Raw genomic sequence first — 68,987 nt, forward strand, 5'->3', positions numbered from 1 at the left:
TAGGAAACCTTTATTGCAAGGTTGACACGGCAAGATGTCCAGACTAGTGCAACAGTAACTTTTGTTTTTTGCGTCCTGCTGCTCCCATCGTCAGCCAGGTAATATTTTTTTTACTAAAGCAGTATATGAAATCAGATGTATTACCTACCACCATTTAGTTGTTTTGTGTTATTTAAGATATTTATAAAATATCTGGTCATGCCAGACGTAATTATTCCACTCATTTTTTAAACAATGCAATTACCCGTTTGAGCCACCAGGGGGACAGTGCTCCTCTTGCCCCCCCAGCAAACGCCGCATATGCGGTCAGACCCATCTGCTAGGGGGCCGAGACTGAGAGCTACATGGATAAATATGCACCAAACAAGCCACTTTGGAATTTTGCTCTTTTCATGAATAAAAAAGGTGGGTGACCCTCCCCTCAACAAAAAATAAAAAGACATGACCCTCCCCTATTTTCCTCCGGTGGTCCAATACATAAATACCGAATGGTCCCTTAAAATAAGATTTTATTTTTACATTTATTTGAAATATGTAAATGCTAATGTACATTATGGTGTAGCCAATTCTTGTCAATATCAGAATCGAACAAACGTCAAAACTAAAATTTTTAGTTGATAATTAATACCAAATAACACATCTGAGCATATTCAAACTTTTGCTAAATTATTTATATTGTAATGTATTTATAATTATTCATTATTAGTCTTTGAATAAGTTTAATACTGTATGCGTTTGCTGAATATTTTGTTCAGTTTTTCTGATTTACTTCAACTCATACAGTATATTCAGACTACACAATGTTTTTTGTCTATTAAAATCATCACTGTGTCAGATTAGATGATTATAGAGTCATATATTCTTACTGACATTACAGACTACACATTGGCCCCCCACCATATGAGGGACCGACTTCCAGGAACCAAAATGTAAACACATATTGGCGTCCAAAGCGTTGTGTTTGATATCTTGTGTTATGAAAAGCCTAATAAAAGAAAGAAGTAATGACGTTTCCTCTGTTTCACAGTTCCACCTAGCCACACTAACATCATTCCTCATCATCATGTTTACAGTTCTGTACTCCTATGGGTCAACGCCATGAAACACATGGAATTTGTCATTGGTCTACAATGCGAAAGAAGGCAAAAAATGCTAGTATTTCTGTTGGGATGTCACGAGGCATCACAGACGTAGCATCAGTTAACAAAAAAAATTTAAATAACCTCTGCTTTCTATTGGCTTCCATAGTAAGTTGCTGAGTAAGGGGGCTCTCTGAGGGGGAGGGGGCACTCATTCTTTACCTTTGGTCGTGTATAAAAGGAAAGGGTTAAACAGGTAGGAAGGCAGTTCAGGAGCAACAGCACATCTACAGCCAACATGACCAACACCAACATGAACATGAGGGGAAAGGTACTTTTAAAATATTTTTGTAATTAGCATGAATTACTGTTTACAAATTAGGATCACTAAATTCACCTTGCTGCTTTTTTTTCTAACCATTACAATTCACTATTTTCAGATTATCTTCTACGAGGAGAGGAACTTCCAGGGTCGCCACTATGAGTGCATGAGCGACTGCTCTGACATGTCCTCCTACATGAGCAGATGCCACTCTTGCAGGGTGGAGAGCGGCTGCTTCATGGTCTACGACCGTCCCAACTACATGGGAAACCAGTACTTCATGAAGAGGGGCGAGTACGCTGACTACATGAGCATGATGGGAATGAGGGACAGCATCAGGTCTTGCCGTATGATTCCCATGGTAGGTATAACACAACATCCATGATACTATATTTCGACAGTACGGGTAAAAAACAGCACAGAACTTGATATCAAGACATTTATTTGTTTTTGTTCTCTTCAAAAAACAGCACAGAGGTCAGTTCAGGATGAAGATCTATGAGAGGGAGAACTTCGGTGGTCAGAGTTACGAGCTGATGGACGACTGCGACAACATCATGGACCGTTACCGTATGAACGACTGCCAGTCCTGCCACGTGATGGACGGCCACTGGCTTATGTATGAGCAGCCCCACTACAGAGGCAGGATGATGTACATGAGACCCGGAGAGTACAGGAGCTTCAGGGACATGGGCATGAGTGGCATGAGGTGGATGAGCATGAGGCGTATCATGGACTCCTGCTACTAAATGTTCACTGAATGTGTCAAATACCATTAAATAAATAATGTCTGCACTCTTTTAACTTTTGTCAAGCTTTTTGTCTTACTGTCACAATGAAATAATATGCAGTATTATATATTAATGTACAAACAAATGAGTCATGAAGATATAGCAAGTACATTTTTATTCTAAAATGTTTTAAATCTAATGGGAAAATTGGCTCTACAGTACATATTACTGTTAAACTCAAAGAACAAAGGCTGTGACAGACCATTGATTCTCACTGTTTTGTTCCGTACTAAACTGATGGAAAGAACAAGGCTTCTTCTTTGGAATAATTAAAATCGATGGCCAAAACATATAAAGCTATAATATTGTTAAATTATCCATTGAGGATACTATTAACAAAAAACTTCAGAAAACAGCTGTGATTCCTCTGACTGACTCTTCTATATGAATGTTGGCTGAGGCTCATGTGGGTATCAAAGTATTTAGAGAAATTTGTCATACTAAACTGATGGAAAGAACAAGGCTTCAAGTTTTGAATAATTCAAATTCCTGGGCATTACATGAACTTATTATTAAATTATCCAGGAGTGTCTGTTTCGATGTCGAAGCAACATTGAGGTTATTATTTTTTTTAAACGTCCAAAACCACCAGGTCTTCCTTCTTTAACTTGGAAACTCTATATAGTAGAGGTACTGTATAGAGCTCAACAGCGTGGTTCCGGAAGTAAAACTTCCATTAATTTTCTCCATGAAGACTTTGATTATTGGCCATTATGTCTAAACCATACAAGGTAGACTGACCATGAGCTACGAGATTGTTAACCGAAAGTTTATCGCCCTGTAGAAGCCACACGTCTGTATGATATTAACATTGTTAAAACAAAAACAAATGTCAACGTTATAATCGCGATCTCATGGAGAATTACTACACTACCCACAATCCTAAGCATAACAGTGACATCTCTGATTAGTGGGACTCGCTGTTACCATGGAAATGTTTACTGCACCCGCGAACCAGGAACGGCTATAGCGAGCTGTTTCGCCGAATCAAATGTTCATGGTCACGATTCATCTCGTAGCTGGATGGCTTGGTTCCAGGCTTAAAAATCTTAATATAATCATTTAATGAAACGTCAGTGGAGATGTTGAATGGTGAAAATCACTTCCGGAACGAGAGCTGTTACAAAAGTAGGCAGTTACTTTTGAGCTCTATAACACAAGATTTCAATTCAACATTGTCATTTACTGCAGTCTGGGGTCACGGTACATTATGTTTTCGTTAACAGGTAAAACAAGATCATTTAAAATATGATTTTATTATTAAATTTATTTGAAATATGTAAATGCTAAACAGTACATTATGGTGTAGCCAATTCCTGTCAATATCAGAATCATACAAACGTCAAAACTAAAATTAACATTTTTAGTTGATAATTTATACCAAATAACACATCTGAGCATTTTCAAACTTTGACTAAATTATTTATATTGTAATGTATTTATAATTATTCATTATTAGTCTTTGAATAATTTTAATAAACTGTATGCGTTTGCTGAATATTTTGTTCTCTGTTTTTCTGATTTACTTCAACTCATACAGTATATTCAGACTACACAATGTTTTTTTGTCTATTAAAATCATCACTGTGTCAGATTAGACGATTATAGAGTCATATACAGTATAGACCTTTTTCACGGCAGACATGTTGACATATTATAGTAGGAAAAGCACAGGTGTATTCAAAACCATTAATGATGGCTGCATATCCACTTAGGAGAGACCCTGGTATTGTGCATACTGACTCACTGAAATAGCTCACTGGGACACTTGATGGAATTGAGCCATCGTTAAGGTTATCAATTTTCAGCTGTGCTTTTTCCTACTATGACAAGTCAAAATGTCTGCTGTGAAAAAGGTCCATTCTTACCGTAAGTCGACCGAGAGACATTACAGATTACACGTTGGCCCCCCGACCATATGAGGGACCGACTTCCAGGAACCAAAATGTAAACACATATTGGCGTCCAAAGCGTTGTGTTTGATATCTTGTGTTATGAAAAGCCTAATAAAAGAAAGAAGTAATGACCTTTCCTCTGTTTCACAGTTCCACCTAGCCACACTAACATCATTCCTCATCATCATGTTTATAGTTCTGTACTCCTATGGGTCAACGCCATGAAACACATGGAATTTGTCATTGGTCTAATCTGCGAAAGTAGAGTAGACCAACCAAAAATATTTGTTGGGATGTCACGAGGCATCACAGACGCAGCGTCAGTTGACAAAAAATGTAAATAACCTCTGCTTTCTATTGGCTTCAATACTAAGTTGCTGAGTAAGGGGGCTCTCTGAGGGGGAGGGGGCACTCATTCTTTACCTTTGGTCGTGTATAAAAGGAAAGGGTTAAACAGGTAGGAAGGCAGTTCAGGAGCAGCAGCAAATCTACAGCCAACATGACCAACACCAACATGAACATGAGGGGAAAGGTACTTTTAAAATCTTTTTGTAATTAGCATAAATTACTGTTTACAAAATTAGGATCACTAAATTCACCTTGCTGCTTTTTTTTTCTCACCATTACAATTCACTATTTTCAGATTATCTTCTACGAGGAGAGGAACTTCCAGGGTCGCCACTATGAGTGCATGAGCGACTGCTCTGACATGTCCTCCTACATGAGCAGATGCCACTCCTGCAGGGTGGAGAGCGGCTGCTTCATGGTCTACGACCGCACCAACTACATGGGAAACCAGTACTTCATGAGGAGGGGAGAGTATGCTGATTACATGAGCATGATGGGAATGAGGGACATGCATCAGGTCTTGCCGTATGATTCCCCATGGTAGGTATAAACACAACATCCATGATACTATATTTCGACAGTACGGGTAAACAAAACAGCACAGAACTTGATATTAAGACATTAATGTGTTTATCTTTTCTCCAAAAAACAGCACAGAGGTCAGTTCAGGATGAAGGTCTATGAGAGGGAGAACTTCGGTGGTCAGAGTTACGAGCTGATGGACGACTGTGACAACATCATGGACCGTTACCGTATGAACGACTGCCAGTCCTGCAACGTGATGGACGGCCACTGGCTGATGTATGAGCAGCCCCACTACAGAGGCAGGATGATGTACATGAGGCCCGGAGAGTACAGGAGCTTCAGGGACATGGGCATGAGTGGCATGAGGTGGATGAGCATGAGGCGTATCATGGACTCCAGCTACTAAATTTGTATTGAATGTAACAAATGCCATTAAATAAATAATGTATGCACTATTACTATTACTATACTTTTGTTAAGTTTATTTTCTAACTGTCACTATGAAATATTATTCAGTATTTTACCAATATATACTGTATATTATATTTATGAGTCATGAAATTAAATATATTACACTGTAGCCGGTGTGTGTTTATGACAGCCCAGCAAGCGAGCTTGTTAACTTTACACCCACACTAGCTTGTGGAACTTCATAACTCAGAAAAGGCAGCTGGCAACAGGTTCTCAATAATCTTATATTGGATATTTGTGTTGTGTTATTTAAACAAATGATCGGGCCACAAGTCTCTTGAGAGAGCTAGAGTCAGCTCACAGCAGGGTCTTTGAGCATGACAGACCGTCTGGCTAGATAGCGACCCGGCAGGCTGTCGCATCAGTTTGAGGAGCTTCTCAACTTCGACATCGGAGCAAGTCTGCAATCCGCCATATTCGAACTCTACACAGTTTATTGCATAAAAAAGTCTGAGAAGTGAGTTTTGTGATGAAATAGCATATGAAAATTGTAAAACGTTCCCAGTTATTGGCCACAAAGGCAAACCGCGGTTGTTGTGACTGTTCTGGTGCTTTGCATAGACTGGTCCGAAGCATACTGGAGATTTTCTCCGAATCAGTACGACATCCGGGTATTTTTGGCATATTGTGAATTTTGCTTTTTTTTTTTCATACTGCATACTACATGTTACATTTTGGCCAAATGTTAGTTAGTATGCGGTTTCGAAAACGGCCCGTTTTTTTCTCCTATCCAGGAGTGTATGTGTGGAGGGGCCAGACCTTATTCCGCAGCATTGTGGATAAAGGAGGACAACCAGCCACCTGCTGGTCATGAAGGTGGGGAGAGCCAGAGTGGAGCTGTGTGGCGGCGCTCTCAAAAATGAGGTGTCTGCATTCCATGAGGCACCTCTCGACCATGATTATTTTTTCCAGGTGAATAATTTGACTTCAACTTCTGTCAAGCTTATTGTCCAACTGTCACTGTGAAATATTATGCAGTATTATACAAAATTATATTTGATTTTGTTAGGCAGCAAGGAGCTGTTAGCAAGAACATTTTATCCTAAAATGTTTCAAATCTGAATTAATGTTAAACCCAACAGACAAAGGCTTTCTATTGATCTCGAAAGAAGGATTCATATTCAGGTATATAACAATTAGTAAACATTACATACAGGCTATGTATGATCAAAAATTGAACAATGAAATCAAATTAAGACTATTACATTTTCAAAGCAAGGGAAAATGTATTTGTTCCAAAGTTAGCACATTCTTAATTAATAACCTGCTTGCAGATGTGTCCTTTTGGGTGCCCTGGTAGCTCACCTGGTTGAGTGTGCGCCCCATGTACCATGGCTAAGTCCTTACTGCAGTGGCCATAGTACGATTCCAACCAGCCACCCTTTGCTGCAAGTCCCCCCCCCCCCATCCTTTCCCCCTTTCCTGTCTACAGCTGCCCTATTAAAGGCAAAAAAGCCCATAAAAGAATCTTAAAAAAAAAAATATATTTGCAAGTCACATCTTTATTATGAAACCCTAAGTGACCATGTGTACATCGTACGAAACATGAAAGGCACCATTGCAATCAACACATGATGTAGCTAACATAGCCACTTAAGCTAGCTAATGATAACTGTTTGTTGTTAATGCAACCTAGTAAGATTTAAGACGTTAAATATTACAGTCGTTATGCCTCTTTTTGCTAGCCAGTTCACTTAAATTCTGGTTAAATGTTAGATAAATTCAGCAGTTATAGTTCTGTGTTTTGTTCCGCCTACAATGGTGAAGCATTGTTAAGTCACTAAACGTTAGCTCTGATTCTTCTGACTGGCTCCTTCTCTGTACGAATGTTACCTGAGGCTCATGTGGGTGTCAAAGTATTAAAGAGCTATTTGAGGGCATGAGTGGCATGAGGTGGATGAGCATGAGGCGTATCATGGACTCCTGCTACTAAATGTTCACTGAATGTGTCAAATACCATTAAATAAATAATGTCTGCACTCTTTTAACTTTTGTCAAGCTTTTTGTCTTACTGTAACAATGAAATAATATGCAGTATTATATATTAATGTACAAACAAATGAGTCATGAAGATATAGCAAGTACATTTTTATTCTAAAATGTTTTAAATCTAGGGGAAAATTGGCTCTACAGTACATATTACTGTTAAACTCAAAGAACAAAGACTGTGACAGACCATTGATTCTCACTGTTTTGTTCCGTACTAAACTGATGGAAAGAACAAGGCTTCTTGTTTGGAATAATTAAAATCGACGGCCAAAACAAATAAAGATAATACAGTAAAAATATCCAGGAGACTCTTCTGTTTCTTTAACAAAGGAACATTGAGGATTTTTTAAACAAAAAAAATCTGAAACCATCAGTTCTTGGAAACTACATGCAATGGGGGTGTAACATACAGTATATGAAATTTCAATTCAACATTTACCACGGTCTGCGGTCACGGTTCCTTATGTTTTAGTTACAAAGAACATTTCAAATATTTAATTTATTTTAATTTATTTGAAATATATAAATAATAAAGGGTAAACAGTACATTATGGTGTAGCTAATATCTCCAATAATATCAGAATCATAAAACAAAAGCTAAAATGAACATTGTTAGTTGATTTTCAATACCAAATCACGCATCCAAGCATATTTCAGTTTACAGAAACATCTTCTGATGAACAACCTTGGACACATCATCAGTGTTGTTTCCAGGAGTCACTGGGTGTTTCGGGTCTTGCAACAGACACCCTTGTCCTGGCGACCCGACTGAGGTTGATCAGACCCCGGCCTGTGTTCAAGTGTCATTCTACTGCCCCCACTGCTCTCCCCTCTTTAACCAGAGCCATCTGGATGTTTTTTCTGCTTCCTCCACATTGTTGCCTATGGCTCTTCTTCGGTTAGCACCTGTTACGCCCAGCGTACCATAGGCCTTGCTCAGGGAGTGACTGGCAAATCCCCTACTGCCCACCTCTACTGGCATACACCTGATCCTCCATCTGTTCCTCTGACAATCCTCCACCAGTTCTTGGTATTTCTCCCTCTTTCTCTCTTGAGCCTCCTCCATCCTCTCCTCCCAGGGCACTGTCAGCTCTAACAAGATTAGTTGTTTTGTGGCCACCGAGACCAAGATGATGTCAGGTCTCAATTTGGACTGAGTGATGTGTGCTGGGATTTTCAGCTGTCTTTCCAGGTCGACTGTCATCGCCCAGTCTCGGGTCGTGGAGAGCAAAACTACAGAGCAGTTTTTCCGTGTCTTCTCTGGCTTTTGTCCTTCCCCGATGAAGTGAATAGCATTGGCTGTAGCTTGGGTGTATCGGCTGTCCTTGATCCCCTTGCTGATTGCCTCAGCGATGGATTTGAGGACCTGGTCGCGCCTCCATTGATACCGGCCCTCACCCAGGGATGCTCAGGATGTGTTCTAATGTCCCTATTTTGGAACAAAGGGGGCATGCAGGTGTTTCTATTTTGCCCCATGTGCACAGGTTGGATGGACTTGGGAGGACATCATATACCCCCTAAATCAAGAACTTGATTATCTGGGGGTTCCACTTCCAGATGTCCTTCCAGGTGACACTCTGCTCCATCGCCTGCTCCCACTTCATCCAGGCACCTTGCTGCCGCATGGCCACTGCTCTGCTGGTTCGCTCTTCCTCGACTGAAGCTCGCACCTCCTCGTGTACCAGCCTCTGCCTCTCCTTTCTGCTGGCAGTCATTTCAGTCAGGGTCGCTGTTAGGCTCCCAAGTCCGGCTCTGCCTTGCACCACTGTTCCAAGGATGGCCTTGTGCTTCAGCTGAGTCTCTACTTGGTGGACTGAAACGGCTGCCCTCTACTTCCTCCCTGTCCTCACAACAAACCCTGCGCCGGACACTTTGGCATCTCTGGATCCAGAGTACTGCAGGTGTTCCCGTGCCCGTGCAACTATGAACTCCTTCCTGACTGAGCTAAAAGGGAGCCTGAGCTTGTTGGTGTTCCCATATAGCCCGATGTTACTTAGGCTATGCGGCAGACCCAGCCATCTGCGTAGATAGCTGCTCACCTTTTGCTCAAAACCTTCCACCACAGTCATGGGGACCTCATAGATAAGCAGAGGCCAGAGGATTCTTGGGAGGATTACATGCTGGTAGACTCAGGCCTTGAATCTTCCAGGGAGCCCTGACTTATCCATTGTTCTCAACCATCCCTCCAGGTCAGCACCGGTTGCCTTGATGGAGTCTCTGTCGTTCAGGCTGCAGTTGAAGACCTTCCCAAGGCTCTTCACAGGTCTCTCAGTGACTGAGAGGATCCAGTGTTCTCCCAGCCGGCGTTGGTGAGGTCCAGCCACAGTACAGCCAGGTCCCCTCTGCCTTCTCTTGCTTCCCTGTTGAGCTGGGTTACCATGCCCGTGTGTTCCAGACAACCAGGAACTCCTGGTATACCTCCCTTTTGCACAGACGTGTCAATGTACTTATTGCTCCAACAGGAAGCTGGAGAACCTCTTGGCCACGATGCTGAAGAAGATTTTACTCTCCACACTGAGCAAGGAGATGACCCAAAACTGGTCGATGTTCTCAGACTGGTCCTCTTTTTGTATGCACACTCCCACAGCATACCACCAAGGCTGGGCGATATTCCCTCTCCTCCAGATCACCTTCAGGGCCCTCCAAAGCCGATGTAGTAGCTTTGGACAGTTCTTATACACCTTGTAGGGCACTCCACTTGGGCCTGGTGCTGAGTTTGATCTTGCTCTCCTCACCACTTCCTCCACTTCCCTTAGGCTGGGCTCCTTCAGGTCGAAGTCTGATGAAGGCTCTGGTGGTGTTATCAGTGCATTGCATGGACCCAGCGGTTGTTCTCTGCTGGAGTCACCATAGGTGGCCTTGAGGTGGTCATTTATGGCATCCTTGGAGCAGGTGAGGCGGCCAGCCCTCTTTTGGCCAAGGAGCTGCTTGGTCAATGGATTGGAATGGATGGAAGAATGCTGCCCTCTTTCTGGCTCTCTCCTTCCGCCTCCTTCTGTGGAACTCTGCCCTCCTTAAGGTCAAGAGTTGTTTCCTTAGGATTGCTCTCAGGTCTGCTAAGCCAGCTCTCTCGGCTTCCCCCGCTGACTTGTATTGCCTCTTTAGCAGCCTGAGTTCTTCCCTGAGGCACTGGATTTTCCTTACTCTGTGGCTTGTTATGGCTGCAGCTTGCTGGCTTTGGAGGCCCTGTGGGTTGTTATGGTGGCAGGTGAGCTGCTGGCAGCAGGTGTTGGCGACACTAGGAGGCTCCAGGCCTGGCTCCTCCTGCGTCTTACCAGAAGTCGCTTCTGTGCGTTGTGTTGTTGTTGCCGCTGTCGAGCATCTCATTTTGCCTTGATGGATTTTTAAACCCCTCTTGTTCTTGCAAATCCTGCTGCAGATGCACTGTATTGTCGATGTCATTATTCCGTTGTCCTGTGTCGTCCTTGAGTCCGTCCTGTTGGGGTGCTCATCCTCCCCCCCTCTCAGGCACCCCTGGGGGTATCTTTCTCTTGTAGGTTTTGTAGCTTGCTTTTGGGTTCTTCCTTACGGAAGAAGTGGTTTGGGCTGCCGTCTCTCCGGCCATCATCTGTCTCTCCAGATGTTCATACTATCATTAAATTATTATTTGCGATTAATCTTTATCACTTACCGTATTTTATTAGTCTTTGAATACATTTGATTAATAGGCTATGTGCACAAGCGTAGTGACGAACTTCTGCTTTTGTCTAGAAGTCGGCATATCAATATCCAGTTTACTTCCTGTCCTCATCCACATTGGTAAACACACAACAAGATGGGTGATGCTGTTGTACGGAAAAATAAATATAATGTACGTGACTCATTTACTGTACTGTGGGTGGGTCTAAGAAGCACTGTTGTGTGCCGCTTTACTCTGCTTCAGGTCGTTATAACAGCCATTTGAGCTTCCACCGCTTCCCGAAAGACACCTGCCTTCATGCGCGGTGGCTGCACAAAATAAGGTGGGTGGAATTTTCGGTGACCCCCCCACACCAAGGTATGCAGCTGACATTTCCAAGACCATGAAATCCTCACTACTGATAAGGGCAGGGTTTTAGCAGGAGGCTCTGTTCCTTCGTTATTTGAGTGGAATAATTATATCAAGAAGTCACGGGCCAGTGTTTGGGAGCACTGATCTCGACCACCAAGTCCGGAACCTGACCCTGAGTCCGGAACCTGACATTGAGCAACCCGTCATGGTCCCGATGGTTGTGGACCACGACGATGGGGCCAGCGGTACCGTATGTGTGGACCGGGAGCAGTATGAAGATGTGTTGAGGGAACTCGAGGCGCTGAGAGAGCAGCTCCAAACATATCTTAATAACTCCTTTGGACTAAAACGGTTTGCTTCGTCTCCTGAAGACATCAGATTTTACTCCAGGTAAGATCAACATCTTTACTTAACTGATTGCGTTAAGTAATTATTTCCTTTCTTCTTAATGCTATTATTGACCTTGTATGACAAGACAACTCATTTCAATTGTAATACTGTATTTTAGATTCCCCTCATACGAGCATCTGATGGCATTTTGGAACCTGATCGAGGCAGCAACAGCCAAAATAGTACACCACTAGCACAACAACTGAATACCCTTTAACCAGACCAACTGTACGTACCCATTCCCCCCAAAAACAGATGCCTAAGCATTAAAAAGGTGGTTTTGAACTAACACTCATTAAACACTTCTCCCCCAGAAACTGCTGCCAATAGATGAGCTCTTACTCTTCCTGACATACCTGTCCACTGGCTTTACCCAGAGGGAGTTGGGTCATAGATTTAACATCCACTGAGCAACAGTCAGCCGAATCATCCTGACCTGGGCCAATTTCCTCTATAGCTTACTGGGCTCAGTCTGTATATGGATGTCTCCCACAGCTGTGAAGGCCCATCTTCCACACGACTTTGATGACAGCTACAGTGACACACAAGTAGTCCTTGACTGTACAGAGCTACGGTGTCAAACACCTTCATCCATGCTCCTTCAGAGCGAAGTTTCCTCCACCTACAAGTCCCACTGCACCTTTAAGGCCATGGTGGGCATGTCCCCTCACAGAGCCCTGAGTTTTGTATCAGCACTCTTTGAGGGTTCCATGAGTGACAAGGAGGTGTTTCGTCAGTCAGGGATTACACCACTCTTAAAGCCTGACATGGCCATGGTTGACAAGGGATTCATGGTGGATGACCTTGTACCTGGGACTGTTCATCGTCCTGCATTCCTCTCCAAGAGGGCCCAAATGTCAGAGGTGGATGTTCTGAAGACACAGTCCCGTTTGAGGGTGCATGTTGAGAGGATGATCAGAGGAGTTAAAGAAAATAAACTCTTTGATAGTGTAGCAGCGTTAATAATTCCACTTGTCATTAAAAGGTAACTTTTCATTTGGCTAATAGTTTCCATATGAGACAGGCTTTTTCTGTAACATGAGCGCCATCTATTGGTGCTATTCTGCAAACTTTAGGGTAAATTCTTACACACCATCACCAGTCTGCAGTAGCCTGTTTCATGGTAAGTCGCATATACTGAGCTCCACTGTTATAGTTAGGTAAATGTGTTCATTGTGATGATATTGTTAAGTTCGGGGTAGTTGAGGACATCAGGCGGGAAAACACAGGGAGTAAAACTAGACAAGACAGAACAGACTCTCAAAATAAAACAGGAAACAGAACATTAAACAATACCAATAATCACACAACAGAAGGAAACAAGACATGATAGAAAACCAGGCTACAAAAATGACAGGAAAACAGACTACAATAAGACAAAACACCAAAACCATAACAGGGACCGAATCTCTTCTGAAGGCCAGCGGCAAAGGCCTTCAGACTTTTGACTGAAGGCCATCAGTCTGACTGTCAGCTGGGCTGGAGTCTGCCAAACAAGCAACGGGAACCGAGGTCGACAGGGGGGCCGACAGGGCACGAGGGGCAGGAGAGTGTCTGACCGAAAACAAAGGCAAGGTGGGGGACAGGACAAGGGCAAAGTCACTTGGGCGGTGTCAAGCGCAGTCTCAGGGACGCCGGGGACCGGCAAAGTCACTGGGGGGGGTGTCTGAGGCGCCAGAGACCGACAAAATCATTGGCTTGCCTGTAAGCGAACACTTGGGGAGAGCGGTCGACGTGGGCTCCGGGAGAGCGGTCGTCAAAGACTCTGGACGACTGGACGTCAGCGGAGGTTCTGGACAACTGGACGTCAGCGGTGGTTCTGGGCGGCTGCACGTCAGCGGAGGTTCAACGGTCAACTCGGACTCGGGAACACTGGTAGACTCAGGAACAGTAACACTGGACAGCACGGGCTCAGGTCTGCTGAACAGCTCAGAATCAGGCTTGCTGCACAGCATGGACTCTGGGCCACTGCACAGCACGGGCTCATGAACACATGTAACACTGGTCTGCTCTGGAACACTTGGAACACTGGTCAGCTCTGGAACACTGGTCAGCACGGGCTCGAGGCTGCTGGACAGCGAGGCCTCAGGGCTGAAGAGAGGGTGAATCAGGGCATGGCGTCAGGAGTCATGTTGTCTTCTTCCCCGTCTCCGGCTTCCACGATTCCCAGGAAATACGGCTAGGCGAGTACCCTCAAAAGATTGCTTGCAGTAGAGGGTATCTGCTGAACAGACAGTTGCTGAGCTGATAGACAAGAGCTCAGGGGAGCTGCTAGAAAGCGTACTGGACCCTGGTTTTCCAGCTTGAAGGCTGGCTGCTTTGGCCTCCTCAGTCCATCTTGTACGCTTGGCAAAATATTGAAAAATAGTCAGAGTCTCTGGCTCTCCTCCAGGTGGCGAACCGACAGGGCTAGAAGTACTAGGCAACGGAGCAGGCTGGGTGACTGACAAAAATCTGAAAGTCAAAGTCCTAGTGGGCTGAGCAACAGACAGACTGGTGGGTGTTTGCTGGCACTGGGGTAGGCCGGGAGTGAGAAGAGAAGCGTTGGTGGATTTAGCTGGCTTGGAAACACACAAACCCTTAGAGAGGAATGAGCTGGAATTGACAAGAAGTGTTTAACCCAGTCTGGAATAAAGTCCTCTAGCCAAGGCTTTTCTGACACTTTCGACAGAACGACAGAATAGCCTCCTTCTGGTAATCACTGTCAGCTTCCTTCCACATGGTTTTAAGCTCAATTAGGTCACAAATTACCTAGTAGAGCTCATCAGTCACGGAGAATGCAGGAACCATATTCCAGGTAGCTTGGAGCAACAAACAGTAGGAACAAAAACTGGGAACCCACCGGGAAAAAAGAAGCCTCTCTGCTGGGTCCAGTTGGTCAGATCATTCTGTTAAGTTCCAGGAAGTTGAGGACCCAAAGGCAGAGAGCAGGCAGGCAGGAGAAAGTTGAAGTTGAGGATTGATTAAACCAAAACACAAAAAAATAACCAAGGGAGTCCAGAGAATAGCTGACATGGAGAAACACGACCGGAACAAACACACACATACAATGATCTGACAGAGGACAAGGGGAACACAAAGACTAAATACAGAGGGTAACGAGGTAAGAAGAGGCAGGTGACACAAGGGCTGGGAAACAGGTGGAAAACATCAGGCAATCACAAGAGCGGGAAAACACAGGGAGTAAAACTAGACAAGACAAGACAGAGAACAGACTATCAAAATAAAACAGGAAACAGAACATTAAACAAGACCAATAATCACACAACAGAAGGAAACAAGACATGACAGAAACCCAGGCTACAAAAATGACTGTTTGCTGTTGCTGGTTGTTGGTAGGACAATGGACTTCGTGCTTGAACCTTGCCAAGGGCAGTGTCAACCAGGAGAATTTCACAGCTGATGCCCATGCTGCAGATGCGCCTCTGCTGTAAAGAAATCTTTATACACCTCTGTCACAGAGGGATGTAACAATATAATGATTAGCAATATACCACAATATCAAACAACCACAATTATCATACCATACATTTTCCCCGCATTTTCATGGCCACAATGTGTTGCACATCATGCACATCGCCACACACCATTACAAATACGTTCATAATAGAGGACCCTTGTGTAAACATTTGATTGATTTCAGTTCAATCGTTTTTTTCTCCAAAAGCGGAATACTTGTTTGTATAATCGATGGGTACATTTTATCAAAAGGGGAGGAAAAAGAAAATCATGAAATACTAGTATACAGATTTTGGTTGATATGATATCCCTACTCTACGGTGGCCAACAGGGGCAAACGCCCTGCAACTTAAGAAAACATGCGCAAATACTTCTCCGGGAACGATCACCTTATCGTGGGGAGAGGTTTGTGTGTCCCTATGAACCTGAGGGCTGTGTTGTCTGGAGCTTTGTGCTTCTGGTAGGGTCTCCCAAGGCAAAGTGGTCTCAGGTGAGGGGCCAGACAAAGAATAGTTCAAAAACCCTATGAGTGACCGAGGAAGAGATGGAGTGACCCTGCCCGGAGGAAGACCGGGGCCCCCGTCTGGAGCCAGGCCCAGATGGAGGGCTCGTCAGCGAGTGTCTGGTGGCCGGGTTTGCCACGTGGAATGTCACCTCTCTGTGGGGGAAGGAGCCGGAACTTGTGCGGGAGGTGGAGCACTACCGGTTAGATCTGGTGGGGCTTACCTCTATGCACAGTCTCGGTTCTGGAACCATACTCCTGGATAGGGGTTGGACACTTTTCTTCTCCGGAGTTTCTCAGGGTGTGAGGCGCCGGGCGGGTGTGGGGATACTCACAAGCCCCCGGCTGAGCGCCGCTACGTTGGAGTTTAACCCGGTGGACGAGACGGTCGCATCCCTACGCCTGCGGGTTGTGGGGGGGAAAACTCTGACTGTTGTTTGTGCATATACACCAAACAAGAGTTCGGAGTATTCGGCCTTCTTGGAGACCTTGAGTTGAGTCCTGCATGGGGCTCCAGTGGGGGACTCCATAGTTCTGCTGGGGGACTTCAACGCGCACGTGGGCAATGATGGAGACACATGGAGAGGCGTGATTGGGAGGAACGGCCTCCCTGATCTAAACCAGTGGTTGTTTGTTGTTGGACTTCTTTGGTAGTCATGGATTGTCTATAACGAACACCATGTTCGAACATAGGGATGCTCATAAGTGTACTTGGTACCAGAGCACCCAAGGCCAAAGGTCAATGATCGATTTTATTATCGTTTCATCGGATATGAGGCCATATGTTTTGGACGCTCGGGTGAAGAGAGGGGCGGAGCTGTCAACCGATCACCATCTGGTGGTGAGTTGGGGCAGGGGGTGGGGGAAGACTCTGGACAGACCTGGTAAGCCCAAACGGGTAGTGCAGGTAAATTGGGAACGTCTGGAGGAGGCCCCTGTCCGACAGACTTTCAACTCACACCTCCAGCGGAGCTTTTCGTGCATCCCTGTGGAGGCTGGGGGCATTGAACCTGAGTTCAAAGTGTGTTGTTCAAAGTTCAAAGTTTCCATTGCTGAAGCTGCGGCGAGGAGCTGTGGTCTTAGGGTCTTAGGTGCCTCAAGGGGCGGTAACCCACGAACACCGTGGTGGACACCGGTGGTTAGGGAAGCCGTCCGACTGAAGAAGGAGTCTTTCCGGGATATATTATCCCAGAGGACTCCGGAGGCAGTTGCAAGGTACCGAAGGGCTGCAGCCTCTGCCGTGAAAGAGGCAAAGCAGCGGGTGTGGGAGAAGTTCAGAGAAGACATGGAGAAGGACTTTCGGTCGGCACCAAGGTGCTTCTGGAAAACCGTTCGCCACCTCAGGAGGGGGAAGCGGTGAACCATCCAAGCTGTGTACAGTAAGGATGGGACGCTGTTGACCTCAACTGAGGAGGTAATAGGGCGGTGGAAGGAGCACTTTGAGGAACTCCTAAATCCGACTAATACGCCCTCTATGGTAGAGGCAGAGCTGGAGGATGATGGGGGATTGTCATCAATTTCCCTGGTGGAAGTTGCTGAGGTAGTTAAACAACTCCACAGTGGCAAAGCCCCAGGGATTGATGAGATCTGTCCAGAAATGCTTAAAGCTCTGGGTGTGGAGGGGTTGTTTTGGTTGACACGCCTCTTCAACATTGCGTGGAAGTCTGGGACGGTGCCTAAGGAGTGGCAGACCGGGGTGGTGGTTCCCCTTTTTAAAAAGGGGGACCAGAAGGTCTGTGGCAATTACAGGGGTATCACACTTCTCAGCCTCCCCGGTAAAGTCTACTCCAAGGTGCTGGAAAGGAGGGTTCAGTCGATAGTCGAACCTCAGGTTGAAGAGGAACAATGCGGATTCCGTCCTAGTCGTGGAACAACGGACCAGATCTTTACTCTCGCAAGGATCCTGGAGGAGGCGTATGACCGGGTGCCCCGGGAGATACTGTGGGAGGTGCTGCGGGAGTACAGGGTGAGGGGGTCCCTTCTCAGGGCCATCCAATCTCTGTACGACCAAAGCGAGAGCTGTGTCCGGGTTCTCGGCAGTAAGTCGGACTCGTTTCAGGTGAGAGTTGGCCTCCACCAGGGCTGCACTTTGTCACCAATCCTGTTTGTAGTATTTATGGACAGGATATCGAGGCGTAGTCGGGGTGGAGAGGGGTTGCAGTTCGGTGGGCTGGGGATCTCATTGCTGCTTTTTGCAGATGATGTGGTCCTGATGGCATCATCAGCCTGTGACCTTCAGCACTCACTGGATCGGTTCGCAGCCGAGTGTGAAGCGGCTGGGATGAGGATCAGCACCTCTAAATCGGAGGCCATGGTTCTCAGCAGGAAACCGATGGAGTGCCAGGTAGGGAATGAGTCCTTACCCCAAGTGAAGGAGTTCAAGTACTTTGGGGTCTTGTTCGCGAGTGAGGGGACAATGGAGCGGGAGATTGGTCGGAGAATCGGCGCAGCGGGTGCGGTATTACATTCAATTTATCGCACTGTTGTGACGAAAAGAGAGCTGAGCCAGAAGGCAAAGCTCTCAATCTACCGGTCAGTTTTTGTTCCTACCCTCACCTATGGTCATGAAGGCTGGGTCATGACCGAAAGAACAAGATCCAGGGTACAAGCGGCCGAAATGGGTTTCCTCAGGAGGGTAGCTGGTGTCTCCCTTAGAGATAGGGTGAGAAGCTCAGTTATCCGTGAGGAGCACAAAACACAAAACACAAGCAAATTAAGAAAACAACTTCATTAATTTGACAACACATGTGCAGCATTCATCAAACGCGCTGCAAATGCACACAACACAACCAAATACATAAACGCACTGCAAATGCACACAACACAACCAAATACATAAACGCACTGCAAATACACACAACACAACCAAATACATAAACGGGCTGCAAATATGAAACGATGCAAAAAGAAAAGCACACAAACCCAGAAAACAAATGCAACAAAAAAACGCAGCATACAGATTACACAACGGAAGTTCTCCAGACCTCTAGAGGGAGCAGCTAAGTGGAACAGCTTGATTTTCGACCCCACAGGGAGGGAGGGAGGGGGAGAGAGAGAGAGAGAGAGAGAACGCAACTGCATAGACTGTAAATATTAAGTCTGTGTTTGAGATATGTTTTCTCTCGTTGGTGGGTGTGTCTCGGCTCAGGTCACAGGTGATAATCAGCAGAGATGTCTGTAAACTTGTGGTAATAAAACATTTAAAACTGCATCAGTGTTTAACGTTGACGTTTGTTTAAGCCGTATGAGAGGGTTTAATTTCGAGGTCTGAAAGGCGCATTACTGAAGTAGGCATCCTCAAGTGTAATATTGTGATTACGCAACAACGGTTACCAACAAAATAAGTGATCAATCTGTATTCATATTGTGGAGCAATTCGCTCTTGAAATACAAAAAACAGATAGGATTTCTAGTCCCTCCCTGTTTAGTAAACCAGCCGATTTACCGTGGGATTTATCGAACTGAATAAATCCTGCTCGCACATATAAACACAAAACTGCTTTGCTAACTCCAACGTGTTGTAAGTAAGACATCTGCTGAAAAAGTTATTGTATTCATTAGCATGATTGCCGTACGGTTTAGTTCACAAACATCCAACACACCAAAGTACAAACACATAGCGGACCAGACGCAAGCTTTTATTTTGAAAAGCCGAAGCTCGGGGACGGCACCAGCCGGGAGGGCATGAGACGGGAGCATAGACTGTATGTTATTAATATATTATGTTATTAATAATAATAATAATATGAATTTAATATACAGTCTATGGAGTTCTCCAGGCTGCAGCCATACCCGACTCTAATAAAAAGGCAGAGCGCTCCCTCCCCATGGGGTCGAAAATCAAGCTGTTCCACTTAGCTGCTCCCTCTAGAGGTCTGGAGAACTTCCGTTGTGTAATCTGGATGCAGCGTTTTTTTGTTGCAATTGTTTTCTGGGTTTATGTGCTTTTCTTTTTGCATCGTTTCATATTTGCAGCGCGTTTATGTATTTGGTTGTGTTGTGTGTATTTGCAGCGCGTTTATGTATTTGGTTGTGTTGTGTGTATTTGCAGTGCGTTTATGTATTTGGTTGTGTTGTGTGCATATTTGCAGTGTGTTTGCTGAATGCTGCGCATGTGTTGTGAAATTAATGAAGTTGTTTTCTTAATTTGCTTGTGTTTTGTCTATTTGTGTGTGTTTTCTTAAGTTGCAGAGCGTTTGCCCCTGTCGGCCACCGTACTACTTACCCGAAGGATGGAAAAATCAGGCAAATCCCCACTGAGGCCTTTGTAGAATGTGCTCTTGTGTGGAACTTAAAACTTACATGAGTGGAAAGTGGCATATCCACACAGGTATTTTAATTCAAACATGGAACATATTGTAATAAATCGACAATATTCAGGTTTTGCCTTCCACCATCTGTTGTTGCGCTACACTTTGGTTTAGCAGAAAGCACAGCCATCTTATCCAAAGGGCCTGGTTTTATACCCTATCAAGTTATGCAGTTATACAGTTAGAAATTAAATATAGTTAGAAAAAATATCCAACAGCTCTATAACTACAGTGCAAACTTACCAAAGTTCTGGGCTTGTGCCACTGCTGTTCTCCTTCAGTACAGCTTAGCACAGGAGGGACCACTGGCACCTTCAGCTGAGAGTAATGTGCTGACTGGAACAGCAAAGTGACACAGTGGTTGCATAACGCTGCTCCAGCAACACATGTGCAGCTGTGATGAAACAGCTCTACAGGAATGGAATCTTTCAGTACCACCTGCATAAGTAAAATGTCATAGTAAATACTTATTTATCTTAGCTTGGTCACTGTTTAACCATTCTTTTAGGACACAATCTTGTTTTTACAATATTTTCTATATCTAATATTCAATAATCACAGGCCAAATGTCATGTATTTCTATATGTTGGATTAGAGTATGTTGTATAATATGCCAACTGCATTAGATCATGATCCATAATCGTTTTTCTTTGAAACATGATAGCCTAATACCTTAAAGACAAGATTGCATCTTAAATTAATGATGTAATGATTAATTGTTGGAGCAGGGGACCAGACATCAACGATTCATTGGACATTACTGATTATTTTAGGCAGGTCTTGGAGACATCTACTAAACATTGACATTTTCGGCGACACGGGTTAAGTAAACCGGAAACTGATATGCCGACTTCTGGCTACAGCGGAAGTTCGTCACTACACTTGTGCACAGAGTCTATTGTATGATTGCTGAATCGTTCTGTTTCCTTATGTACTGTAACTCTTATGTTAAGACAACATAATGTTTTTGTATAATCAAATATTTACTCTGTCAGATTAGGTGATTAAAGAATAATACATTTGTGCTGTGTTGCTATGTCATGTTGGCCCCCAACCAATCATAGCTTGCCGTCTTTCACGACCTACGCGGTGTCATCAGGAATGTGCTAGGAACTAACTTTCAAAAACAAGAATGTAAACAAAAATGGTGTCCGAAGCGGTGTGTTTGATACTGGCTAATTTGTGTTTTGAAAAGCCTAATAAAAGAAAGAAAAAATTACAGAAAAAATGACATCAGTCATCACCATGTTTACAGTTCTGTGCTCCTATTGGTCAATGTCACGAAACACGTTGAATTTTTCATATTTAGCGAGAAAAGGCAAAAAACACTTCTCTTTTTGTTGGGACGTCATAGTACCCAGTCCTTGAAAAAAAATTTTACATAACCCCTTCTGTTGGCTTCCATAGTAAGTTGCTGAGTAAGGGGGCTCTCTGAGGGGGAGGGGGCACTCATTCTTTACGTTTGGTCGTGTATAAAAGGAAAGGGTTAAACAGGTAGGAAGGCAGTTCAGGAGCAACAGCACATCTACAGCCAACATGACCAACACCAACATGAACATGAGGGGCAAGGTACTTTTAAAAATATTTTTGTAATTAGCATAAATTGCTGTTTACAAAATAGGATCACTAAATTCACCGTCCTGCTTAATTTCTAACCATTACAATTCACTATTTTCAGATTATCTTCTACGAGGAGAGGAACTTCCAGGGTCGCCACTATGAGTGCATGAGCGACTGCTCTGACATGTCCTCCTACATGAGCAGATGCCACTCTTGCAGGGTGGAGAGCGGCTGCTTCATGGTCTACGACCGCACCAACTACATGGGAAACCAGTACTTCATGAGGAGAGGAGAGTATGCTGATTACATGAGCATGATGGGAATGAGAGAATGCATCAGGTCTTGCCGTATGATCCCCATGGTAGGTATATCACGGCATCCGTGATACTATTATACTACTACAGTTGTCAACCAGTACTAAACTTGATATTAAGACATTTTTTTGTTTATGTTCTCTCCAAAAAACAGCACAGAGGTCAGTTCAGGATGAAGATCTATGAGAGGGAGAACTTCGGTGGTCAGAGTTACGAGCTGATGGACGACTGTGACAACATCATGGACCGTTACCGTATGAACGACTGCCAGTCCTGCCACGTGATGGACGGCCACTGGCTGATGTACGAGCAGCCCCACTACAGAGGCAGGATGATGTACATGAGACCCGGAGAGTACAGGAGCTTCAGGGACATGGGCATGAGTGGCATGAGGTGGATGAGCATGAGGCGTATCATGGACTCCGGCTACTAAATGTTCACTGAATGTGTCAAATACCATTAAATAAATAATATCTGCACTATTTCAACTTCTGTCAAGTTTATTGTCCAACTGTCAATATGAAATATTATGCAGTATTATACAAAACTATATTTGAGTTATAAAATTAAGTACATTTTTTATTTTTAGGCAGCAAGCAGGTGTTAGCAAGAACATGTTTATCCTAAAATGTCTCAAATCTGAAATACTGTTAAACCTAGGGTGACCATACGTCCCAGTTTGACCGGGACAGTCCTGATTTTGAGTTGCGTGTCCCGAGTCCTGACAAAAGCCTGTCGGGACGCTAAAATGTCCCGGTTTACACCAACCACTATGAAAAGTTATCCCAGTTGTCAGCGATTACATAGCCAGATGTCGTCTTATTATAGCCCGATCATTAACTAAATCCATGTAGAAAGACTAATAAAGCAGCCCAGCGTATGATTTTAACAATGTGTGTGTGTGTGTGTGTATCAGTCAATCGTAGCGGTCTGCGTCTGCATAATCTGTGCAGCCAGCGTTACAATGTATATTTGAAAAACATTGTTGCAATGCCTTTTCTTATCTGTCTTGTTTTAACCGTAGACAGCGAAAGGGTTTTAACCGGGCACAAATGCTCCCGTTGAGCGGATCTTTTCGCTCATAGACCATTCCCACCTTAAAGGCGCTACTCGTCACACAGACCAATTTTGCTGACACCTGTGCGCAATTTCACAGTAGGCTTTCAGCCAACAAATTGATTCTTGAGCAAATTCACTCCACTAACAAATATACGGAATGACTGTTTCCAATAGGGAAGCTATCTGCTCTATCAAATGAGATTACATTTGTGTGTGTGTGTTGTTGGTTAGAATAACACTGGTAACACTTTACGGTAAGGGTACATGAATTATCATGAATTCATGCATGAATTAATTGATGTATGTATTACTGCATTCCTTAATATCCCATGAATCATCAGGAATTTACGTGTTCAAAGTCTGTCATTTCGTGACCTCATACATGAACAACACAACTAAAGTATTAGGTACGTGGGAACATCATTATGAATTATAAAGCATGATCATGATTATTTTTTTTTCTGCAAATAAAAATGTGGTCATCACTGCGCACATTGTGATTTGAACACAACTTGTGCATAATGATGTACCCACCTTACTTAGTGCTTTAGTTGATGTGTTGTTCATGCATGAGGTCATGAATGAGAGACTATGAACTCATGTCAATTCCTAATGATTCCTAAGATATAAAGGAATGAAGTAATGCACAAATCATGAATTAATTCATGCATGAATTTATAAATCATATACCCTTACCGTAAAGTGTAACCATAACTTTAGTTCAAGCCTGTGGCAGCAGTTCCAAATAATTCATTTAGTGCCATGCAATGAAAAATATCTTTTCACAAAGTTTTTCACAAGTTCAGTGGGTGAATTTTCCAAAAGAATGCATTAACTCTGAAAAATAAAGTTGGTCCCACACTAAACTCACTCAATGTCTTTTAATATTATTTCTTAGATATGTAGGCTACATACCAAGAAAATTCATGAATATTAACTGAGATACCCCATTATGTTGTGAGCAGTAGGCCTACGTGTGCTGTTGGCAAAATTGTGTCTAATCTGTCTGGTTCTATGTCTGACCTGGGCTGGCACATGTTCACGTTGAAAAGCTACAATGTTCCGGTTTTATTTCCGGGAAATCTGGTCACCCTATGTTAAACCTAACAGACAAAGGCTTTCCATCGATCTCGAAAGAAGGATTAATATTCAGGTATATACCAATTGGTAAACATTACATACAGGCTATGTATGAACAAAAATTGAACAATGAAATCAAATTAAGACTATTACATTTTCAAAGCAAGGTAAAAAATGTATTTGTTCCAAGGTTAGCACATTCTTAATTAATAACCTGCTTGCAGATGTTGCTGATGAATGCAAGTCACTCCTTTTGGGTGCCGTGGTAGCTCACCTGGTTGAGTGTGCTCCCCCCGTGTACCAAGCCTTACTCCTTACTGCACTGGCCGTGGTACAATTTCAACCCGCGGCCCTTTGCTGCAAGTCGTCCCCCCTCTCTCTTTCCCCCTTTCCTGTCTACAGCTGTCCTATCAATTAAAGGCAAAAAGCCCCCAAAAAAACAAAAATGCAAATCACTTCTTTATTTCAAAAGTGGTGGCTGAAGTATTTACAGGTTTTAAACCCTAAGTGACCATGTGTACATCATACGAAATATGGAAGGCACCTCAGACTTTAAAAAAACATCTGATTAGAAGTACCAATCAACCCATGATGTAGCTAACATAGCCACTTAAGCTAGCTAATGATAACAAATGTTTGTTGTTAATGCAACCTACTAAGATTTAAGACGTTAAATATTACGGTAGTTATGCCTCTTTTTCCTAGCCAGTTCACTTAAATTCTGGTTAAATGTTAGATAAATTCAGCAATTATAGTTCTGTGTTTTGTTCCGCCTACAACGGTGAAGCATTGTTAATTCGCTAAACGTTAGCTCTGATTCCTCTGACTGGCTCCTTCTCTGTACATTGTTGCCTGAGGCTCATGTGGGTGTCAAAGTAATCAAGAGCTATTTGCCATACTAAACTGAACGAAAGAACAAGGCTTCTTGTTTGGAATAATTCAAATTGATGGCCAAAACATATAAAGATAATACAGTTAAAATATCCAGGAGACTCTTCTGTTTCTTTAACAAAGGAATACTGGGGATTTTTTTAAACCAAAAAAACTCTGAAGCCATCAGTTCTTGGGAACTACATGCAATGGGGGTGTTACATACAGTATATGAAATTACAATTCAACATTTACTGCGGTCACAGTTCATTATGTTTTAGTTACAAAGAACATTTCAAATATTTAATTTATTTTAATTTATTTTAAATATATAAGTAATAAGGCTAAACACTACATTATGGGATAGCTAATACCTCCAATAATATCAGAATCAAACAACACAAACTAAAATTAACATTGTTAGCTGATTTTTAACCAAATTCCAAATCTGAGCATATTCATACAACTATCATTAAATTATTTGAGATTAATCTTCATCACTTACTGCATTTTATTATTCTTTGAATATATTTGATTAATTGTATGTTTTCTGAATCTTTCCGTTTTCTAATCTACTTCAACTCTTATGTTGAGACAATGTTTTTGTATATTAAAATGGTCACTGTGTCAGATTAGGCGATTAAAGAATCATAAATTCATGCCGTTTTGCCATGTCATGTTGGCCCCCAACCAATCATAGCTAACCGTCTTTCACGACCTGCGCGGTGTCATCAGAAACATGCTAGGGACAAATTTTCAAAAACAAGAATGTAAACAAAAATGGTGTCCGAAGCGGTGTGTTTGATACTGGCTAATTTGTATTTTGAAAAGCCTAATAAAAGAAAGAAAGAAATACAGAAAAAATGACATCAGTCATCACCATGTTTACAGTTCTGTGCTCCTATTGGTCAACGTCACGAAACACATAGAATTTATCATATTTGGCGAGAAAAGGCAAAAAAACACTTCTCTTTTTGTCGGGACGTCATAGTACCCAGTCCTTGAAAAAGATTTTACATAACCCCTTCTGTTGGCTTCCATAGTAAGTTGCTGAGTAAGGGGGCTCTCTGAGGGGGAGGGGGCACTCATTCTTTACGTGTGGTCATGTATAAAAGGAAAGGGTTAAACAGGTAGGAAGGCAGTTCAGGAGCAACAGCACATCTACAGCCAACATGACCAACACCAACATGAACATGAGGGGCAAGGTACTTTTAAAAATTTTTTTTGTAATTAGCATAAATTGCTGTTTACAAAATAGGATCACTAAATTCACCTTGCTGCTTAATTTCTAACCATTACAATTCACTATTTCCAGATCATCTTCTACGAGGAGAGGAACTTCCAGGGTCGCCACTATGAGTGCATGAGCGACTGCTCTGACATGTCCTCCTACATGAGCAGGTGCCACTCCTGCAGGGTGGAGAGCGGCTGCTTCATGGTCTACGACCGTCCCAACTACATGGGAAACCAGTACTTCATGAAGAGGGGCGAGTACGCTGACTACATGAGCATGATGGGAATGAGAGACTGCATCAGGTCTTGCCGTATGATCCCCATGGTAGGTATAACATGGCATCCGTGATACTATTATACTACTACAGTTGTCAACCAGTACTAAACTTGATATTAAGACATTTTTTTGTTTATGTTCTCTCCAAAAAACAGCACAGAGGTCAGTTCAGGATGAAGATCTATGAGAGGGAGAACTTCGGTGGTCAGAGTTACGAGCTGATGGACGACTGTGACAACATCATGGACCGTTACCGTATGAACGACTGCCAGTCCTGCCACGTGATGGACGGCCACTGGCTGATGTACGAGCAGCCCCACTACAGAGGCAGGATGATGTACATGAGACCCGGAGAGTACAGGAGCTTCAGGGACATGGGCATGAGTGGCATGAGGTGGATGAGCATGAGGCGTATCATGGACTCCTGGTACTAAATGTTCACTGAATGTGTCAAATACCATTAAATAAATAATATCTGCACTATTTCAACTTCTGTCAAGTTTATTGTCCAACTGTCAATATGAAATATTATGCAGTATTATACAAAACTATATTTGAGTTAAAAATATTTGATTTTTTTTAGGCAGCAAGCAGCTGTTAGCAAGAACATTTTTATCCTAAAATGTTTCAAATCAGAATTACTGTTAAACCCAACAGACAAAGGCTTTCCATTGATCTCGAAAGAAGGATTAAATTTCAGGTATATACCAATTAGTAAGCATTACATACAGGCTATGTATGATCAAAACTATTACTATTTATTATTACGGTAGTTATGCCTCTTTTTCCTAGCCAGTTCAATTAAATTCTGGTTAAATGTTAGATAAATTCAGCAATTATAGTTCTGTGTTTTGTTCCGCCTACAACCGTGAAGCATTGTTAATTCGCTAAACGTTAGCTCTGATTCCTCTGACTGGCTCCTTCTCTGTACGAGGCTCATGTGGGTGTCAAAGTATTAAAGAGCTATTTGCAATACTGAACTGATGGAAAGAATAAGGCTTCTTGTTTGGAATAATTAAAATCGATGGTCAAAACATATAAAGATAATACAGTTAAAATATCCAGGAGACTCTTCTGTTTCTTTAACAAAGGAATACTGGGGATTTTTTTAAAACAAAAAAACTCAGAAAACATCAGTTCTTGGAAACCACATGCAATGGGGGTGTTTATATAATGCCACTTTATATTCATTCAGTACTTTTTGCACATTGTCTGTTGTTTGCCTGTTGTTTGTTTGTTTGGTTGTTTGTTGGTTTGTTTTTATTGTGGAAAAACTGCTGCTGTAACAAGTGAATTTCCCCATTGTGGGATGAATAAAGTATTATCTAATTCTAATTCTAATCTAATGAAATTACATTTCAACATTTACTACGGTCACGGTTCATTATGTTTTCGTTATAACAGTTAAAAAAAGAACATTTCAAATATTACATTTATTTAAATTGATTTTAAATACATAAATAAAAAGGCTAAACACTATATTATGGGATAGCTCATACCTCCAATAATATCAGAATCAAAAAAAAAAAACTAAAATTAACATTGTTAGTTGATTTACCAAATTACAAATCCGAACATTCATACTACAATCATTAAATTATTTGAGGTCAATCTTTATCACTTATTTTATTATTCTTTAAATACATTTGATTAATTGTATGTTTGCTGAATGCAGTTTTTTCATCTACTTCTCCTCTTATGTTAAGACAATGTTTTTGTATATTAAAATGGTCACTGTGTCAGATTAGGCAATTAAAGAATCATAAATTCATGCCGTTTTGCCATGTCATGTTGGCCCCCGACCAATCATAGCTTGCCGTCTTTCACGACTTGCGTGGTGTCATCAGGAATGTGCTAGGGACTAACTTTCAAAAACAAGAATGTAAACCACAATGGTGTCCGAAGCAGTGTGTTTGATACTGGCTAATTTGTGTTTTAAAAAGCCTAATACAGTAGCCTGGCTCCGCCCTCCTACGTACTTACGCTCAATTTTCATTTCCCTTCAGTACTACATCTGGGTTTGCGGTATATTCTTGGGTTTTCTCCAGCCAAATTTTTTGCGGTCCAATCAGCGAACAGAGGGAGTGGCTGAGAACTATGACGTTGAGGCCGTTCGCTACTAGAGTTGTAGTTCCTTAATGGCAACAATCTTTGCTGAGTTTTGTTGGTGGCCATGATGTTGTGGCCCTCCTCCCCACGGGGTTCGGGAAAAGTTAGATTTTCCAGCTTGCTCCGTTAATGGCGAGGGAGTTGGCTAAGGCGAACACTAGCGATGCTAAGCCGACGTCACGACCAAACGTTAGCGATTGGTTATGGCAGATCCAGAGTGGCTCTGGGCAGATCCAATAGTTTTAAACTTCAACAGAGTACCCACCTTCAAGGAAGTTAACACTCGTTAATGGAGAGTGGCCAGACTCTCTGTACAAATGAAATGTACGAGAGTCTGGTAGGACCAGACTACTAATACAGTACAAGAAAGAAAGAAATGACAGCCCTTTCCTCTTTTTCACAGTTCCACCTTGCCACACTTACATGGCTTACAAAACAGTTAATTTCATAACTCAAATATATTTTTGTATAATACCGCATAATATTTCATAGTGACAGTTGGACAATGAACTTGACAGAAGTTGAAATAGTGCAGACATTATTTATTTAATGGTATTTGACACATTCAGTGAACATTTAGTACCAGGAGTCCATGATACGCCTCATGCTCATCCACCTCATGCCACTCATGCCCATGTCCCTGAAGCTCCTGTACTCTCCAGGCCTCATGTACATCATCCTGCCTCTGTAGTGGGGCTGCTCGTACATCAGCCAGTGGCCGTCCATCACGTGGCAGGACTGGCAGTCGTTCATACGGTAACGGTCCATGATGTTGTCGCAGTTGTCCATCAGCTCGTAACTCTGACCACCGAAGCTCTCCCTCTCATAGATCTTCATCCTGAACTGACCTCTGTGCTGTTTTTTGGAGAGAACAAAAACAAATAAATGTCTTAATATCAAGTTTAGTGCTGGTTGTCACCTGTAGTAGAACAACAGTATCACGGATGCCATGTTATACCTACCATGGGGATCATACGGCAAGACCTGATGCAGTCTCTCATTCCCATCATGCTCATGTAGTCAGCGTACTCGCCCCTCTTCATGAAGTACTGGTTTCCCATGTAGTTGGGACGGTCGTAGACCATGAAGCAGCCGCTCTCCACCCTGCAGGAGTGGCACCTGCTCATGTAGGAGGACATGTCAGAGCAGTCGCTCATGCACTCATAGTGGCGACCCTGGAAGTTCCTCTCCTCGTAGAAGATAATCTGAAAATAATGAATTGTAATGGTTAGAAATTAAGCAGCAAGGTGAATTTAGTGATCCTATTTTGTAAACAGCCATTTATGCTAATTACAAAAAGATTTTTAAAAGTACCTTGCCCCTCATGTTCATGTTGGTGTTGGTCATGTTGGCTGTAGATGTGCTGTTGCTCCTGAACTGCCTTCCTACCTGTTTAACCCTTTCCTTTTATACACGACAAAACGTAAAGAATGAGTGACCCCCTCCCCCTCAGAGAGGCCCCTTACTCAGCAACTTAGTATAGAAGCCAACAGAAGGGGTTAAGTACATTTTTTTCAAGGACTGGGTACTATGATGTCCCGACAAAAAGAGAAGTGTTTTTTGCCTGTAGTCTTAACATAAGAGTTACAGTAGATTAGAAAACGGAAAGATTCAGCAAACATACAATTAATCAAATGTATTCAAAGACTAATAAAACACAGTAAGTGATGAAGATTAATCTCAAATAATGTAATGATAGTAGTATGAAATATGCTTGGATTTGTGATTTGGTATTGAAAATCAACTAACAATGTTAATTTTAGTATTACATCATCAGTTCTGTGGTCCTATTGGTCAACGTCACGAAACCCGTAGAATTTTTCATATTTGGCGAGAAAAGGCAAAAAATGAATAAAACACTCTTTTTGTCAGGACATCATAGTACCCAGTCCTTGAAAATAATTTACATAACTCCCTCTGTTGGCTTCCATAGTAAGTTGCTGAGTAAGGGGGCTCTCTGAGGGGGAGGGGGCACTCATTCTTCACGTTTGGTCATGTATAAAAGGAAAGGGTTAAACAGGTAGGATGGCAGTTCAGGAGCAATAGCACATCTACAGCCAACATGACCAACACCGACATGAACATGAGGGGCAAGGTACTTTTAAAATCTTTTTGTAATTAGCATAAATTGCTCTTTACAAAATATGATCACTAAATTCACCTTGCTGCTTAATTTCTAACCATTACAATTCACTATTTCCAGATCATCTTCTACGAGGAGAAGAACTTCCAGGGTCGCCACTATGAGTGCATGAACGACTGCTCTGACATGTCCTCCTACATGAGCAGGTGCCACTCCTGCAGGGTGGAGAGCGGCTGCTTCATGGTCTACGACCGCACCAACTACATGGGAAGCCAGTACTTCATGAAGAGGGGCGAGTACCCTGATTACATGAGCATGATGGGAATGAGAGACTGCATCAGGTCTTGCCGTATGATCCCAATGGTAGGTATAACACGACATCCGTGATACTATTATACTACTACCGGTGACAACCAGCACAAAACTTGATATGAAGACATTAATTTGTTTTTGATTTCTCCAAAAAACAGCACAGAGGTCAGTTCAGGATGAAGATCTATGAGAGGGAGAACTTCGGTGGTCAGAGTTACGAGCTGATGGACGACTGTGACAACATCATGGACCGTTACCATATGAACGACTGCCAGTCCTGCCACGTGATGGACGGCCACTGGCTGATGTACGAGCAGCCCAACTACAGAGGCAGGATGATGTACATGAGGCCTGGAGAGTACAGGAGCTTCAGGGACATGGGCATGAGTGGCATGAGGTGGATGAGCATGAGGCGTATCATGGACTCCGGCTACTAAATGTTTATTGAATGTATCAAATGCCATTAAATAAATAATTCATGCACTATTTTAACTTCTGTCAAGCTTAATGTCCAACTGTCACTATGAAATATTGCACAAATTTGCTGATTTGTTTATTGGTCTACATCAATCAGGAAGCAGAGCACATAGTGATCTGAGCATCAAGAAAAAAAAAAAAGGTAAAAAGGAAATGCCATTCCAATTATACAGGAGCAGAAACCAAAATGTAAGCTCTGATCTATATCCTGCGTCCAAGGTAACAACATCATTGAGATCTTTTGCTGATTTGGATAGGTCAAGAAGCCTGGAAATAAATGATCTGCCTTGAGGAATTACCCTCATCGCAAAATTAAAGTGGCCTAGAAGAGAGTGCAATTCCCTTTTAGAGAAGGACCGTGAACTTTGAGCGACGTCATAACCTGGATAATTTCTCAAGGGGCAGCAAGGCTTGCATATGGTTGCAATCGAGAGTGATGCAATGGCATCACTTTAAAAGCATCTGAAATATCCGCCTTTGCAAGCCAAGCTCCTCCTCCTGCCCTTTTAATGAAATTGATAGCGTCATCAACGGTGCTTTAAAACATGGAAAAAGGGGCTAAAGGAATGAGGCTATTGATGCTATCAGCCGAATCATTGTGGGGAGCGGAAAGGTCATTGATCACACGTTTTTTACCTGAATATTTTTGAGTGGCGATCCCTATGGGATTTATCCTAAAAATTGGAAAAGGAGACCTATCGAATGGACCTATCATAAAACCTTTTCTAACCTCCTCCAACAAGACATCCACCATTTCTTTGATGTGGACAATACATTTTTACAACTGAATGACACAGCAGGCAAATGCAACAGACCAGCAAAGAAACCTTGAACAAGACCAGTCAATAAATAATCCACGAAACAGTGGTTTGGATGCTTCCTCAACGCCCGTCCCAGCCTAGGGACGTTGATGGGAGTTGACGGTTTTATTTATTTCGCTCTGCTTTCATGAAGCGGCTTCTCCTCGGACACACCAACTTGGGGTGGGCATCCCCACAGTAGCTACAGACAAAGATATTTACAGTTATACATCCTACAAATATTCTCATTACGGCTCGGGCCAGGATGGGACAGATGAGTGGCAGTTTTAGAGCAGAGATAAGTGGAGTGTGCGCGAGAGCCACTGATGGCAAGGCAAGGCAAGGCAATTTTATTTATATAGCACATTTCAGCACAAAGCAACTCAAAGTGCTTTACATAAAACATTAAATATTGAAAAGCAAAGAGCAAAATAGTGATTCAAAATAAAAATAAAAATATTAACGAATACAAGTTTAATACCATATAAGATAAAAAAAAATTAAAAATCATAGTTCAGTATAACAATTAATACGAGAATGAAAATCCAAGAGTAAAATTCACAGTTCCGTATTAAAATTTTATACGAAATAAAATACAAGAATAAAATTCCCTGTTCAGTATGAAAAAAAAAAAAAAAAAGGAATTAAGGAAAAGCAACATCAAAAAGAAAGATCTTCAGCCTTGATTTAAAAGAGCTGAGAGTTGGGGCGGACCTGCAATTTTCAGGTAGTTTGTTCCAGATATGTGGAGCATAATAACTGAATGCTGCTTCCCCCTGTTTAGTTCTGACTCTGGGGACCACAAGCAGACCTGTCCCAGACGACCTGAGAGGTCTGGGTAGTTCATAGTGCACTAACAGATCTGAAATATATTTTGGTTCTAAACCATTTAGGGATTTATAAACCAGTATGAGTATTTTGAAATTAACTCTTTGAGGCACAGGAAGCCAGGGTAAAGACTTTAGAACTGGAGTGATGTGATCCACTTTTTTGGTCTTAGTGAGAACTCTGGCTGCAACGTTCTGAATCAGCTGCAGCTGTCTAATTGATTTTTTAGGGAGACCTGTAAGGACGCCGTTACAGTAGTCAAGTCTACTAAGGATAAAAGCATGGACAAGTTTTTCCAAATCCTGCTGAGACATAAGTCGTCTAATCCTTGATATATTCTTAAAATGGTAATAGGCTGACTATGTTATTGTCTTAATGTGGCTGTTGAAATTCAGGTCTAAGTCCATCACTACACCAAGATTTTTTGCTTTGTCTGTTGTTTTTAACAGTGCCATTTGAAGCTGAGCGCTGACTTTCAATTGCTCTTCTTTTGCTCCAAAAACAACTACCTCAGTTTTGTCTTCATTTAATTTAAGAAAATTGTGACAGTTGTTGATTTGTTCTATGCAATTAGTCAGTATTTGTATTGGACTATAGTCTCCTGGCGTTAAAGTTATATAAAGTTGTGTATCGTCCGCATAGCTATGGTAACTCATCTTGTTGTTTTCCATAATCTGAGCCAATGGAAGCATGTAGATGTTGAACAGGGGAGGTCCCAGAATTGAGCCTTGGGGAACTCCATATGTCATAATTTTACGCTCAGATACATAAAGGCCAACCCAGTTTTTCAATCGATCTAGTAATATCTCATGGTCGACCGTGTCAAATGCCGCACTAAGATCAAGTAACACCAAGACTGAGGTTTTGCCACTATCTGTGTTAGAGTGGATGTCATTAAAGACTTCAACAAGAGCTGTCTCAGTGCTGTGCTGTGGTCGGAAACCTGACTGGAAGGCATCAAAACTGTTGTTTAGAGACAAGAAAAGGGTGAGTTGTCGAAAAATCACTTTTTCAATGATAGTTGACCATTAGTGACGTATCTAGATTGTTCTTTTTTAAGAGTGGCTTGATGACTGCAGTTTTTAGGGCCTCTGGGAAGATACCTGTAAGAAGAGATGTGTTTATAATTTGTAGGAGATCTGAAGCCAAACAAAACATTTTTGAAAACGTTTGTTGGTAGGATATCGAGGCAGCAGGAGGAGGTTGTCAATAGTTGTATAATGTCCTCCAGGTTGTTGTGGTTGATCATCTGAAATCGTGTCATAATGGGAATTTATTTTGTTTGGTCTCTGTGACAACACAGGTCCTGTACTTGGATACGAACGCATTAACTGTTTGTCTAATTTTCTGAATTTTATCTGTGAAGAAGATGGCAAATTGCTACAGGCCTTAGTGGATAAAAAATTCGATATTACTGGTACTAGAGGGTTTGTTAGTCTATCGATAGTAGCAAACATGAAACAAAACATGTGAGTTATTATTGTTTCTGGCAATAATGTAAGAGAAGAAGGACCCCTTGCATTCCTTAGTTCAAAGTTATAAATGTGAAGTCTCTCTTTATAGGAGTCATAATGGACCTGGAGAGTAGTTTTTGCACACCTACGCTCAGCTTTTCGACACTCCCTTTTTCTCTGTTCTTACCAGTGTGGCATTTCTCCATGGAGATCTTTTTTATCAGATACAGTTTTGACCTTAATGGGAGCAATTGCATCAATAATGTTTGTAATTTTACAATTGAAATTACCTACAAGCTCAGTGACTGAGACTCCGGAAGAGCAGGTGTGGAGGAGAAAAGCTCAACGAATGATTCACTGGTGTTCTCAGTGACGTACCATTTTTTGATTACCTTTGTTTGAACACTTTTTTGTACAGAGAAAATGCCATTAAAGAAAAAGACAGGAATGATCAGATAGAGCAACATTAGTCACCTCGACATTGGAAATGTTCAGACCCTTGGAGATAATCAAGTCTAAGGTGTGTCCCTTATTGTGTGTGGCCTGTGTCACATGCTGAGTCAGTCCATAGTTTTGAAAAACACAACATAGTTCTTTACTTCCTCTGTCCTGGGGATTGTCAACATGAATGTTAAAATCCCCCGGCACAACTCACACAGTCAAAATCAATACAGATCGCAGACAGCAGTTCAGCAAAATCTTCGAAAAAGGCCGCATAGTATTTAGGTTGCCTGTAGATATTAAGAAATATAGCTCGAGGAGAGGACCTCAGCTGAAGAGCCACATATTCAAAACTAGCAAAATTTCCGTAAGATAACTTTGTACATTGAAATGAGTCATTAAACAAAATGGCGACTCCACCTCCTTTCTTATTAAGTCTATTCTCACTCATAAAGTTAAAATTCGGAGGAGCTGACTCAATAAGTACAGTAGCACTGTTATTATTGTCCAACCAAGTTTCAGTTAAAAACATAAAATCAAGGTTGTGCTTAATAATAAAATAATTGATTTAAAAAGGATTTTCCTGCCAAGGACCTGATGTTTAGTAGGGCAAGTGTCAGTTTGTTAAATGTATTAGCTGTCTCATTTTTTGTGATAGACTGCGGCTGACAAGGGATGGATACTAAATTCACTGTCTTAGCAGTGAAGTCGTTGTTCTTACATAGTGTCTTCACCAATTTGTTTTGTCTGTTACTGATTCTGACTGGAAAGATGGAACTGGTTTGTGGAAGGAGCTGGTGTGTGGGAGTACGCATGTGCACATGTCCACTGGATGTAAACAGTCAATCGTGAGTGATGGAGCAGGAAAGGACTTGGTGCCCTGTGAAGTGCCTACTTATCAGAGCAAGGTCGACCATGGACCAGTCCATTCTTTGGTTGAGCGTTGAATGAACATTGCGGCCTTTGCAGAAAAAACGACTTATGATACTCATAAAATAAAGTTCCACCATAGAGAGAGCTAGGTCGGAAACAATGGTGAGATAAGTAGCAAGTTCAGCTCTGCGAGTCGGATAGACTTCACAAATTACATCCCTATATACTCCAAAGGCTACACAGAACTCGGGAAAGGTCAGAGTTTTAAACAGTCTAGGGTCCCCATCTTTTAACACGACGGATATGTCGCCACAGTATACAATGCAGTCATATCGAGGAGGGAAGATTGACAGTGCCATAAGCACTGGGTCACTGGCTGGAGGTGCGCTTGGGCCCGGTTGAACATGGCCACCGGCCCATTTGTGTGCAGCAGGCCTGGCGGCAGTCTCGAGATTTTTTGCTTCTGAGCATTTTTTTTCCGGATGAGTGGGGAGGAGGCACTGGCAGGATGACAGCCAGTTGAACGTCCAGAGAGTCGCAGAGGAGGACGAATAAATCCTCATGAGAGGCGCCGATTGGAGGCTGGATACTGTGATTAAACAAGGTTTCCAGTATCTTGGGCACAGGCCAATCACCAATGCAGGGAGGCTTCGAGGTTTTACTCACCAACCGCTGGGAGCTTCGATGGACAGTGGCGTTGTCGTCGGAAAGGCATCCTCCCCTGGCCTGGTTGAAGCTGCAATGGCCGGATGTCATCGAGTCAATTTGCCAGGAATCATCGACAGCAGTGGAAGTCATGGCCGTCACCAGGGTGAGTAGGACCAGACGTTTGAAGCTAGACAAAAGCATGAGCTTTGATGTGCAAACAAGATTAAGTAGCATAGATGCAAGCGGCTAAGTAGGGCGCCCTGTTTGAGTGAAGCCATTTAGCAGTGAGGGGAGTTGACCAGCTGATGCGCTGATGCAGATCAGCTGATGCAGCTCAACTGATGTGACCGTGTTGTTGGCCAATAGCGGTTAGCACCATCTTGACTACTTGGCCTGCCAGAACTTGATGCTGACGCTCACTTTACGAGCAGCCCCACTACAGAGGCAGGATGATGTACATGAGGCCTGGAGAGTACAGGAGCTTCAGGGACATGGGCATGAGTGGCATGAGGTGGATGAGCATGAGGCGTATCATGGACTCCTGCTACTAAATGTTCATTGAATGTGTCAAATACCATTAAATAAATAATGTTTGTACTATTTCAACTTCTGTCAAGCTTATTGTCCAACTGTCACTATGAAATATTATGCGGTATTATACACAAATATATTTGAGTTATGAAATTAAGTATATTTGATTTTTTTAGGCAGCAAGCAGCTGTTAGCAAGAACATTTTTATCCTAAAATGTTTCTTTTGAACATCTGAATTACTGTTAAACCCAACAGACAAAGGCTTACCATTGATCTCGAAAGAAGGATAAATATTCAGGTATATAACAATTAATAAACATAACATGCAACTAAGGATAATCAAAAATTGAACAATGAAATCTAAATTAGACTGTTACATTTCAAAGCAAGGTAAAATAAAATTATTCATTACACTGTTGGCACATTTTTAATTAATAGCCTGCTTGCAGATGTTGCTGATAAATGCAAATCACTCCTTTATTTCAAATGTGGTGGCTAAAGTATTTACAGGTTTTAAACCATGAGTGAGCACCTGTACATCGTACTGAAACATAGAAGGCGCTTCAAACTTCAAAATACATCTGATTAAAGGTACCATTGCCGTCAACCCATGGTGTAGCTAATTGTAGCCACTTAAGCTAGCTAACGTAAGTTGTAATATATATATATATATATATATATATATAGAGAGAGAGAGAGAGAGAGAGATCGATAGATAGACTTTATTAATCCCAAATTGGGAAATTACTCTGTTACAGCAGCAAGTTACAAGTAACCAAGGACATACACACATACAGAAAATACAAGAAATATACTAGAAATAATAAATAAGATTAAAAAATGAGATAGCAAAAATAAAAATGCCATAACTACTGAAAAATATACTTAGAGGGATGAAAATAAAAAACACTTCTCATTTTGTTGGCACGTCATGGTACCCAAGACCTTGAAAAAATGTATATAGTCTCTACATTCTGTTGGCTTCCATGGTAAGTTGCTGAGTAAGGGGGCTCTCTGAGGGGGAGGGGGGCACTCATTCTTTACGTTTGGTCATGTATAAAAGGAAAGTGTTAAACGCAACAGCACATCTACAGCCAACATGACCAACACCAGCATGAACATGAGGGGCAAGGTACTTTTAAAAATATTTTTGTAATAAGCAGAAATTATTGTTTAATAAATAAGATAACTAAATTCACCATACTGCTTAATTTCTAACCATTACAATTTACTATTTACAGATCATCTTCTACGAGGAGAGGAACTTCCAGGGTCGCCACTATGAGTGCATGAGCGACTGCTCTGACATGTCCTCCTACATGAGCAGGTGCCACTCCTGCAGGGTGGAGAGCGGCTGCTTCATGGTCTACGACCGTCCCAACTACATGGGAAACCAGTACTTCATGAAGAGGGGCGAGTACGCTGATTACATGAGCATGATGGGAATGAGAGAGAGCATCAGGTCTTGCTGTATGATCCCCATGGTAGGTTTAACATGGCATCCGTGATACTATTGTTCCACTACAGGTGACAACCAGCACAAAACTTGATATTAAGACATTCATTTGTTTTTGATTTCTCCAAAAAACAGCACAGAGGTCAGTTCAGGATGAAGATCTATGAGAGGGAGAACTTCGGTGGTCAGAGTTACGAGCTGATGGACGACTGTGACAACATCATGGACCGTTACCGTATGAACGACTGCCAGTCCTGCCACGTGATGGACGGCCACTGGCTGATGTACGAGCAGCCCCACTACAGAGGCAGGATGATGTACATGAGGCCCGGAGAGTACAGGAGCTTCAGGGACATGGGCATGAGTGGCATGAGGTGGATGAGCATGAGGCGTATCATGGACTCCTGCTACTAAATGTTCACTGAATGTGTCAAATACCATTAAATAAATAATGTCTGTACTATTTCAACTTCTGTCAAGCTTATTGTCCAACTGTCACTATGAAATATTATGCGGTATTATACAAAAATATATTTGAGTTATGAAATTAAGTATATTTGATTTTTTTTTAGGCAGCAAGCTGCTGTTAGCAAGAACATTTTTATCCTAAAATGTTTCTTTTGAACATCTGAATTACTGTTAAACCCAACAGACAAAGGCTTACCATTGATCTCGAAAGAAGGATAAATATTCAGGTATATAACAATTAGTAAACATTACATATAGGCTACGGATAATTAAAAATTGAACAATGAAATCTAAATTAGACTGTTACATTTCAAAGCAAGGTAAAATAAAATTTATTCATTACACTGTTGGCACATTTTTAATTAATAGCCTGCTTGCAGATGTTGCTGATACATGCAAGTTACTCCTTTATTACAAAAGTGGTAGCTAAAATATTTACAGGTTGTAAACCATAAGTGAGCACCTGCACATTGTACGAAACATGAAAGGCGCTTCAGACTTCTGATTTAGACTTATCATTGCAATCAACCCATGATGTAGCTAACTGTAGCCACTTAAGCTAGTTAGGGACCGTTCAGTATTTATGGAATGGACCACCGGAGGAAAATAGGGGAGGGTCATGTCTTTTTCATTCTTTGTTGATGGGAGGGTCATCCAATTTATTTTAGTCTAGGGGGGAGGGTCACCCAACTTTTGTATTCATGAGAAACAGCAACATTTCAAAGTGGCTTGTTTGGTGCATATTTATCCATGTAGCTCCATGTAGCTCTCTCAGTCTCAGCCCCTTTCGCTAGCAGATGGGTCCCTCCTTGTTTAGTCAGTCAGACAATTTGAGCTGTAGCTTTAGAGACCGTGGGATTTCCCAAACTGAATAAATCCCGCATGCACATATAAACACAAATCTGCTTTGCTAGCTCCATCGTGTTGTAACCATTGGCATCTGCTGAAAAAATAATTTTATTCATTAGCGCCGCTGACAGCACCACCCGGGAGGGCATGAGACGGGAGGTCTCCAGGCTGCAGCCCACACCCATATCTGACTCAAATATCCTTTCGGTCCCTGTGATTATTTGTGAAATTGTGCAAACGACAGCCTTTTCAAGGCATTTGAGAAGGAAGGAGTGGTAGCATGCAAGCTCCCAAATGACGCTCATCTGAGAAATGGAGTTTTGGATAATGTTCAGCTTCGGCAGCTTTACCATATGCTAAAATATACAATGGCTGATGAAACCTACTGACGAGTCCATAGCAACCAGTGTTGAATTTCTTATTACCAGTGTGCTTTGCTGAATGGTCTCAATGTTTTATTGTTTTATTTCATGTGAATACTAGTTTACTAAAGGAGTAACTTAGTATTTGAAGTAATGCAGTAATGCAGGAAGTGTGCATTTAGTTTCCATGCTTATTGTGTTTCCACAACAATGTTAGTGAGTAAATCTACTGAAATGGCCACCGCAACATAACAGAGGAGTGTGATGCATAAGATGAGAATGCAGAGGTTTAGTCACATATGTCATGGCTGTAAAAAAAAAAAACAATGGGCATCTGTACATCTTTGCCAAGCGCAAACCAGTACAGAAGGATTCAATAAATTGTTGGGGAGGGTTATCCCTTTTTTCCTAATCATTTTGGAGGGTCATCCAAAATGTATTGCTGGTGAAGGGAGGGTCAGGTCTATTTTGACTAAAGATCCCAAAACTCCTCCTGTGGCCCCTGAAATTAATAACGAACAGTCCCTTAATGTTAGCTAATGTATTTTGTTAATGCAACCTAGTAAGATTTAAGACATTAAATATTACTGTAGTTATGCCTCTTTTTGCTAGCCTGTTCACTTAAATTCTGGTTAAATGTTAGATGAATTCAACAATTAGGGTTCAGTGTTTTGTTCTGCCTACAACGATGAAGCATTGTGAATTTGCGTTAGCTCTGATGCTTTCTTCTGAATGGCTTCTTCTCCGTATGAATGGTGACTGAGCCTAATGTTGGTAAGAAAGTATTTAGAGCTATTTGCCATACTAAACTGATGGTAAGAACAAGGTTTCTTGTTTGGAATAAATAAAATCGATGGCCAAAACATATGAAGCTATAATATTTTTAAATTATCCATTATATTTGAGGTTAACAAAACTACATGCATTGGGGGGGTGTTACATATACGAAATTACAGTTCAACATTTATTCGGTCATTATGTTTTCATTACAACAGTTAAAACAAGGACATTTAAAATATTAAATTTCTTTTAATTTATTTGAAATAGGCTATATAAATAATCATGGGGTAGCTAATATCTCCAATATCAGAATCATACAAACACAAACTAAAATTAACATTGTTTTGTTGATTTTCAATACCAAGTCAGGAATCTGAGCATATATTTATACTACTATCATTACATTATTTGAGGTCAGTCTTTATCATTGTATTTCATTAGTCTTTGAATACATTTGATTATTCTTATGTTGGCTGAATATTTCTTTTCTCTTCTACTTCAACTCTTATGTTAAGACTACACAATGTTTTTGTATATTAAAATGGTCACTGTGTCAGACAAGGCAAATAAAGAGTCTGTTTTGAAAAGCCTAATTAAAGAAAGAAAAATGACAGACCTTTCCTCTGTTTCACAGTTCCACCTAGCAACACCTACATCATTCCTCATCACCATGTTTACAGCTATGTGCTTCTATTGGTCCTGCCATAAAACGTGTAATTTGTCATATTTTGCGAGAGAAGGCAAAAAACACTTCTCATTTTGTTGGGACGTCATGGTACCCAAGACCTTGAAAAAATGTATATAGCCTCTACATTCTGTTGGCTTCCATGGTAAGTTGCTGAGTAAGGGGGCTCTCTGAGGGGGAGGGGGGCACTCATTCTTTACGTTTGGTCATGTATAAAAGGAAAGTGTTAAACGCAACAGCACATCTACAGCCAACATGACCAACACCAGCATGAACATGAGGGGCAAGGTACTTTAAAAATGTTTTTGTAATAAGCAGAAATTATTGTTTAATAAATAAGATAACTAAATTCACCATACTGCTTAATTTCTAACCATTACAATTTACTATTTACAGATCATCTTCTACGAGGAGAGGAACTTCCAGGGTCGCCACTATGAGTGCATGAGCGACTGCTCTGACATGTCCTCCTACATGAGCAGGTGCCACTCCTGCAGGGTGGAGAGCGGCTGCTTCATGGTCTACGACCGTCCCAACTACATGGGAAACCAGTACTTCATGAAGAGGGGCGAGTACGCTGACTACATGAGCATGATGGGAATGAGAGAGAGCATCAGGTCTTGCCGTATGATCCCCATGGTAGGTTTAACATGGCATCCGTGATACTATTGTTCCACTACAGGTGACAACCAGCACAAAACTTGATATTAAGACATTCATTTGTTTTTGATTTCTCCAAAAAACAGCACAGAGGTCAGTTCAGGATGAAGATCTATGAGAGGGAGAACTTCGGTGGTCAGAGTTACGAGCTGATGGACGACTGTGACAACATCATGGACCGTTACCGTATGAACGACTGCCAGTCCTGCCACGTGATGGACGGCCACTGGCTGATGTACGAGCAGCCCAACTACAGAGGCAGGATGATGTACATGAGGCCCGGAGAGTACAGGAGCTTCAGGGACATGGGCATGAGTGGCATGAGGTGGATGAGCATGAGGCGTATCATGGACTCCTGCTACTAAATGTTCATTGAATGTGTCAAATACCATTAAATAAATAATGTTTGTACTATTTCAACTTCTGTCAAGCTTATTGTCCAACTGTCACTATGAAATATTATGCGGTATTATACACAAATATATTTGAGTTATGAAATTAAGTATATTTGATTTTTTATGCTAGTTAATGTTAGCTAATGTTTGTTGTTAATGCAACCTAGTAAGATTGAAGACATTAAATATTACTGTAGTTATGCCTCTTTTTGCTAGCCTGTTCACTTACATTCTGGTTAAATGTTAGATGAATTCAACAATTAGGGTTCAGTGTTTTGTTCTGCCTACAACGATGAAGCATTGTGAATTTGCGTTAGCTCGGATGCTTTCTTCTGAATGGCTTCTTCTCCGTACGAATGCTTTTTTTGTGATCAAATGTTTTTAATCAACACACATCATAGACACAACCAGCAGTATGTTACAGGTAACAGAACATACATGTAACACCCCCCTCCCTCTCCACAAATAAAAATAACTACATAAATGAAATAAAATAAAAATTACATTAATGAATTAATATGAAATAAGAACTGTACACTTAAAACAATATCAACCCACCCTCCCCAGGACCCCGTGGGCTGGCAGCTGTAATCGCAGTCTGCCTTTTATTGTCTCTGCCATTAAAAGCTACATATCTACATTCACCTGTCTAGCACCATTGATGCGAGCTGTTGAAAGTTCCATACAAGCTATGTCTAGAAAGGTCAGAAGCCATTGCTTAATGGTCAAAGTGTGTGGGGGCTTCCAGCGCACCGCCACCATTTTCTTTGCAGCCGTGAGCCCGGCAAGGACTATCCTTTTCTGACATTTAGAAATCTGGAGTGAAGAAGTGTCATTCAGCAGCAGAACTGGTATTGTTGCGGAAACTGTCCCAGAGATGAATGTTGACAGTTCTGAGGCAACATTTTGCCAGAACCATGCAACAGGGGGACACTCCTAAAACATATGAGGAAATGTGCCCATGGTCTTCAGCGAACACAGTGTGCATGAATCGTCACCAATCATTTTCATCAGGCATAGCCTACGAGGGGTCAAATAAGTCCTATGAACAAAATTATAGTGGATCTGCTGGTGGTCGGGATTTCTAGAAGCCAATTTGACATTTTTCCATACACTGCTCCAGTCGAAATCCAGCTCTAGCCCTGGGAAATCCCTCCTCCATACTCTGTCTAGTGGAAGTGTCTGGTGTGAGGCTTCCCTTATATACTGATACAGAGTGGATACCATGCCCCGTGAATCACTTTTAACAATGAACAGCTCGTGAAGCGGATGTACAGGCAAGGGATGCTGCCACGGTACGCCATGTGCCTTCAGAGCTGCTCTAAGCTGGAGGTAAAAAAAAGAAGGACGTGCCTGGTAGGTTAAAATCTTTCTTAAGGTCTAGAAAGGAGCACAGTCCGTTTAGATCAAAAACGTCCCCTAAAAGGTGAATGCCCCCATTTTCCCATTGGGGGAAGTTGATTGGCCTACCCCCCATCAACAAACCATTGTTATTAAACATGGGGGAATAAAGATGCCATCTGCAGGAAGAGTTACAGTTCCACCAAGCGCCAAACCTCAACAAGATGAGAAATGATCGGACCAAATCGTAGCCGACACTGCCTAACTGACACATCTGTCAAAGACCAAGGGTGCACCATCTTCTCTTCCATCGCTCACCAGGTAACCACCGACTGGGGGTCAAACCAGGCGACAAGGGGTTGAAGGGTGAAAGCCCAGTAGAACCATCTAAAGTCGTTCAATCTGCCACGCTGAGCAGTGGAAGTTTTCACACGTGGACATTTTCCCTTAGAAATAAAACCGCAGCATGGAGCTTCTCCCAATAACCAGAATGGGGAGAGAGCGGGACCATGGAACCTACAAAATTCATCCGGGGCAATATATTCATTTTTACGAGGGAAATCCGAGCCTGTAGCGAATTAGGCAAACTCGCCCATCTTTCCAAATCACCCAGAACTGTAGCACCATAATTAATTTTATGAAGCCCTCTCCAAAGCCCATCACCTCCAAAACTGACCACAAAAAGGACCATTGAAGGCGGTCGAACGCCTTCATTGCATCAAGTGATAATACAGCAAACGGAGCTTTAATGTCCACCGAAGCGTCAATCACATGTAGCAGCTGTCGGACATTATCAGAGGCTAGGCGTGACTTAATGAAGCGAGTCTGGTCACAGTACACCAGTGATGGAATATAAAACTACAGGGGACGGGAGAGAACCTTGGGATAGATTTTAATGTCAGCATTCAGAAGACTAAGGGGCCTATAGTTACCACATTCAGTTGAATCTTTGTGTTTCTTAAGAAGTAAGGAAATGACTGCAATATTCACATCTCTAGAGAAAGTGCCATTTTCTACTGAGAAATTTATCATAGCAAAAAGTAGTGGGCCTAGGAGGTCCCAGAAGGCTAAGTATAACTCTGGTGGTATACCATCAAGGCCAGGGTATTTGCACTGTTGCATGCTATGGACAGCAGCTTTGAGCTCTTCAAGTGAGATCGGCCTGGCCAGATCATTTGCATCATCATCAGCAAGACGAGGCATGTTCAGATGAGCTAGAAAGTTTCCACATTTGTTCTTCACGAAGGATACCTCAGATTTGTGAAGGTTAGAATAAAAACTACGAAAAGTGTCATTAATTTGTACAGGGTCAGTGGTGACAGCTCCGGTCTGCAATTTAATTGAGGGAATGTCAGAGAATTGTTCATTAGATCAAATTTTCATGGCTAAAAGATGGCTGGGTCTAGATCTGTGAAAGTAGTATCGTTGCATGGTCCTGTGGATCAAAAATTCTGATTGCTGCTTAAGAATATTGTTAATTTCTTTCTTGACCACTTTATGTTTATGTCTTCTGAATAATTGGCCGATAAAGTGTATTCTAAATTGGCATAGGTATTTTCCATCCATCCATCCATCCATCTTCATCCGCTTATCAGCAGGTAGCAGCTCCAGCAGGGGACCCCAAACTTCCCTTTCCCGGGCCACATTAACCAGCTCCGACTGGGGGATCCCGAGGCGTTCCCAGGCCAGGTTAGAGATATATCCCTCCACCTAGTCCTGGGTCTCCCCCGAGGCCTCCTCCCAGCTGGACGTGCCTGGAACACCTCCCTAGGGAGGCGCCCAGGGGGCATCCTTACCAGATGCCCGAACCACCTCAACTGGCTCCTTTCGACGCAAAGGAGCAGTGGCTCTACTCCGAGCTCCTCACGGATAACTGGGCTTCTCACCCTATCTCTAAGGGAGACGCCAGCTACCCTCCTGAGGAAACCCATTTTGGCCGCTTGTACCCTGGATCTTGTTCTTTCGGTCATGACCCAGCCTTCATGACCATAGGTGAGGGTAGGAACAAAAACTGACCGGTAGATTGAGAGCTTTGCCTTCTGGCTCAGCTCTCTTTTTGTCACAATGGTGCGATAAATTGAATGTAATACCGCACCTGCTGTGCCGATTCTCCGACCCCAAGGTACTTGAACTCCTTCACTTGGGGTAAGGACTCATTCCCTACCTGGAGAAGGCACTCCATCGGTTTCCTGCTGGGAAACCATGGCCTCCGATTTAGAGGTGCTGATCCTCATCCCAGCTGCTTCACACTCGGCTGCGAACCAATCCAGTGAGTGCTGAAGGTCACAAGCCGATGATGCCATCAGGACCACATCATCTGCAAAAAGCAGCGATGAGATCCCCAGCCCACCGAACTGCAACCCCTCTCCACCCCGACTACGCCTCGATATCCTGTCCATAAATACTACAAACAGTATTGGTGACAAAGCGCAGCCCTGGCGGAGGCCAACTCTCACCTGAAACGAGTCCGACTTACTGCCGAGAACCCGGACACAGCTCTCGCTTTGGTCGTACAGAGATTGGATGGCCCTGAGAAGGGACCCCCTCACCCCGTACTCCCGCAGCACCTCCCACAGTATCTCCCGGGGCACCCGGTCATACACCTTCTCCAGATCCACAAAACACATGTAGACTGGTTGGGCATACTCCCAGGCTCCCTCCAGGATCCTTGCGAGAGTAAAGATCTGGTCCGTTGTTCCACAACCAGGACGGAATCCGCATTGTTCCTCTTCAACCTGAGATTCGACTATCGACCGAACCCTCCTTTCCAGCACCTTGGAGTAGACTTTACAGGGGAGGCTGAGAAGTGTGATACCCCTGTAATTGGCACACACCCTCTGGTCCCCCTTTTTAAAAAGGGGAACCACCACCCCGGTCTGCCACTCCTTAGGCACCGTCCCAGACTTCCACGCAATGTTGAAGAGGCGTGTCAACCAAGACAACCCCTCCACAGGGGTGGACGGATCTCATCAATTCCTGGGGCTTTGCCACTGTGGAGTTGTTTAACTACCTCAGCAACCTCCACCAGGGAAATTGATGCCAATCCCCCCTCATCCTCCAGCTCTGCCTCTACCATAGAGGGCGTATTAGTCGGATTTAGGAGTTCCTCAAAGTGCTCCTTCCACCGCCCTATTACCTCCTCAGTTGAGGTCAACAGCGTCCCATCCTTACTGTACACAGCTTGGATGGTTCCCCGCTTCCCCCTCCTGAGGTGGCGAACGGTTTTCCAGAAGTACCTTGGTGCCGACTGAACGGCCTCAGATCAGATGAAACGATTATAAAATCGATCATTGACCTTTGGCCTAGGGTGCTCTGGTACCAAGTACACTTATGAGAATCCCTATGTTCGAACATGGTGTTCGTTATAGACATTCCATGACTAGCACAGAAGTCCAACAACAAACAACCACTCTGATTTAGATCAGGGAGGCCGTTCCTCCCAATCACGCCTCTCCATGTGTCTCCATCATTACCCACGTGCGCGTTGAAGTCCCCCAGCAGAACTATGGAGTCCCCGACTGGAGCCCCATGCAGGACGCAGGACTCCACTCAAGGTCTCCGAGAAGGCCGAATACTCCGAACTCTTGTTTGGTGCATATGCACAAACAACAGTCAGAGTTTTCCCCCCCACAACCCGCAGGCGTAGGGAGGTGACCCTCTCGTCCACCGGGTTAAACTCCAACGTAGCGGCGCTCAGCCGGGGGCTTGTGAGTATCCCCACACCCGCCCGGCGCCTCACACCCTGGGCAACTCCGGAGAAGAAAAGAGTAGGTATTTTCCAGTTTTTGTAATTTAGATTGTCGAGCTTTACGTTGATTAGAGGCAAATAATGTAGCATTACTCCTAATGAAACCCTTGATTGAATCCCACAGTATCCTAGGGTCGTCAACCGAGCCGACATTAAAGTCTAAAAACTCTCAGAGTTTCTCCACAAACTGCTTCTTAAATCCCTCATGCTTCAGCAGGGTGGTGTTGAAACGCCATCGCGGTGCCTGAGAAGACATACAGCTAAACACCACCGTACAAAATATGGCTTTATGATCAGAGAGGGCTATAGGTAGTAAATTAACATGTTGTAAGTCTCGGAAGAGCTTCGGGGACGCAAATAAATAGTCTATTCAAGAGAAGGACTTGTGAAGAGCAGAGAAAAAGGTGTAGTCCTTCACAGATGGGTTGGTTACGCGTCACAAATCTGTGAGCCCAAGGCCATTTCCCCAAGCCCGTAACGCAGAGGACGCTAATTCCTGGGCCCTAGTCTCCGAACCGCCAGACCTATCTTCAGCTGGTTTCCAAACTGCATTAAAATCTCCTCCAACTATGAATAAATATTCAGATAACTCCAGCATAATATTAGTCATGTCACTATAAAAACTCCTATCAAAACAATTTGGTGCGTATGCAGATAAGAAAGCGATTTTCTTGCCATTATGTTGTGCTTTGGCCAAAGTCAGCCTACCTGTTGTATCAGACCATGTGTCCTGCAGTCTGAATTTAAGATTTCTCCTGGCTACTATAGCTACACCCTTGGTCTTTGTAAGAGATGAGGAAGATGCTATAACGTGATAAAACTTATCGGCTAGGCGCCTGACATCCCCACTCAAGAGATATGTTTCTTGTAATAATGCAATGTCAACTTTCTTCTTCCGTAACAACCCTAATGTGCTAACCCTTTTGTGGGGGGCATTGAGACCACCAGCATTCCAACTTAAAATGTTACGTTCTGACATAATTTAGACCTTGGTCCCAACCAGAGCATCAAGTAACATTAAGAGCAGCACCCGCGACCAACAGACATAACCAATAAAGGTAACCATTCCAGCCCACCAGGGTCCCCCCCAAAAAAAAAAAAAAAAATAAATAAATAAAAACCCACACAGATAAAACCTAACTGAGGCTAATGTTGGTATGAAAGTATTTAGAGCTATTTGCCATACTAAACTGATGGTAAGAACAAGGTTTCTCGTTTGGAATAAATAAAATCGATGGCCAAAACATATAAAGCGATAATATTTTTACAATCAGTCCTTGGAAACAAAGTGCATTGGCTGGGTGTTACATACATGAAATTACAGTTCAACATTTATACGGTCTGCGGTCACGGTTCATTATGTTTTCATTGCAACAGTTAAAACAAGGTCATTTCAAATATAAAATTTCTTTTAATTTATTTGAAATAGGCTATAAAACTTATCATGGGGTAGCTAATCTCTCCAATATCAGAATCATACATTTTTTTGTTGATTTTCAGTACCAAGTCATGAATCTGAGCATATTCATACTACTATCATTAAATTATTTGAGGTCAATCTTTATCACTTACTGTATTTTATTCTAGTCTTTAAATACATTTGATTAATTGTATAAATATGTTTTTGTTTTCTGATCTACTTCAACTCTTATTTTAAGACTTCACAATGTTTTTGTATATAAAAATGGTCACTGTGTCAGATTAGGCAATTAAAGAGTCATAAATTCTTGCCATGTTGCCATGTCATGTTGGCCTTAGACCTGTGTGTTGTCATCAGGAAGGTGCTAGAGACTCAGAAACAAGAATGTAGACAAACAATGGCACCTGAAACAGTGTGTTTGATGCTGGCTGTATTGTGTTTTGAAAAGCCTAATAAAAGAAAGAAAGAAAAAAAAGGCAAACACTACTCTTTTTGTCGGGACACATGGTACCCAGTCCTTGAAAAAAAAAGACAAAACCTCTACATTCTGTTGGCTTCTATAGTAAGTTGCTGAGTAAGGGGGCTCTCTGAGGGGGAGTGCCCCACTCATTCTTTACGTTTGGTCGTGTATAAAAGGAAAGGGTTAAACCAGGTAGGAAAGCAGTTCAGCAAGATCACATCTACAGTCAACATGACCAACACCGACATGAACATGAGGGGCAAGGTAAATCTTTTGTAATAAGCAGAAATTACTGTTTACAAAATAGAATCACCAAATTTCCCTTGCTGCTTTTTTTTTCTCTAACCATTACAATTCACTATTTCCAGATCATCTTCTACGAGGAGAGGAACTTCCAGGGTCGCCACTATGAGTGCATGAGTGACTGCTCCGACATGTCCTCCTACCTGAGCAGGTGCCAGTCCTGCAGGGTGGAGAGCGGCTGCTTCATGGTCTACGAGCGTCCCAACTACATGGGTATGCAGTTCTTCATGAGGAGGGGCGAGTACCATGACATGCAGCGCATGATGAGCATGGGAATGATGTTCGACTCCATTAGATCCTGCAGAATGATCCCTTATGTAAGAGACCTCATGTATTAATACATCCCTTTTATTTTTATACATTTAAACTTCATTTTTAGTTTTAAAATGTGTGGCCATACTTACATTTTCCCTGTATTGTATTACAGCACAGAGGTCAGTTCAGGATGAAGATCTATGAGAGTGAGAACTTCGGTGGTCAGAGTTACGAGCTGATGGACGACTGCGACAACATCATGGACCGTTACCATATGAACGACTGCCAGTCCTGCCACGTGATGGACGGCCACTGGCTGATGTACGAGCAGCCCCACTACAGAGGCAGGATGATGTACATGAGGCCCGGAGAGTACAGGAGCTTCAGGGACATGGGCATGAGTGGCATGAGGTGGATGAGCATGAGGCGTATCATGGACTCCTGCTACTAAATGTTCATTGAATGTTCACTGAATGTATAAAATGCACAATTAAATAATATATGGTATTATACCAAAAGATAATGGGTCATGAAATAAAAAATAAAAAAATGTTTAGACAGCAAGCTGCTGTTAGCAAGCACATTTTCACACTAAAATGTTTAAAATCTGATGAGAAATTGTGTTGTACAATTAACTGTTTCAGACAAAGGTTTACAATTGATGATGAGAGAAGGATTAATATTCTGGGTTTAACAATTCATAATATTACAGGCTATGGATAATCAAAAGTTAAACAATGAAATCATAATTAGGCCATTACACTTTTAAAGCAAGGTACAAATTAGTATTCATTATTATACACATACACATACACTATTTACGTGTGAGGCACTTTAATTGTCATACTGTATAAATTAAAAGTTAACTTGGTTATAAAAAAATAAAAACAAACTCGAACAAACACTCAGCACATTCATTAATTAGCTAAATAACCTGCCCAAGGGTGTTGCTGATAAATACTTAATACAACTTACTGGCTGCTAAAGTAGTTAAGGTTTCAGACCATGAGTGAATATCTGTACAGCCTACGAAACGTGGAAGGTGTTTCGGACTTTAAAAAAAAGCTGATCAGAGGTGCAATCATGGTCAACCCGTGATGTAGCTAACGGTAGCAACTTGAGCTAGCTAGTGTTAGCTAATGTTAAATGTTTATTCCAATTAGTAAAAATTTTAGACATGAAATATTACTCTAATTGTGCCTTGTCTCACTAGCCAGTTTTCGGTTTACAACTCCCAAGTGTTTTAGTCTGTCAGCTGATAGTGTGTGTTGTTAGGCTGATGGACACTCCGTTTGAGATTGTTTCCGGAGAGAGACAATGACGGAGGCAGCACGCTGCAGGCTGACCGCTGCAAACCACACGTTTCTAGTCCAGTCCCGATGCCGACAAAGGAGAGGATGCGGAGCGGTGAATGCGGAACAGACGCCACCCGACGGCAGGCCCAGCTCCAGAATGTGAAATGAAACAGCAGCTGGGTGAGTCAGTTTAACACAGCACAACCCCTCTTAGGTAGGAAAGTATACACTCATCCAGGTCTCACTCTCACGTTAAATGCAACACACAGGGAAAAGGAGACAGGGATTAATGTTACCGGCCAGGTTAGCCTTTAGTAGCTGTGGGACTTTGTTATACGAGCCCAGCTTAGCTTAGCCTTGTAACAATTTGGGGCATGAATGTTTGCGGCATGTGTTATTCAGGTTTGTTTTAAGAAGAACAATGATGAACAATAAGTTACGGGAGTGAGAAACACAAGGCATTGTGAGCTAGACAGGCTGCGGATGGAAATCGGAAGAAGGATGGGAAATAGTTTTAACATGACTTTAAAATCGACATCCACCGAGCCAAAATGCTTATGTTATCAATAGTTAGCTCGTTCTGGTTTTCCGAGCTGCGTCGTGAGTTATAGGAGCTTAGCTGGGAGGTTCATGGAGACAGCTAAAGTTAATGTTAGTTGTCAGAGTTAGCTTCGACTTCTTTACCTTCCAACAGCTGTATTCTCCGTAACGTGACAATCTACAAGAAACGGGTTGCTTTTAAATCACTACAATAGTAGTGGCAGCACCGTTGGGCTTATTTATCGATGCCGTTAGCATTGTGGCTAACACTACTATTAATTAGTTTAATGTTTCATTAGAGAGTTCTCTGTTGATTTGTGTTTGTCGCTGTGTGTGTGGTGAAATATAATGTAAACAGAGAGGGGCGTGCCAGAAACGCAATGCGCCATGATGTAGGTTCTCTTCAAGGCCAGGCTGATGTTAGAAGTCCCTCTAGTGGACAGAACGTGTAACAACAACCACATGCAATAGTGGCATTGACAATGCATAAGCCTGAGTAGTGTAGTATATATTTATAACAGGCTGCATTTGAGTATTAAATATTCAAATATTATTCAAAGATAAAAAAAAATAAAAAAATTTGAATGGTATTATAGAGGAAGACTGACAGCTCTAGTGTTAATTAGGTGTTGTGGCACGTGTTGTACCGTGGCGTTGCGTGTTAATTAGTCGTTGTAGTGTTTGGTAGCTGTGGTGGATTGGCGCAGGTGTGGCCTACTGCATTTGGGTAAAATTTGCTTTACATAGCCTGTCTATACATTGTTGTATTCCCACTTTTGGTGATTGAACAAGGCAGAATTTGAGCCAAAGGAGTTTCTTGAAATTGAAGTAACCTATTCACGGTTAGCTAAACTTGATAAACAGGAACTGAGTAAAGTGACTGAGTATTTGAAGTTAAAGGTTTTAGAGGAGGTTAAGAAGCCACAACTCATATTGATCATTTTGATTAACTGCAATTCAGTGAACAAGAACATGACTGCAGGAGAAAGAAAAAGCACAAGAAAATGAACGACAGGAAAAAGAGAAAGAGAGGGAGCATGAAAAGATGAAGCTTGACTTGGAAAAAGCTAGGCTGGTTTTAGATAAGAGGCGTCAGGAACAACAAAATATTTTGATATCCGTAAGTTTCCTTCTGGTGCCAAGGTTTGACCCTGAGAAAGTAGAATTTATTTTTTGAAATGTTTGAAAAAGTCGCAACGCAGCGAGGTTGGCCTAAAGAGGAATGGGTAAATCTGATTCAAGGGTCCCTAACAGGCAAAGCTCAGAAAACTAATGTTGCTTATTCAACCCAGTCTCACGGCAGTTAGTGTAAATGTCACGTTATTTTTAATCTATTGATACGTGTTCACGGTGACGTTTTTCTCATTTTTGATGTGGTAGCCAGCATGAAATACCCTACGGGGAAAGGACGCCTCACACGCCGGGAAAAGGATGTCTCAATTGCTGGGAGGCGGCCGCCGGGAGACGGCCGCGGGGGACGTGCAACAATAATGGGCCGGGAGACGGCCAAAAAGGATGCCCCATATGCCAGGAGGCGGCCACGTGACAATAACGGGATGGCGTAGGTTGGGTTTGGGAAAAAAACTACAGGGAAAGGGCGCCTCACATGCCGGGAGACGGCCGCTGGGGACACGGGACAATAACAGGGCGGTTGTGATTAGGAAGACTACGGTAAACAAAACGCCACACGCGGGATGCGATCCCCGCTCGCCTGGGTGAAAGTCCTGTGTTGTTTGGACACGCGACAATAACGGGGCAGTTGTGATTAGGAAGACTACGGGGAAACAAAACGCCACATGTGTTGTTTTACCCATCCACCACCCCGACCAACCTCCCTACGCGGATTTCCGGCTCTTTATACTACTCCCTACCATTTTCGTGCTGTGACCACGAAATATGCTTCCCATTGAAATACATTACTTCACATTTTCGTGCTGGCCACCACGTAAAAAACAAGAAAAACGTCCCCGTGAACACGTATCAATAGATTAAAAATAACGTGATATTTACACAAACTGCCGTGAGACCGGGCTGGCTTATTATGATAAGGTGCGACAGGCAGTTCTAAAAGCCTACAAGCTAGCCCCGGAGGCAAATAGACTGTGATTTAGAAAAAGTACAACTCAGTCAAAACCACGTAGACTTTGCACGTCAACAAGAGGTAGATTTTGATCAACGCCTTCAAGGAGCTGCGTGAGCTGATGGTTCTAGAACAGTTTAGGCAGAGCCTGCCTGAGGTCATGCAGACCTATTTGAATGATTTAGATGCTAAAACTGTGTCTAAAGCTGCTGAAGCAGCTGCTAACTATGTCCTCATTCTTAAAGATTATTGGCATGACAAACCCAGTGGTCAGGTTAAAAAGATAGGAGACTTTGAAAAACACCCATGTGATATAAAAGACATAATTTGATTATTGTTGACAACTTGGTCACATCAAGTCTCGCTGTCCTGCTCTCCAGAGAGAAAAACGTCTTGGGAGAGAGAGAGGGTTGTCGTTCTGTACCTTGCAGTCTTATTGGTTTAAACCCTGTTCACAAACAAGTGAAAGCTGTCCATAAAGCTGACTTGGAAGTGTTTGATTGTATCCTGTCTAGCGGCATGGTTGCAGTTGAGGAAGGGGTAGCTGAGACACCAGATAAAGTCCTTAGAGACACAGCATCAGATCCGTCAGTTATGGTATCAGGCACTATTGACACATTGATTGCAGCACATAAACAGGATCCCATGTTGAATCCTCTGGGAGAGACAGATTGTACTGATTAAGGGAGAGTGAAAACCTAGCTGAGGGAGTTTACCTCAAAGATCATGTGCTTATGAGGAAGTGGAGACCTCCTACTCTATCCGCTACTGACGAGTGGAGTGGGCATGACCAGGTCATTGTGCCTCAGGGTTTTTGAGAGGAGGGTCATGCAAGTGAGCTGCCTGTGGCGTGCACTGCTATGGGGCAGATCTTAGGAGAGGATAGTGGAGAAGCGGCAGCTGTTGGGTTCCGTCTGAGGAACTCTGAAGCCTTAGTCACAGGATGGTCAGATAGCACATGTACCATCAGAGTGGCCATCGGAGGGAGAAGCATGTGACCAGCACCCGCTATGGTTGCAAGAGACTGAGCTCCAGCACCCACCTCCGTATTTCACTAAATAATCAGGTCTATTACTTTTTCTTCAACGACAAATAATTTTGTCTGTTATCACAGTGACTCTGTGAAATGCCTGCAGGCACGAAAAAGCGGGTCTAGTTGTTGCCTGGGCTATTTGCTCGTTCAGAGAAATTTGCTAGCGGCTAATGGAGTGGTGGCTAGCGGAGCAACTGATGTGAACACATTCTAATAAGGAGGAATTAATCGACCGGGTCTTGGAGAAGCAACTAAGTGTGCTTACATCAGTGATCTACAGCGCAGTGAAGAGAGTGCTGGCCGAAATTAATGCCTCACGGCAACACATCGGGGCAGAACCTGAGATGCAGGAAGTCATGGTATGTGAACCGGACCAATCTGACTGCGTCACATTTACGATCCAGCGGCTTCGGATGCCGACGTGTTCATCTGCCACGCTGCCCTGGGAGCGACCCACGGAGGGAGAGAGTTCGCCTTCGCTGCAGCTGTGGAGCCGGGTGTTTTCTGGCTGGAATTAGAAGAGGAGGAGGACGCACTATATGCACGGATCAGCCTGCACCGCGAGGAACCAGAGGGCGGTGGTGGGACTTTGCGTTCGATGCCGGGGCTGCGACTGGAGGACTCAGCACCTATGGACTAACAGTATTTGGGCCACTGTATTGAGTTTGACTGGAGGACGCTGTGTGTAAGTTTTGGATCCAACCGTTGAAGGGACATCTAACCAGACTGTAAGAAACGAGGAATGCTGGCTACTCAGTCTACAATCTATACTTTTGAGGACACTTAATCGGGCTGAAAAAAAGGGAATATGATGAATCCTGAGGATGCGCTATGTAAGTTTTGTAACTAAGCTTTAAAGGGACACTTAACCAGACTGAAAATACACGATAAATGCTGGCTGGTCAGTTTACAGTCTATGTTTGTTAACATTTAAGCTAGACTGAAAGAACATGAGGGATACGGTCTGCTCATAGTTTGCTTATTGTTCCAACTAGATTGGTCTGTTTTTCAGATAGCTTAGTCCAGAAATAGTTTGAAGGTGTTTATAATATTGTTCATGTTTAACATAAGAATTCACTAGACCTGTTTCAATTAACCTGTGACTTAATACAGGAGGTGTAGTTTTGAGCTGGAGTTTTGCGCAAACTGCATTTGATGTGGTCACGCATCTTACAAATAGAGGAGGGAGTCTGCGGTCTCAGAGGGTTAGGGGAATTATTTTACTTTTTATGCTTTTGTCACACCTTGCTCAGAGCTAACAGTTCACACTTTGCTACAGATTTATCAGCAAAATCCGGTAGGGTACTCGAGACACGTATGCATGTAAATTTTGAAGATGGCTGAGCTTTAATTCCTTTCAGTTAACATCAGGGGGCTAAACGGGCCGATCAAACAAGCTAAATTCCTGGACTATTTAAGAAGGAAAAACATAGACGTGGCGCTTATACAGGAGTCACATTCACGTAAAAGAGCTATAAATCATCTACAAAATAAATACTTTAAGGTTGCTGCCTCATCTAGTGACAACACCAAAACCAAGGGCTCCATTGTGTTGCTGTCACGGAAATGCACACTCACCGTAGACAAAAGCAGTAAAGACTTATCAGGCAGGAAATCTTATATATGTACCACGATAAGGAGTAGGAAAATAGCCTTTGTTTCGGTATATGCACCGGCTACATATGATGAAAGTTTTTTCCCACGCCTAACCAATGAATTGCTCTCTCTCAACGAATATTCACTAATAGGGGAAGACATGAATGCAGTACTAGATTTAAATCAAGATAGATTAGGGGTCAATCACACAAAAGCCCAAAAATGCATATCGGACATCTTTAAAACAGTTGTGGAATCCCACCATCTTACAGATATATGGAGGATGCACAATCCTACTAGCAAGGATTACACCTTCTTTTCCACACGCCACCTCACCCACTCCCGCATTGATTATATGTTGCGCTCCAGTGAGCTTAAGACGATGTTTCACACGATAGCAATAGAACCAGCAATTCTGTCTGATCACAATGCGCTGATAATCACATTCTGTTGTGATATGTTAGGAGAAAGATCTAGGAGATGGCAATTTAATAATTCCGTTCTCCAGAACACAGCTTTTGATACAGAATTTAGAACCAAACTGGCTGAATTTATATCAATTAACACCGACTCAGTTTATGACCCTGTATATACATGGCAAGCAATTAAAGGATTTATTAGAGATTTTACATCCTCCTTCACGGTCAATTTGAAGAGGAAAAGAGAGGCAAGGATAGCGGAGTTGGAAGAATGCTGTAAATCGTTAGAGCAATCTCTTAAGACTTGTTTTTCTAAATCTACACAAACTCTTTTAGTCACAAGTCGAACAGAGCTGAATGATCTGCTAAGAAGGAGAGCTGAGTTCATAATGCACAGAGTGAGGCAAAATTACTATTTTAATGGCTGTAAACCAAGCAAATTGCTTGCTCTGAAATTAAAACAAAGCGAATCCAGAGCTACTCTCAACAGCATCCGCACAGATCGAGGTATCTCAACAAATCCTTAGGATATCAGCGCCGCTTTTCAATCCTTTTACTCAAAGTTGTATGAGTCCTCCTGCAACCCAGATCCGACACGTTCCTAAAAGAACTAAACTTGCCTCTTCTCAACCCAGAAGAGGCAGAAGAACTGGGTCAACCGATAACCTTAGGGGAACTTAAATCAGCATTAAAAACAGTTAAAAAAGGGAAAACACCAGGGTTGGATGGAACTTGTTCGACAGTATTTTGACATATTAGGACCTACCATTTTACAAGCTTTAACTTCAGCCATAGAGAAGGGTACTTTGGGTCCACCAAAAAAACAACACAGCGCTGATTTCCGTTATGCCAAAGAAGGGTAAAGATCCTACGGATTGCTCAAATTACAGGCCCATCAGCCTCATCGGGACTGATATTAAGCTTTATTCCAAAGTCCTGGCTCTCCGCTTAGAGCGCTTTATCAAGAAGCTAGTCCACCCTGACCAATCAGGTTTTATACCCAAGCGTCATGCTGCAGACAATATACGTAGACTATTTCATGTAATAGAAGAAGCCAAAAAACCTTTCAACAACGGCAGCAGTTTTATCAGTGGACGTGGAAAAGGCTTTCGACCGCCTAGAGTGGAACTACTTGTGGCAAGTAATGGAGAGGCTTGGTTTGGGGGCCAAATTCATTGACATGGTGTGTACTTTATATGCAAATCCCACGGCCATAGCCTCAACCAATGGATTGCACTCTCAGCCGTTTCCCATTAAGCAGGGCTCGCGACAGGATGTCCGCTATTCCCCATGCTATTCATAATCTCTCTTGAAACGTTAGCCCAAGTCATAAGGCAAAATAAAATCTGCAATATCCAGATTAAATCCAGTAGCAGCTCAATATCATTATTTGCAGACAATACTTTGTTGTACATTGCTGATGTTGAGGAGTCTATTCCAAAAATTCTTAAGAATTTCAACGAATTTGGCTCAATCTCCGGCTATAAAATTAACTGGAATAAATCTAATCTTTTATTGAACAACAGGCATGTGGCATCAACCATTAGTGTTACAATACCAACCCAAAGCAAAATTACATATTTGCGCATTACCATACACGCATCCCTACAGCAAGTTGTCCAGGAGAACTATGAAACTATATTAAGTAGTATTCAAAGGGATCTGGCCAATTGGTCTGCGCTGCCGGCATCACTACGGTCCAGGATTGCTGTTGTTAAAATGAACATGGTTCCTCATGTGAATTTCTTAAGTAAAATGATCTCCTTACCCCCACCGATAAATTTATGGAAGAAACTTGATACCTTAATTCATCAATATATTTGGAAAAATAAACAACCTAGGCTAAAATACTCTACCCTGCAACGTACCTCAAACACGGGAGGCTTGGCCCTCCCCAACCTTAAAGTGTACTACAGAGGCTTTCAGCTACGGGCCCTGTGGATGGACCCCTCATCTATAGTCCCATGGAGAGAAATAGAGCAAAACCTCACTGGAAGTCTAAGACTGCAAGACCTTGCCTTTACAGGTGTCTGTCCAAAAAAGTGTATGCTAGCCTATGGCCCTATTATCACCAACACATTGACTAACTTTAAACAGGTGCAGGAGCAACTATTCTACATCAACAAGTGGCATTTGAACATCCCAATTTGGCACAATACACACTTAATGTCTGATAACAAACCCTTTGCTTGTACGCAGTGGAGTGACAGAGGCATTTATACTGTAAACCAGTTATTCAATGAAAAAGGTATGTTGAGTTTTGAAGACCTAAGAGCTAGTTTTGAGGTCCCCAGGACATCTTTCTTCTAATATCTGATTTGATAGGATATTGACTTCCTACTGACCCAATTGTTTTGTTACTTAATGACGACTCTAAATTACACCTGCTTGGGAGACAGAGGAAAGTTTGGCTAGCTGGCTCAACCGCAACCAAGAAAATGATAGCTCAGCGCTGGCTCCCCCCCCCCCCCATTCGTGTGTATAAAACAGTGGTTGGCGTATTTTCTAGACATAGTTATGCTTGAGCTCTCTACAGCAAGGATTAACAAAGCCAAGTCATCGACTGTAGACGTATGGAAAACCGCAGCATCACAAGTATCAGTCCTAATGACCTCACCATCAGAAGAAATAGAGGAGAGTGACTAGGCAAGGTGTGATTTCTGTTTTTGTTTATTTGTTTTTGTTTTCCTCGAGACCGTAGAGGGTGGGGGGTGGGAGAGGGTTTTTTGTTCTTGTTCAATTGTATTTGTATGTTCTGTATGTTCTAAATAATAATAAAAAAAAAACACAATAAAAAATTGATCTAAAAAAAGAGTGGCCATCGGAGGTTAACGTTTTGAAAGCTGATTTCTCCCCTCCTATCCAGGATGTCCCAGGGGCCACAACTTTAGCTGTCCATGATGTGGATGTAGGCCATTCTATCCCAGTTGAGCAACCTCCACATAGGCTAACTCCCTTTAGGCTGAAGATCTTGAGGATGGAGTTGGCTTATGTGCTTCTCATTGGAGCCTTAAGTGTTGGATATGTGTGGTTTCTACTGGACATTTGTTCCTGACTTTGCTGCCGTCACTGAGCCATGAACTAATCTCCTTAAGAAAGATGCTATGTTTTGATCATGTTTTTGGAGGTTGAAGGCTATATTAGCATGTGAACCGTTTTTACTTGCAACCAACTTCGAGGCACCGTTCAAACTTGCTGAGGATGCCTGTGCAAGCAGATGCAGCTGGACTAGATAGACCAGTCACTTATTACTTGAAAAAGCAAACTAAACATCAGAAGGCTTATTTGACTATTGAGAAGGAAGCTTTGGGTCTCGTTTTGGCTGTTAAGCACTTTGAGATGTACCTATCTCACTAAGGCCAAGAGGTGGAGGTCTATACAGACCAGGAGTATATCTGTGATTTTCTGGTTAACTGCTGCACACTGCTCTTGTAGTGTTTCTTTCCCAAGAGGAAAATTAGATTTTGATAATTCTGTTATCATTGCAGGTTTTATCAAATTTAGAAAATAAGTATGTGTAAGCAAGATTATGTAAAAATGTTGGTGTGGGAATTTTAGCAAAACTTTAGAGAAAGTGAAAACAAGAAAAAAACATACAAAATTGTGTGGATGTCACATATTGTCTATGTTTTTCTATGTTTTTTCTCCTATGGGGGAGGGAGGTTATGTTTTAGTCTGTGTCAGCTAATAGTGTGTAGTTAAGATGATGGACAGGGCCAGACTGTCACGTCACATGACGGGGCGTGTTGGTTGATCTGATTTAACCCAGGCATTGCAAGTGTGTGACATATGAGACTACACGGAGAATACTTTTGAAGACAAAGACTCGGAAAGACTATTCTTGTTTCCCACAACACAACTTTTGTAAATACACCTTATAAATCCTGAACTATACAACATGGAGAGCAGGCTTTATATAGTCCCAACGCCGACGAAGGAGAAGAGGCGGAACAGTGAATTCAGAACAGTGCCCACCCGATGGCAGGAGAGACCGACGACAGCAGGCCTGGCTCCAGAACACAAAATTAAACAGGTGAGTCAGTTTAACACAGCACAACCCCCTCTTAGGTAGGAAAGTATACACTCATCCAGGCCAGTTTAGGTCTCACTCAGAAAAAGGAGACAGAATCAGAATCAGAAAAGCTTTATTGCCAAGTACGTTTTTAACTCATACAAAGAATTTGTTTTGGTGTTGTAGGTGCATGTCACACATTCTCTAAAATAAGAGATTAAACAGAACAAAACAATATAAGTATAAATATATATATATATATATACATACAGTATGTATTACAAAAAAGAGAATACAAATTTAAAAAGTGCAGTACAGCAGATAGAGTACAGTGGCATGTAGAGCCAGAGGTGGAGTGTGGAGAGAGTCAGGGTGGGTTTCCGAGCCTTGTTGATAAGGCTAGTGGCGAAGGGGAAAAAAATGTTCTTGTGGCGTGTGGTTTTGGTCCTGATGGACCTCAGCCTCCTGCCAGAGGGGAGTGACTCAAAGAGTTTGTTGCCGGGTGGGAGAGGTCAGCCAAAATCTTTCCAGCACGCTTCAGAGTCCTGGTGGCGTAAAGGTCCTGGAGCGGCGACAGATTGCAGCCAATCACCTTCTCAGCTGACCGAATGACACACTGCAGTTTTGTCTTGTCCTTCGCTGTGCTAGCAGAATACCAGATGGTGATGGAGGATGTGAGGATGGACTCGATGATGGCTGTGCACCATCATTGTCTTTGGCAGGTTGAATTTCTTCAGCTGCCGCAGGAAGTACATCCTCTGTTGTGCTTTCTTGACGAGGGAGCTGATGTTCAGCTCCCACTTGAGGTCCTGGGAGATGATAGTTCCCTGGAAGCGGAAAGACTCCACAGTGTCAATTGTGGAGTCAGGGGAAGTCATGTTACCGGCTAAGCTAGCCTTTAGTAGCTGTGTGTCTTTGTTATACGATCCCAGGGTAGCTTAGCATGGTAACACAAGGAACACTTTAGTAAAACACATCCAAGTTTCCAGTTGTGCGCAGAAGAGTGCTCTGTGCTCATAACAGTCATGGACATGTCACGGAATTCATGGGAGTCTTAGTTTTACTTATTTCCTTTTTATAATAAAATCCACATCAGATTCACAGTGATGCACTAAACTGTTTAAACATCAGATATTAATTATGGTGCATCATAAAGTACTGCAACTATTATTACTACTATTAATATAACATACAATAACCAATACAGGTTGTTAGTGTTACTTTAATTGAACTGCCTCTGACATAATAGTAAAACAGTGAAACAGGCATGACCTTAGAATTGGATAAAAGAAAAAAAAAGAAGCTTTGTGTTACCTGGTCAAACATAACATTTCTAAAGTCTTCGAGGGCCCAGTCATATGATTATGCAACACAGAAACACAAGCCTGTACAGCGCTCCATACCGTGTTGCTGGGTCAGGGATTTAAACAATGGGGGCCCACTGACTGTAGGGTTTGGTCGGGTATAAAAGCAAGGGTTAAAGCAAACAGGACAGCAGTGTAGCAGTAGCATCAGCAGCAGCTCATCTACAAGTATGACCACCACTGACATGAGCATGGGCAAGGTAAGCTCCAGGATCATTTCACAAAATAAATCACATCTGTTGTAGTTTAAACATAATATACAGTAGACTTGCTAGATACAATTATGTCCATTTTACTGTCAAGTCTAAACTAATGCATCACTTGTGTTTAGATCATCTTCTACGAGGACAGGAACTTCCAGGGTCGTTCCTATGAGTGCATGAGCGACTGCGCTGACATGTCCTCCTACCTGAGCAGGTGCCACTCCTGCAGGGTGGAGAGCGGCTGCTTCATGGTCTACGACCGTCCCAACTACATGGGAAACCAGTACTTCATGAGGAGGGGAGAGTACGCTGATTACATGAGCATGATGGGAATGAGAGAGAGCATCAGGTCTTGCCGTATGATCCCCATGGTAGGTATAAAACAGCATCAGTCATATGGATTCTACTACGGGTGACAACCAGCACAAAACTTGATATTAAGACATTTTTATTTTCTCTACACAAAAAAACAGCACAGAGGCCAGTTCAGGATGAGGATCTACGAGAGGGAGAACTTCGGTGGTCAGAGTTACGAGCTGATGGACGACTGTGACAACATCATGGACCGTTACCGTATGAACGACTGCCAGTCCTGCCACGTGATGGACGGCCACTGGCTGATGTATGAGCAGCCCAATTACAGAGGCAGGATGATGTACATGAGACCCGGAGAGTACAGGAGCTTCAGGGACATGGGCATGAGTGGCATGAGGTGGATGAGCATGAGGCGCATCATGGACATGTGCTAGACATTTTCATTTTAAAATAAAAAATGAAAAATAAAACAAAAAAACTTGAGCTTGTGGCTTTTTTCCTTATGTCTACAAAAAAAGTTTCATTTTATGCACACAACAGACTGAATAAACAATGAGGATCAAACTATAAAGAGGTGTCCAAACAAAGCATCTTCACAACATTACAGAAGATTTTCCTGGCATTTTTCCCCTGAATAATCATGAAAAGAATAAAAAATAAATGATATCACAGACACAACACATTGTTAAAACATAATCACACAAACATTGAAGAGTAATTACATTTTTTTTTTTTTAAATCCTTTGCATACAGATATTCTGCAACAGAAAATAAAAAAAAAACATTTGTTAACATAAATCACAATTAAGCTAAACGGAAAGAAATGGTAAAAGTATAAATGCAATTACAAATTATTAATTTTGAGTAACTGCTGTGGAATACGTTGTATAGATACTCTGTCTTTCTTTTCCATATGAGATAAAATATTTCTGAGATTATGATCGATGTGACACCTTGTCGTATGACCTCATCTATAGCAGCAGTAGTCAGCCCTGGTATTAATTAATATTCACTACTATTATTTATTATTATTATTATTATTATTACATTTTCATTTATTTAACCAGGTAAAAGATATAACTGGCCAAGAAGGCAACATAAAATACAATTAATACAATACAAACAGCAGGTTACATGACATAACGAGTATAAACAATATTACATGTCATTTAGCTGACGCTTTTATCCAAAGCGACTTCCAACCCTGGAGGTGCAAACTCCAGAAGTAGTAAGTGCAAGTACATTAGCTTTAAATAAGCAAAACTACAAAGAGCCATATGAAAGTGCAGCTTTAAGAATATATATATATATATATATATATATATATATATATATATATATATATATATATATATATAGAGAGAGAGAGAGAGAGAGAGAGAATATATGTATAGAGAAAAGAGGAGGGGACTCAGGACTGATCCCTGAGGAACCCCAGTTTTGAGTGGGCAAGGTTTTGAGATAGATCCTCTCCAAGTTACCCGGTAGGTTCAGTCTGCCAGGTAAGATATGAGCAAGCAGAGCCTGAGACACGCAGATCCTTGAGTGTCGAAATGAGGATCTGGTGGTTCACTGTGTCAAAGGCAGCAGAAAGGTCCAGAAGGATGACGACGGAAGAGAGTGAGGTTGCTTTAGCAATGTGAAGCTGCTCAGTGACAGCAAGGAGGGCAGTTTCTGTTGAGTGGCCAGCCTTGAAGCCAGACTGGTGGGGATCGAGAAGTTTGTTCTGGTGGAGATAAGTAGAGAGTTGATTATAAATGGCACGCTAGCAAACCAACACAGTACAGAAAATAAGCAGCAGAAACGTCAGATAGGTCAGACCACCGTGTTTAATGTTAACGTTAACGTTACAAATGAACTACTGTAATTATGAAAACAGCTAATAACATCAGGTAGATGTTGTTGTGTGTGTGCACCTGGCACAAAATTAACACAAGTCAAATGCTGATAAAATATGCAAGTGGCTGGTAGATTTGCTTCACTCAACAGCCAAAACAACAATGGTAATCTGTTGAGTGGAACTTTCACTACCCATGATTAGGCCGGTGGACAAAAAAGTAAATTTTGCAACATACAAATGTACGGAGCACTTCTGGTGACATTGGTGGTAAAAATATTATTACATTATTAATGTGCGGCCATGAGTTATTATTCTGTGGCCACAAGATAATTAAGGCGTGGCCAAGCATTATTAAGTCGTGGGAACAAGATAATTGATGTCATGGCCATTAAATAATCATCTCCAATCATCTGGAAAGACTTATTGCACCTTAGGTGCTTGCAAACATGGACAGGTTTGAATTAATTTCGTATTTGAAATTTGATGCAGTAATGTTACTTACTGTTGACTCAACCACAGCTTAGGAAAACTATTTAATTGCTGCACACTCCCCCTACATCTGTGTCACCCCTCTTTCTTTCCATCAGGGCACTGGCTATGAAAGTTAAGAGTAATGCTTTCTGACAACCATTAGCAGCCCAAAAAACAGATGGTAAATAAATGATATGGTTACTGCAGTCCAAATTCAAAATACAGAAGAGCGTCGTCTCCTCCGTCCCCTCCTCCCCGGCGTCGAAGTTCACAGGAGTTGCCAGGTGTTGAGAACGCTAAATCCAACATCACACAATGTCAATGTTAGCTTGATTCTAGTCTCGCATTGCCAGACATTACTCCACAGTGCAGCGGAGTTGCTAGATGCTGCTATGTTGACGTTATAAAACCCTGTGCTCTTGCGGCGCTGTGTACCTGGCTGACAGTCACCTTAGCTTACAACGCTTGTATAATTTAGAAAGACAGTAGCGTTCTCGTATACAGGCGGCTGCCATCTTGGGAATACAGTCATGACCAGTCGCCGTGCAAGAGAGTCTCACATGAAACGTTGTTGCCGGAAGAGGCGTTGTGAAGAGAAGAGAAAAGAAGAGAAGAACATGGTACGTGTTTGTGCTTTTCCTGGCTGCAATAAGAAAATGAAACGCTACAATCCGCTACAAGTTTTCACAGACTTCCTCTGCAGAACAGTGATACGTTGAAGCAGTGGCTGGTCGTATTACAAGTCAATGTCGAAACACAGGTAGAAACGCTGCAAGAGATGGACTATCGCGTCTGCAGTAACCATTTCGACAAAGACGACTTCATCATACCCAGAAGAGCCTCCAACCCTCCCAGAAAAATTCACCTCAAGAAAAGTGCTGTACCGAGAGCCGAGAGACCTGTTGCGGATAATTTGGATGAGGTTATGTGTGAATTTGTTTGGTCATAGATCTACTAGACCAGAATTGTATAAGCTAGTCATTCATTTGTAGAAACGAGGTGCGGGAGGTGCAACACTAAACTTTACTTGCTTGCTGCTGCTAAAGTCGGGCCTTTTTGCTGTAAAGCTGCAGGTATACCTTTATTGAAACTGTACATGACGTTTGATTTCCATTGCCTTGGTGTAAATAAACAGGTGAAACGGACAGGGGAAGGTTCTTGGAAAAGTTGTTCAGGTGAGCTAACCTGGCTGTGCTGTGATATGAGTGCGGCTGGGGTTGGGTAGTTGGTTTGTGGGTGGGGGATGGTTGGTTGGTCTGAATTGGGACAGCTGATTAAAATCCTATGACGCTAAACAGCAGCATTTATGCCAAGTATGCTATTACTTTATCCTGAAATACAGTTGTGCTCATAAGTTTATGAACCCATGCTAAAGTTGAATAAAAAGAGGAATCAAAAATCATCTTTTGGAAATTGATCTTTATGCCTTAATTAAAAAAATGTGGAAAAATACCTAGAGAATTGCATGGTTTTATTTCAGTTAGCCTAATAGCTGGTTTGATTTGAATTGAGAGAATGGAAAGTACCCCATGCCAATCTCGTATTTTTCCAAATTGTTTTAATTAAGGCATTAAGATCAATTTCCAAAAGATGATTTTGACTTTTTAGTTAACTTAGCATGGGTTCATAAACTTATGAGCACAACTGTAAGTTGTGTAGTTGTTCAACGTCTGTAGTATCTTATGTGTAGCGTACATTAGTTTAATTTGCAATGCTTTATATTGTAAGTGAGTAAGTGCATTCAGATGTGTGTGTGTTGATCAATGTACTTTTCCACATTTTACAGTGGGGCTCAAAAGTTTGGGCACCCTAGGTAAAAATTTGTATTAATGTGCATAAAGAAGCCAAGAAAAGATGGAAAAATCTCCAAAAGGCATCAAATGACAGATTAGACATTCTTATAATATGTCAAAAAAAAAGTTAGATTTTATTTCCATCATTTACACTTTCAAAATAACAGAAAACAAAAAATGGCGTCTGCAAAAGTTTGGGCACCCTGCAGAGTTAATACCTTGTACTGCCCCCTTTGGCAAGTATCACAGGTTGTAAACGCTTTTTGTAGCCAGCCAAGAGTCTTTCAGTTCTTGTTTGAGGTATCTTCGCCCATTCTTCCTTACAAAAGTCTTCCAGTTCTTTGAGATTTCTGGGCTGTCTGTCACGCACTGCTCTTTTAAGGTCTATCCATAGATTTTCAATTATGTTGAGGTCAGGAGACTGTGAAGGCCATGGCAAAACCTTCAGTTTACGCCTCTTGATGTAATCCACCGTGGATTTTGAGGTGTGTTTAGGATCATTATCCATTTGTAGAAGCCATCCTCTCTTTAACTTAAGCTTTTTCACAGATGGCATCAAGTTAGCGTCCAAAATTTGCTTTTATTTTATTTTATTGAATCCATTTTTCCTTCTACTCGTGAAATGTTGCCTGTGCCACTGGCTGCAATACAACCCCAAAGCATGATTGATCCATGCTTAACAGTTGGACAGAGGTTCTTTTCATTAAATTCTGTGCCCTTTCTTCTCCAAACGTGCCTTTGCACATTCCGGCCAAAAAGTTCTATTTTAACCTCATCAGTCCACAGAACTTGTTTCCACAATTCATCAGGCTTGTCTATATGTTCATTTGCAAACTTCAAACGCTGATTTTTGTAGTGAGGACGTAGAAGAGGTTTTCTTCTGATGACTCTTCCATGAAGACCATATTTGTTCAAGTATCTCTTTATAGTGGAATGGTGTACCACAACTCCAGTGTCTGCCAGATCTTTCTGGATGGATTGTGCAGTCAAACGTGGGTTTTGACTTGCTTTTCTCACAATCCTGTGAGCTGTTCTGTCTGATATTTTTCTTGGTATTCCAAATCTTGCTTTAACTTCCACTGTTCCTGATGACTGCCTTTTCTTAATTACATTCCGAACAGAGGATATTGGCATCTGAAAACGCTTTGCTATCTTCTTATAGCCTTCTCCTGCTTTGTGAGCGTCAACTATTTTCAGTTTCAGTTTTCTAGACAACTGCTTAGAAGAACCCATGGTGCTGATTGTTCGGGCAAGGTCAGATGAGTCTGGGCATTTAAAACCTTTGAGATTGACATCACCTGATCTTTCCAGATGATGATTGAGAACAATCCATGACACTGTCAGGTCTCAGCTTGCCAAAGGGGGCAGTACAAGGTATTAACTCTGCAGGGTGCCCAAACTTTTGCAGACGCCATTTTTTGTTTTCTGTTATTTTGAAACATTGCACATTAATACAAATTTTTACCTGGGGTGCCCAAACTTTCGAGCCCCACTGTAGTGGTTCTGAACCTTCTGCTCAAGAAATTATATCAGAACTAGCTGCATTCTGACAGGTCCCACTCCGTGCAACACAGACACTCCTGTTCGGTGGACATAGCTTCACAATATACCTCATTATGCTACCGTTGAAGTGTGGTGCTATTTTGAGCCTTGTTAGTGGTATAAAATAGCGATTTACCCTCTGCCAGGAAAGCTAACATTAGCAGCTAACCACCGGTTTGCGCCGGAATTGTCCTTTAACATCACTGCAACAGCCGCTAAAAAGACCTCACAGTCGTCTGTACCCAGGGCACAGTCACTGTCTGTCAGCTACGCCCGCTGA

The 68,987-nt window shown here is 42.3% G+C and overlaps 9 protein-coding genes and 2 pseudogenes across 13 annotated transcripts; 9 read left to right on the plus strand and 2 right to left on the minus strand.

Moving 5' to 3' along the window:
- Nucleotides 1-1,377: 1,377 nt before the first annotated feature.
- On the plus strand, nt 1,378-2,150 carry LOC144525599 (gamma-crystallin M3-like). The gene is made up of 3 exons (XM_078262576.1): nt 1,378-1,410; nt 1,520-1,762; nt 1,872-2,150. The coding sequence occupies exons 1-3, from the start codon at nt 1,378-1,380 to the stop codon at nt 2,148-2,150; spliced, it is 555 nt and encodes a 184-aa protein (XP_078118702.1).
- A 2,436-nt stretch (nt 2,151-4,586) lies between these two features.
- On the plus strand, nt 4,587-5,366 carry LOC144525602 (gamma-crystallin M3-like; annotated as a pseudogene).
- Nucleotides 5,367-8,228: 2,862 nt separating this feature from the next.
- LOC144525870 (uncharacterized) lies at nt 8,229-10,747 on the minus strand (annotated as a pseudogene).
- A 10,861-nt stretch (nt 10,748-21,608) lies between these two features.
- Nucleotides 21,609-22,379, plus strand: LOC144525597 (gamma-crystallin M3-like). Its single transcript, XM_078262573.1, has 3 exons — nt 21,609-21,641; nt 21,751-21,993; nt 22,101-22,379. Exons 1-3 carry the CDS (start codon nt 21,609-21,611, stop codon nt 22,377-22,379), a joined length of 555 nt encoding a protein of 184 aa, XP_078118699.1.
- A 3,748-nt stretch (nt 22,380-26,127) lies between these two features.
- Nucleotides 26,128-26,899, plus strand: LOC144525596 (gamma-crystallin M2-like). The gene is made up of 3 exons (XM_078262572.1): nt 26,128-26,160; nt 26,271-26,513; nt 26,621-26,899. Exons 1-3 carry the CDS (start codon nt 26,128-26,130, stop codon nt 26,897-26,899), a joined length of 555 nt encoding a protein of 184 aa, XP_078118698.1.
- Nucleotides 26,900-29,150: 2,251 nt separating this feature from the next.
- Nucleotides 29,151-29,921, minus strand: LOC144525598 (gamma-crystallin M2-like). Its single transcript, XM_078262575.1, has 3 exons — nt 29,889-29,921; nt 29,537-29,779; nt 29,151-29,429 (listed from the first exon to the last, which is right to left on the minus strand). Exons 1-3 carry the CDS (start codon nt 29,919-29,921, stop codon nt 29,151-29,153), a joined length of 555 nt encoding a protein of 184 aa, XP_078118701.1.
- Nucleotides 29,922-30,636: 715 nt separating this feature from the next.
- Nucleotides 30,637-31,406, plus strand: LOC144525610 (gamma-crystallin M3-like). Its single transcript, XM_078262589.1, has 3 exons — nt 30,637-30,669; nt 30,778-31,020; nt 31,128-31,406. The coding sequence occupies exons 1-3, from the start codon at nt 30,637-30,639 to the stop codon at nt 31,404-31,406; spliced, it is 555 nt and encodes a 184-aa protein (XP_078118715.1).
- A 5,232-nt stretch (nt 31,407-36,638) lies between these two features.
- LOC144525611 (gamma-crystallin M3-like) lies at nt 36,639-38,892 on the plus strand. Of its 3 annotated transcripts, none has more exons than XM_078262592.1 (3): nt 36,639-36,653; nt 38,264-38,506; nt 38,614-38,892. In XM_078262592.1, the coding sequence occupies exons 1-3, from the start codon at nt 36,639-36,641 to the stop codon at nt 38,890-38,892; spliced, it is 537 nt and encodes a 178-aa protein (XP_078118718.1). The 3 variants fall into 3 exon arrangements, with proteins under 3 accessions (XP_078118718.1, XP_078118716.1, XP_078118717.1); XM_078262590.1 differs by lacking the exon at nt 36,639-36,653 and adding an exon at nt 38,122-38,154; XM_078262591.1 differs by lacking the exon at nt 36,639-36,653 and adding an exon at nt 38,122-38,142 and having other exon boundaries at nt 38,255-38,506.
- Nucleotides 38,893-41,877: 2,985 nt separating this feature from the next.
- Nucleotides 41,878-42,647, plus strand: LOC144525609 (gamma-crystallin M3-like). Of its 2 annotated transcripts, none has more exons than XM_078262587.1 (3): nt 41,878-41,910; nt 42,019-42,261; nt 42,369-42,647. In XM_078262587.1, exons 1-3 carry the CDS (start codon nt 41,878-41,880, stop codon nt 42,645-42,647), a joined length of 555 nt encoding a protein of 184 aa, XP_078118713.1. The 2 variants fall into 2 exon arrangements, with proteins under 2 accessions (XP_078118713.1, XP_078118714.1); XM_078262588.1 differs by having other exon boundaries at nt 41,878-41,898; nt 42,010-42,261.
- Nucleotides 42,648-49,877: 7,230 nt separating this feature from the next.
- LOC144525612 (gamma-crystallin M1-like) lies at nt 49,878-50,655 on the plus strand. Its single transcript, XM_078262593.1, has 3 exons — nt 49,878-49,910; nt 50,015-50,266; nt 50,377-50,655. The coding sequence occupies exons 1-3, from the start codon at nt 49,878-49,880 to the stop codon at nt 50,653-50,655; spliced, it is 564 nt and encodes a 187-aa protein (XP_078118719.1).
- A 10,245-nt stretch (nt 50,656-60,900) lies between these two features.
- On the plus strand, nt 60,901-63,495 carry LOC144525614 (gamma-crystallin M3-like). 2 transcript variants are annotated; one of them, XM_078262595.1, is made up of 3 exons: nt 60,901-60,912; nt 62,875-63,117; nt 63,220-63,495. In XM_078262595.1, exons 1-3 carry the CDS (start codon nt 60,901-60,903, stop codon nt 63,493-63,495), a joined length of 531 nt encoding a protein of 176 aa, XP_078118721.1. The 2 variants fall into 2 exon arrangements, with proteins under 2 accessions (XP_078118721.1, XP_078118720.1); XM_078262594.1 differs by lacking the exon at nt 60,901-60,912 and adding an exon at nt 62,714-62,743.
- The last annotated feature ends 5,492 nt before the right edge of the window (nt 63,496-68,987 follow it).

Source organism: Sander vitreus, chromosome 11 (genome assembly GCF_031162955.1).
Source record: "Sander vitreus isolate 19-12246 chromosome 11, sanVit1, whole genome shotgun sequence".
Lineage (NCBI taxonomy): Eukaryota > Metazoa > Chordata > Actinopteri > Perciformes > Percidae > Sander > Sander vitreus.

Coding starts and splice junctions, on each gene's coding strand:
- LOC144525596 (XM_078262572.1), top strand. CDS start 26,128: ATGACCAACACCAACATGAACATGAGGGGCAAG. Junction 26,161..26,270: donor ACATGAACATGAGGGGCAAG/GTACTTTTAAAA, acceptor CACTATTTCCAG/ATCATCTTCTACGAGGAGAG. Junction 26,514..26,620: donor CTTGCCGTATGATCCCCATG/GTAGGTATAACA, acceptor TCCAAAAAACAG/CACAGAGGTCAGTTCAGGAT.
- LOC144525611 (XM_078262590.1), top strand. CDS start 38,122: ATGACCAACACCAGCATGAACATGAGGGGCAAG. Junction 38,155..38,263: donor GCATGAACATGAGGGGCAAG/GTACTTTTAAAA, acceptor TACTATTTACAG/ATCATCTTCTACGAGGAGAG. Junction 38,507..38,613: donor CTTGCTGTATGATCCCCATG/GTAGGTTTAACA, acceptor TCCAAAAAACAG/CACAGAGGTCAGTTCAGGAT.
- LOC144525609 (XM_078262587.1), top strand. CDS start 41,878: ATGACCAACACCAGCATGAACATGAGGGGCAAG. Junction 41,911..42,018: donor GCATGAACATGAGGGGCAAG/GTACTTTAAAAA, acceptor TACTATTTACAG/ATCATCTTCTACGAGGAGAG. Junction 42,262..42,368: donor CTTGCCGTATGATCCCCATG/GTAGGTTTAACA, acceptor TCCAAAAAACAG/CACAGAGGTCAGTTCAGGAT.
- LOC144525599 (XM_078262576.1), top strand. CDS start 1,378: ATGACCAACACCAACATGAACATGAGGGGAAAG. Junction 1,411..1,519: donor ACATGAACATGAGGGGAAAG/GTACTTTTAAAA, acceptor CACTATTTTCAG/ATTATCTTCTACGAGGAGAG. Junction 1,763..1,871: donor CTTGCCGTATGATTCCCATG/GTAGGTATAACA, acceptor TTCAAAAAACAG/CACAGAGGTCAGTTCAGGAT.
- LOC144525598 (XM_078262575.1), bottom strand. CDS start 29,921: ATGACCAACACCAACATGAACATGAGGGGCAAG. Junction 29,780..29,888: donor ACATGAACATGAGGGGCAAG/GTACTTTTAAAA, acceptor CATTATTTTCAG/ATTATCTTCTACGAGGAGAG. Junction 29,430..29,536: donor CTTGCCGTATGATCCCCATG/GTAGGTATAACA, acceptor TCCAAAAAACAG/CACAGAGGTCAGTTCAGGAT.
- LOC144525612 (XM_078262593.1), top strand. CDS start 49,878: ATGACCAACACCGACATGAACATGAGGGGCAAG. Junction 49,911..50,014: donor ACATGAACATGAGGGGCAAG/GTAAATCTTTTG, acceptor CACTATTTCCAG/ATCATCTTCTACGAGGAGAG. Junction 50,267..50,376: donor CCTGCAGAATGATCCCTTAT/GTAAGAGACCTC, acceptor ATTGTATTACAG/CACAGAGGTCAGTTCAGGAT.
- LOC144525610 (XM_078262589.1), top strand. CDS start 30,637: ATGACCAACACCGACATGAACATGAGGGGCAAG. Junction 30,670..30,777: donor ACATGAACATGAGGGGCAAG/GTACTTTTAAAA, acceptor CACTATTTCCAG/ATCATCTTCTACGAGGAGAA. Junction 31,021..31,127: donor CTTGCCGTATGATCCCAATG/GTAGGTATAACA, acceptor TCCAAAAAACAG/CACAGAGGTCAGTTCAGGAT.
- LOC144525597 (XM_078262573.1), top strand. CDS start 21,609: ATGACCAACACCAACATGAACATGAGGGGCAAG. Junction 21,642..21,750: donor ACATGAACATGAGGGGCAAG/GTACTTTTAAAA, acceptor CACTATTTTCAG/ATTATCTTCTACGAGGAGAG. Junction 21,994..22,100: donor CTTGCCGTATGATCCCCATG/GTAGGTATATCA, acceptor TCCAAAAAACAG/CACAGAGGTCAGTTCAGGAT.
- LOC144525614 (XM_078262594.1), top strand. CDS start 62,714: ATGACCACCACTGACATGAGCATGGGCAAG. Junction 62,744..62,874: donor CTGACATGAGCATGGGCAAG/GTAAGCTCCAGG, acceptor ACTTGTGTTTAG/ATCATCTTCTACGAGGACAG. Junction 63,118..63,219: donor CTTGCCGTATGATCCCCATG/GTAGGTATAAAA, acceptor ACAAAAAAACAG/CACAGAGGCCAGTTCAGGAT.